We start from the raw sequence: 72,089 nt of genomic DNA, 5'->3' as shown, positions 1-72,089 counted from the left end.
CCCGTCAGCCCCCTTCTGTCAGCCCGCCTCTCTGTAAGCCACCCTCCTCTGTCAGGATCCTCCCCTCTATCAGTCCCCCTCTCTGTAAGCAGCCCCCTTCTGTCAGCCCCCCTCTCTATAAGCCATCCCCATCTGTCAGCCCGCCCTTCTCTGTAAGCCAACCCTTCTGTCAGCAACCCCCCCTATCAGTCCCCCTCTCTCTCAGCAACCCCCCTGTCAACCCCCTTCTGTCAGCCTGCTCCCTTCTATGTCAGCAGCCCCTCCTCTCTGTTAGAAACCCCTCCTCTCTGTTAGAAACCCCCCTCTGTCAGCAACCCCCCTTCTCTGTAAGCCACCCTCCCCTCTGTCAGCTATCCGACCCCCCCCCCCCCCCGTCAGCTACCCACAAACAGCATGCAAAACCCCCCTTTCTTCCCTCGCTCCAGTGGGGCTAATGTCCTGCAGCTGGGTCACACTGAACTCTCTATCTGTGCAGTTTCTCTCTCCCACCCAGCCGCCGGCGCCGATGCCACCAGACACTTTTGCATGAGAAAGCATGGTATTACAGACTCCGCCCCCTAACAGGTTCACACATATCTTTGCAGCGGCTCCTGGAAGGTAAGGTTTTTTTTGCCTCGCTGTAATGGAGGTATCTATTGAGGGGGCACTGGATAAAAAGGTGCTTGAAAGGGTTGTAGAATGCACAGTGCCACCTTGTGAAAAGTTTATATGGGGTTGGGTTCAGTAGAGCTGATTCAGGTTTTTGGATGGAGGTCCTCTGCCCTATAAACACCGTCCTCTGCCCTACAAACACCGTCCTCTGCCCTACGGGCACCGTCCACTGCCATATGGGCACCGTTCACTGCCCTACCGACACCGTCCACTGGTCTACTGGAACCGTCCACTGCCCTACCGGAACCGTCCACTTATCATATTACTACTCATATTTTAACTGACATTTCTTTTATTAATCAAATCATATTTTATAGGTACATGAATGTTTTTGTTTTATTTAACCATGTCCCTTTAAGTCCTCCATCCCACTGTTAATGCAATTTGGCCACAGCCACTGTTCACCGTAGCACACCTCATTACTACTCTCTATGGGTAACCCAAAAGGTGTCCCAGGTATTATACAATCCTGTAGCGTGTACTACAAAAAAATTGCCGTGCACCGCAAAAGTGTTCGAGTTTGGCTTGAAGAAAAGGTGGCAACCCTATCTACAATAGAGATACTGCGGCGTCGCCCACCCCCGCTGCCAGTGTCTATGGAAGGTGGGCGGCACCGCAGTTCAAACTGAAAGGTGCGGCAACGGCGGTGTCTGGAGGATCTGTCAGGGGTCAGTCTCAGTCTGGAGGATGTCAGAGGGGGCCAGTCTGGAGGATGTCAGAGGGGGCCAGTCTGGAGGATGTCAGAGGGGGCCAGTCTCAGTCTGGAGGATCTGTCGGGGGGCCAGTCTCAGTCTGGAGGATCTGTCGGGGGGCCAGTCTCAGTCTGGAGGATCTGTCGGGGGGCCAGTCTCAGTCTGGAGGATCTGTCGGGGGCCAGTCTGGAGGATCTGTCGGGGGCCAGTCTGGAGGATCTGTCGGGGGCCAGTCTGGAGGATCTGTCGGGGGCCAGTCTGGAGGATCTGTCGGGGGCCAGTCTGGAGGATCTGTCGGGGGCCAGTCTGGAGGATGTCAGAGGGGGCCAGTCTGGAGGGTGTCAGAGGGGCACCAGATGTTGAGGACTGATGGGGACACCAGATGTAAGGAGGGGCTCCGCTGATGGAGACACAGATGTGAGGAAGGCTGCTCTGATGGGGCACCCGATGGCATCTGGTGGCAGGCAATCTGACGCGCTCATGGCTCCCACTGATTCTGCATTATGGTGAGTGTAATATAAAATGAAATCATTCAAATGTAATAATAGAAATAATGCGCTTCAATCATCCCGACACCATAACAATCATGGTGCCGGGATGATTGAAGCACTAACACTAGGTATTTGGAGTCTCTATCTGCTGATAGTCAAATTCTGGAAAACACATATTGCTATTGTGGTGTAGGATCGAGGGCTGCTGTCTCTTCATCCCCCCCCCCCCCTTTCCCTCTCCATCCATCCCCCCCCCCCTTTCCCTCTCCATCCATCCCCCCCCCCCCTTTCCCTCTCCATCCATCCCCCCCCCCCCTTTCCCTCTCCATCCATCCCCCCCCCCCCTTTCCCTCTCCATCCATCCCCCCCCCTTTCCCTCTCCATCCATCCCCCCCCCTTTCCCTCTCCATCCCTCTCCCCTTTCCCTCTCCATCCCGCATTCATCTCAGACTATAACCACACCCCTTCAAGCCACGCAGTTTTTTTTACGTAAACCACGCCCATATTTTTGCTGTGCACTGCATTTTCACCTTTTCATATGCCACACCCATATCCGCATGCCCGCCCCCTAATTATAATACAACTCCGCCTACTGCCAAAAAAAGTGTCCACGATTTTTTATTTTTTTTTACAATGTTGCCAACTATGCACGGGGCACATAGATAACAACTGTGTGACTGACGTTCTTCCAGTGCAGAAAATGCCAATCATCGTACTATGTGTGAACAGGCACAGAGCTTCTTCACACCGTGTCCGTTTACTGCAGGGATGTCTTTAATATTGATTGGACCCTGGGTAAAAAATTTCTTGGGCCCCCCACCCCCATGCAACTTCACTCTCCACCTGCTCTGAGGCATACAATAAATAACAGCTAGACTTAAAGTCAGTTTACCGTATCAGATCAGGCAGCAATTGCGATTGGTTGCCAGTGGTTACAGCATATCATTACTGCTTAATGACTGGTTGCTAGAGGTTACAGCACACATTACGGGTCACTGATTAGTTGCTAGAGCTTACAGCAAATGATTTCTGCTCGTTAATTGGTTGCTAGAGATTACTGTACAGTAATACTGCTCACTGGATGGTTGCTAGAGGTTACAGCACATCTCCTCACTGCAGGGGGCCATGATATAAATATGACTGATACCTTTATTTACATATCAATGCCGCTAGCCACAGCTATTTACTTAGTAATGCCGCCACATTTACATGTAAACACAGGGTCTGCAGGTGAGTCATCTGTACACAACAATAGGGCAAAGCTGGGCAGCATTAGTACCAGCACTTCACACTGAGATATCTGGACACAGCACAGGACTAAAACTTCAGGGGAAGTTTTAAACTGAGAAAGGGAATTTAAACTGAGATATTTGGCAAGTATGGGGAAGCTGCTTTGGGCCCTACAACAATGACAGGACACGGGGCATCTGCCCCTTTTGCCCTGCCTTAAAGTGGTTCTGCACCTTTTAAAAAAAAAAAAAAATATTAAAAGCCAGCAGCTACAAATATTGCAGCTGCTGACTTTTAATAAATTGACACTTACCTGCCCCAGGGTCCAGCGATGTCGGCGGCAGATGACGAGCAATCGCTCGTCTCTCTGCTGCCCCCGCCGCCATCCTATGTCAGGGAATCGGGAAGTGAAGCATTGTGGCTTCACTGCCCGGTTCCGTACTGCGCATGCGCGTGTCGCGCTGCGCATCTCTGCTGGTCCCCGCTGTGTCCTGGGAACTGTTTCCCAGAACACAACGGGGGGGGGGGGGGCATCTGCGGCGGTCTGTCCCGGAAGTGGGTGCAGATACCTGGATTATCCAGGTAACTGCACCCCCCTCACCCCTGAAAGGTGCCGATTGTGGCACCGGAGGGGGGGAGGGATCAGATGAGCTGAAATTCCACTTCAGGGTGGAGGACCGCTTTAAAGATGGCCCTGGTTTACTGCACAACAACACATGCATGGTGTGAACATCGAATACAATAGTTTCCTATGGGTCCTGCTGTATTATACATGTGTGGAGGTGTGCAGCAAAATGCAGATCAATGGACATGATGTGAATAAGCTCTTCTTTAGTATTACAGAACTGGACGGTGCTCATGGGATACGCCTTCAGTACAATGGAAGAACTTCTCACTGCCACTGCTGGAAGAATGAAGATAAGAAAGTTGCATAAGTGGGGAAACAGAAAAATGTGTGGAAAGAACACGGCTTTGTGATTTATTTATTTTTAATGAAAATTAAACTATTTAAAGTAATACTAAAGTCTCCATTTTTTGTTATACTTACCTGCTCTGTGGAATGGTTTTGCACACAGCAGCCCCATCCTCCTCTTCTCTGGTCCCCCACAGGCTCTCCAGGCCCCTCCTTCCTGCTGAGTGTCCACACAGCAAGCAGCTTTCTATGGGGGCACCCGAGCTGCTGCTCTGTGTGTCCATTCAGACACAGAGCCACTATTCGGCCACATACAATCTCCTCATTGACTTTGACAGCAGTGGGAGCCAATGGCGCCACGCTGCTGTCTCAGCCAATGAGGATGAAGAGTCCCAGGCAGCCGGGACTCTCCTGCAACATCGCTGGATCGAGATGGGCTCAGGTTAGTATTAGGGGGGCTGCTGCACACAGAAGGATTTTTATCTTAATGCATAGAATGCATTCAAATAATCTTCTGACTTTACAACCACTTTAAGCCTGATTTGTTTATATGCAATGGTCAGCAGTGATAGATTCCTCCATCTGCACTGCTAGCAAGGTGAGATTTATAGACCACGTAAAGTGATTGTAAACCTCAGATATGAAATATGAATAAAGCACATCCGTCTATAGTGTGTACTTGTCTAAGTTAATCAACATAATCAATCAACATCATTTTTAATCCTCATGCTGCTAGTCTTAGTAAATAGAAAAGTATACCATATTTACTTGTCTTGGCAAAAAAAGTCGGAGTCTTCAGGAGGGGAGGAGGGTTTTTCTCAACTAAGCACACACTCCTGCATGCAGGCCTGAGCTAAAGGCAGATGGAATCCAGGAAGAAAATGTTACATGAATCATTGCCCTTGCTCAAGATGGTGAGGGGCAGAAATGCTAGGGGGGTGTTTTTCAAAGTGATTTCTCAACAAAATAAAGCATAGATGGAGACATGGATGGATGGATGGGGGAGTTTGCTTTGAATATTCAAAATTAAAGTCTTTTTGTTTTAGTGTAAAGATTGGTACAGCGCTCCCCTAAATGGTAAATAAACTTTATATACCTTATGTGTGCAGGGCCATCTTTAATATTGATTGGACCCTGGGCAAAACTTTTCTTGGGCCCCCCACCCCCCATGCAGTTTTGCTCTCCACCTGCTCTGAGACATATAATAAATAGCAGCTAGACTCAAAATCAGTTTACTGAATCAGATCAGGCAGCTATTGTGATTGGTTGCCAGAGGTTACAGTGTATCATTACCGCTCACTGACTGGTTGCTAGAGGTTACAGCACACATTACAGGCTCACTGATTAGTTGCTACAGGTTACAGCACATGATTTCTGCTTGTTGAGATTACTGTACAGTAATACTGCTCACTGATTCATTGCTAGAGGTTACAGCACATAATCTCCTCACTCCAGGGGTCATGCTATACATATGGATGCCGCCTTTATTTACATATCTATGCAGCTATTTACATATGAATGCTGGTTATTTACATGTAAACACAGGGTTTGAAGGTGAGTCATCTGTACACAACAATAGGGCAGAGCTGGGCAGCATTAGTAGCAATACTTCACACTGAGATATCAGGACACAGCAAGAGACAAGGAAATTTAAACTGGGATAGTTGGCAAGTATGAGGCAGCTGCTTTGGGCCCCACAACAATGACAGGGCCCAGGGCAGCTGCCACTTTTGCCCTGCCTTAAAAACGGCCCTGTATGTGTGAACCTTCTGTGATGGGCAGCAATACAATAAATCAATCAACATAATAAAGAAAGTAATGACAAAAATGAAAAAGAATATTAGAAATGCAAATCATTTAACCACTTTAAGACCAGGCCTCTTTTTATGCCCCGTATGCACGGTCGGAAATTACGATGGGAAAATTCAGATCCGATTATGTTGTTGGAAAATCCGATTGCGTGTGGGCTCTAGCGGGCTTTTTCCGTCGGAACTTCAGACGGAAAAAATTTGAGAGCAGGACCTAAAATTGTCCAACATCCAGTCTGACTTTTTCCGATCAAATGTATAGAATTCCGATGCACAAAGTGCCACGCATGCTCAGAATAAATTTGGGGATGAAAGCTATTGTCTACTGGCCTCTACGTAGTCCCATCATACACATTGTACATCACTTCGTTCAGAACGATCGGATTTTCCTACAACTTTGTGCGACCGTGTGTATGCAAGACTAGTTTCGGCCAAAATCCTTCTGAAAAAATCTGATGGATTTTTTTTGATCGAAATGTCTGACCGTGTGTACAGGGCCTTAGATGTGGTGTTTACAAGTTAAAAGCACTTTTTATTTGCTAGAAAATTACTTAGAACCCCCAAATATTATACATTTTTTTTCTAACATCCTAGAGAATAAAATGGCGGTCGTTGCAATACTTTGTAACACTGTATTTGCGCAACGGTCTTACAAGCGCACTTTTTTGGGGAAAAAAAAATACACTTTTTTGAATTAAAACATAAAAAAGAAAGAAAGATAATGTTACGCCGCATAAATTGATACCCAACATGTCACGCTTCAAAATTGCGTCCGCTCGTGGAATGGCAAACTTTTACTCTTAAAAATCTCCATAGGTGACATTTAAAAAATTCTACCGGTTGTATTTCGCGTTACAGAGGAGTTCTAGGGCTAGCATTATTGCTCTCTACCGATCGTGGCGATACCTCACATGTGTGGTTTGAACACTGTTTTCATATGCGGGCACTACTTACGTATGCGTTCGTTTCGGCGGAACAGGGCGCGTTTAAATTTTTTATTTTTTTTCTTATTTATTTTACCTTTTACTTTTTATTTTTACACTGTTTTAAAAACAAAAAAGTGTCACTTTTATTCCTATTACTAGGAATATAAACATCCCTTTTAATAGAAAAAAAGCATGACAAGGCCTCTTAAATATGAAATCTGGGGTCAAAATACCTCAGATCTCATATTTACACTAAAATGCAATAAAAAATAATAATTTTGTAATTTAAAAAAATAAAATGGCCCTTTAAGAGCTATGGGCGGAAGTGAAGTTATGATCTGTCTCTCCCTCCCTGAAACATTTCCCCTGGCTCTTGGCTCAGATCCGTACACCGCCCCTCCAGCCCTCTGCACTGCATCTACTCCCACACTACTGTACACAGGATGGGTGAGGGAGTCCGTGGAGGGACACGCCGCTGTGCATATCCCGCGTGTTCTGAGGTCTGAACAGTGTATTGTATTTGTACATGGAAAAACGCTGGGGGTGCTATGGGAGGGGGGACTACTAGCACAAGTGGAGGGGGGTCTGCACTGAGGGGGTTTATACTGATGGAGGGGGGTCTATGTTAAGGTGGCCAGATTTTCAAAATGAAATCCGGGGACATATATATATATATATATATATATATATATATATATATTATTTTCTTTTGCAAATAGTAAACTATTTTATAAGCAGATGTTCCTCAAATTATATATGAAGTGTATGTGGAATGTGTTTATAGAATGATTTTACTGCCCATCAGTGCCGCCTATTAGTGCCACCTCATGAGTGTCTATCAGTGCCACCCATCATTGCTGCCGCCTGTGAATGCCCATCAGTGCCGTCTGTCAGTGCCATTGCATAAGTGCACATCCGTGCCACCTGTCAGTGCCACTTATTATTGCCACCGCATGAGTGCCTATCAGTGCCATTACCTGTCAGTGCCACCTATCAGAGCCACTGCCTGTCAGTGTCACCGCCTGTAAGTGCCCATCAGTGCCAACGCATGAGTGCCCATCAGTGCCAACTATCAGCGCCACTGCCTGTCAGTTCCGCCTATCAGTGACACCGCCTGTTAGTTCCCATAAGTGCCGTCTGTCAGTGCCGCCTATCATTGCCACTGCCCGTCAGTGCCCATCATTGGCACCTGTCAGTGCCACCTCATCAGTGCCCACCAGTGAAGGAGAAAAATTACTTATTAAAATGTTATAACATAAAATCACCTCCTTCTTGTGCTTGTGGCCATTACACTCTGTAGCTCCAGGCAATCCCGCCCCTCTGGATTACAACTCCCATAATTCTTTTCAGTACAGGAGGGAGGGGGAAGGAACACTGTGCTCTGTTCTCTCCCCTATGTATTGCCACTGCCGGTGTCCTATCATATACTGTCCCCCATCGAGTTGGAATATAAAAGAGCCAAGCGCAGCGAGGCCGAGCCCGAAGCATGGCGAGCGGCCCTCTAATTTTCCCAAACCTATGTCCGCTTGGATGGTGGGGCTACCACCTCCACTCACGGCGCAGGCGCCGTTCATCTTCAGAGATTTTCCAAAGCTTCTTCTGCTCCGTACTGCGCATGCGCAGTACAGGGCGGACACTATATGATGGCAGGACACTATCTGCCAGAACACGGGGAGAGTAATTGGAGGAGGAAGCAAAGGTAGGAGGAGAGGGGCGGGATGCTGGGAGAGGGGGCGGTCATGTGTCTCTGGGATCACGGCCGGTGTCCTATCACATTGTGTCCCCCATCGGATAGTGTCCACTGTGTACTGCGCATGCACAGTACACAGGACACACAGATTCCGAAAATAGCCGAAGATGAACGGCACCTGCGCTGTGAGTCCAGGTTCTAGCCCCACCATCCGAGTGGACATAGAGTTGGAATAAAAAGAGCCGAGCGCTGCGAGGCCGTGCCCGAAGCGTGGTGAGTGAAGCGAGCCCATGAGGGGCCCTCTAATATTTGCAGCCCTATATCCACTTGGATGGTGGGGCTAGCACCTCCACTCACGGCACAGGCGCCGTTCATCTTTGGAGATTTTCCGAATCTCCTTCTGCTCCGTACTGCGCAAGCGCTGCACCTGCGCATTACAGGACGGACACTATCCGATGGATGGATGCTATATGGCAGAACACCGGTTATTCTAGCTGAAAATGGGGAGGAAGAGTGGCGGCTACAAGTAGCACACAGTCAGGCTGGAGCCAGTCCAGCTCCTCCTCTTCAGCTACTTTGCGAGTACTACCGCGATAGCGATCACAGACCTGGCTCCTCTCAAAGCCAGCGTGGCACCCGTCCACTGGGAAACTGCCTGCCCAGGATCGGTGTGGCAAAAGCGGGGACAAAACAGGGGATGAATGGGGTCCGGGGACCATGCCCTCAGTCCGGGGATGTCTGGTCACTGTAGTCTATGTTGATGGCGGGGTGGCTGCACTGAGGGGGTCTTTACTGATAGAGGGGGTGGCTATACGGAGGGGGGTCTCTACTAAGGGGAAGGTGTCTATACTGAGGGAGAGGCGTCTGCACTGAGGGAGAGGGGTCTGTACTGTGGGAGGAAGGGTCTGCACTGAGGGAGAGGGGTCTGTACTGTGGGAGGAAGGGTCTGCACTGAGGGAGAGGGGTCTGCACTGACAGAGGGGGGCCTGTACTGCGGGAGGGAGGCCTGCACTGTGGGAGAGAGGTCTGCTTTGCGGGACGGGCATCTGTACTGCAGGAGTGTGGGAGAGGAGTCTGTACTGCGGGAGATTGGTATGCACTGCAGGAGGGGGGTCTGTACTGAATTTTCTGGCTGGGATGCCTCACCAGCCCCGTTGCAGCCAGACCCCAGGACCAGCAGCTCAGCCCCAGCAGCCGAACCCCAGGACCAGCAGCCCAGCTCCAGCAGCCAGACCCTTGGCCCCAGCAGCCAGACCCCAGGACCAGCAGCCCAGCTCCAGCAGCCGGACCCCAGGCTCCAGCAGCCAGACCTCAGGACCAACAGCCCAGCTCCAGCAGCCAGATCCCAGGAGCACCAGCCCAGCCCCTGTGTGATCAGGCTGCATTTTTCATGGGCACTGTAGGGTTGCCACTTTTCTTCAAGCCAAACCCGGACACTTTATTGGCGCACATTACATTTTTTGTTTGATTGTAAGAGACCTGGGACACCTTTGGGTGCTCCAAACAGAATAGTAATGCACAGTGCCCCCAAAACATACTGTCAAGCCCTGTTCTAAGCCACACTCCTGTCTTAATAATGTGTCCGAGTTTCAGGTGGACTGAAACCCAGACACATGATTTAAAACCCAGACTGTCCGGGTGAATCCCGAACAGGTGGCACTCCCGCTAGGAGGACTGTAGGAGGGGTGATAAGGGGAGCCCCCATCCAGGGATATAGAGACTCCCCTTCATCCCTCTCCAGTTAAAAAAAACACCAGCTGGGAGGACAGCAGAGGGATGATGGGGGGCCTTGATCACCCCCCTCTAGTAGAAAGAAATCACTGGTCAGGAAGAATACAAACAGCTGCCCCTCCTCCCTCCTACTAAGGTGAATGGTGTGTAATGAGTGAAGACATCCAGAGGTCTGTACACACATAGCAGTCCCGGGAGGGGGGATTGCAGAGAAGGAGGAAGAAATCCCACGCACAGTTCAGATGGCTGTGATGGAGCTCTTGGGGGCTGCCATGGCTGCTTCTACTCCTCGCTTTGTCCTCCACATTGCTGAAACTCTCGCTCTTAGCGGTGACGGCGGGGGTGGGGGTCATTACTCCTCCCCTGTCCTAAAATCTTCAAATAGTCCCGACAGTGTTCCTTCTGCTGTGGCTCTGCCAATTAACCTAAAGTGCCGGCCCCCTCTTCTATACCACCCCGCCGGGGCTTTGAAATTGCCGGGAGCCGCAGCACAAGGATTACTCCTCTTCTGCCCGGAAAAAATCAAATAGTCCCAGCGGAGTAATCCTTGTGCTGCGGCTTCCAGCAATTTCAAAGCCCTAGTGGAGTGGTATAGAAGAGAGGGCCAGGACTATTTGATGATTTTCGGGAAGAAGAGTAATGCTTGTGCTGCGGTTCCCAGGAATTACATGCCCCGGCGGATTGCTGTAGAAGAGGAATCTGTTGGAACTGCTCCAAACCTCTGGTACCCTAGTCCTGTTCCTTCCCCCACCCCCAGAGCTGAGCAGGTGGAGCTTAGAGCCGCATTCCGGTGTGAACAATGTGTCTGGGTGTCAGGCAGACTGAGACCTGGGCACATGGTTTAAAACCTGGACTGCCCAGGTAAATACCGGACAGGTGGCAACCTTACATATGGAGTGTACTATGTGGTATAGAAGAGTGCATGGGACATGCTCTAAGTGCGATATGGGATATAAGCAGTGGCGGACTGACCATTCGGTCAGTTTGAACGTGTTCCAAGGGGCCAGCCAGCGCCACCTGCTGGAACTGTCAGTGCTCCTGTGGGCCCCCGCAACCATTGTTTCAGGCTCACCTGGGCCCCGTCGCTATTGAAGGGGGGGACACCAGGCTCGGATAGACACTGGGCGCCGCGGCTCCCTTTTTCCCTTCTGCTATCCCTCAGCTGAGACACTGACAAACAGGGTCAGGGTGCCCAGGTCCAATCGTCCCACGCACCTCCACAATCGCACTTCTTTTCAGCTGCAGCCTCCTCCTTGGCTCTGACATTCACGCACACAATCCGGGAGCAAGAGCAGGGGAGGAAGGACACCTGCCATAAGAGGTCTGTAATAACAAGTCTTGAAAGGGGGGACGAGAAGGGCCTGGGCAGGTAACAAGTGTGCTGCCAGGAGTGATTCTAGGGAGGGGAAGGGGGGTGGTGGATGGAATATGTGCTAGGGGGTGCTTTGGGTTAGAGAGGACTTGTATTAGAAGGGGGGAAGATTTGAAGTTTGACCCCCCAGCACAATTCTTCTCCCCTCCCAAAACACCCCTTAACACATATCCTATCCCCCACCCCCTTCCCCTCCCTAGAATCACTCCTGGCAGAGAAATTTTTACCTGCCCAGGCCCTTCTCGCCCCCCTTTGAAAAGTACCCCGTGGCACATATCCTTCTTTTAACCCCCCTCCCGAATCACTCATTGCCATATCCTCTGTTAGCCACATAAACCTTGTAATCGTCGCTGCCTTAATTTCTTCTCCATGAAGTTACTCATGAGCAATTACAATAATGATCGCCCATGGCCTTACTTCCTCAGCCCTTTTCTGCCTGGCCAACACCTCTTATGAACGCACCAACAGCCCAACTATAATCTTATTACGAGGGGCCCTAACAATTATTCCCCTCGCAGGGGCATGATGATTAATTATTATATTACTAAATATAGCCTCCCCCCCTACTATTAACTTCGTAGGAGAGATACTTATTATAGCCTCACTTTTTAGTTGATCTCTCATTGCATTTTTAATTGTTGCCCTTAACCTTATTTTCACAACCGCATACACCTTGTATGTCTTATGATCAACTCAACGAGGCCCGTTACCAAACCACATTAAAACCCTTTTCCCACACCAATCTCGCCAACACCTTTTACTTTTTCTACATATTATACCAGGTCTCCTTCTTATCCTTAACCCAGAAATTATCCTTTGTGAATATAATTTAACCAAAATTCTAGATTGTGATTCTATAAATAAAGGTTCAAATCCTTTTATTCACCGAGCTTATCTGGTGTAGTGAGAACTGCTAATTCCTCACAACCATGGTTCAATTCCACGGTTCGCTCATATCCCTCAAAATACTGTTAAAATCCCCCCTTACTCCTATACTGACAGCTCAATGAAATATACTTATACACCCTATTATATCACTTATTCAACTGACGATACTGCCGTATAAATGTATTAAACAACGTCATGTAACAAATGAATTAACACAAACTACCATAATTCCCCATTACTGCTTCCAATTAAAGTTATACATCTACTCTTACAGCTCGCAATGCTCCTCCCCCTTATGCCCTCGTACCACCTCCAAGACCAGAAATAAGGTTAATAATAAAGCCCACCCCCCCAAAAATAATATTCACCCACCCTCGCATAATAAACTACCCTCCCCCCACCACTCATTACATCCTCCATCCCATCCGACTCCTGAAAACAAAACTTTATTATTATCCCCCATTTGTGTTAATCATAAAACTAATAACAGTACATTATATACCGCAATATACCCTATAACCACTTGACTCCCCCACACCTCAGGATACGGCTCTGCCACCAAAGCAGCACTATAAGCAAAAACAACCATCAACCCCCCCAAATATAAAAGAACAGAACGAGGGATAAAAAACTAACCCCCCCCTTTTATTAAAATTAAACACCCAGCCCCCGAACCCCCCACTAATCCCAATGCCGCAAAATAGGGGGAAGGATTAGAGGCTACCGCCAAAAGTCCCACTAATAAACACAACTCTAAAATCATATATTTCCACTAGGACTTTAACCTAAACCTTTAACTCGAAAAGCTATCGTTATTCAACTACAGAAACTTATGGCCCCCACAATACCAAAGTCCCACCCCCTCCTTAAAATTATCAACGGCTCATTTATTGATCTTCCCTCCCCCACCAATATTTCTTCATGATGACATTTTGGCTCACTTCTAGGAATTTGCCTAATTGCCCAAATCGCTACAGGCTTATTTCTCACAATACACTACATGGCAGACACCTCCCTCACATTCTCATCTGTCTCTGCTGATCTGCTATACTCACTTGCTGAACATCTTCCTGGCTGCCTCCTCTATCTCCATCACACATACCATGTGCTTGCTGCCCAGATGCCGCACAAAATCTTCTGTTTTGTGGGCACATACTGGCAGAAGACGTCACACAACTGCGCAATTGTAACTTATAGTAACGCAGAGCCGTATCGCAAAAAATGGCCTGGTCATGGGGGGTAAATCTTCTGGGGAGGTTAATCTTGGTTTCATGTTCTGTTCTATGACTGAGGATCATTTTTAACCACTTCAATACAGGGCACTTTCACCCCCTTCCTTCCCAGCCCAATTTTCAGCTTTCAGCGCTCTAGCGCTTTCAGTGACAATTGCGCGGTCATGCTACACTGTACCCAAATGAAATTGTTATCATTTTGTTCGCACAAATAGAGCTTTATTTTGGTGTTATTTATTCACGACTCCGTTTTTTTTTTTTGCGATATAAGCGCAAAAAAAGCGGAAATTTGGGAAAAAAACAATATTTTCTTTTTTCTATTTGAAAAGAAATCCAATAAAATCAAATTTTGTCATAAATTTAAGCCAAAATGTATTCTGCTACATGTTTTTGGTAAAAAAAATTCCGTTAAGTGTATAATAATTGGTTTGTGTGATCACGGACATATGTACGCAAATGATCATGTACATATGTGTGCAGATAATCATTGGGACATGTGATTTTAGTGGGACATATGTGGGGGACATGTTTTTATTATTAGGGACATGTGTTTTTATTATTTGGGGACATGTATGTTTTGGGACATGTGTGTTTTGGGGACATATGTGGGGACTGTGTTTTCACTGTGTGGTGTGTTTACACTACACTGATGATCAGTGAGTAAAAAGCTGTGAAAAGCAGCCCATACTCACTGATCATCAGCCGGCTGCAGCGATCTGCTCTCCTCTCCTCAGCGGTGACTTCCGTGTGAGGAGAGGAGAGCCGATTGCCTAGAAACCGGCTGTTTATTTACATCACATGACGGCCGTGATTGGACACGGCCGTCATGTGATCAGGAGGGCCAATCACAGAGCCCTCCTGCCGATCTGAGATGTGCCGTGTCCGGGTGACACGAGCACATCGGGATCGCGCCGCTGCGCGGGCGCGCGCGATCCCGCTACTCCTGAAGGACGTTCCTGAACGTCCTATCAGGAGCAGGCGGCTCCCACCCGGCCGTATATATACATTGGCCGGGTGGGAAGTGGTTAATGACATTCTTGTAATGATAAGGTATAGATCTACATGGATGGGAGAAGCTTTATTCTGGAGAAAGACAGACAGTGCAGAGCATAGAATTCGTCTCTTATCACACAGAACAATCTAGTAGTGTGACCTCCATGTGTTATAGTGAGCCCTGAGCTCTGAGAGGGGGGGGGGGGGCTGTGTGAGGAGCAGAGAGGGAAGGTCTGAGGTAAGTTGTCCCCTCTCCCTCCTTCTACGTACCCCCTGAGAAATATCTTTCTTCTTCCCTCCAGTCATGTGACAAGGGCATAGAATGAGTGAGAACGGCACAGCCTTCCCTCACTGCACAGCGGAGATCTCTATTGCCACCTGCAGACTGGAGGGAGAAGAAAGCCGAATTCACTCTCCAGCTATCTGTCTTCTGTCCGTACATCAGGGCTGAGCGGTGTCACAGCCTGCGCATGCCCTGTGCGTCGGGGGGCGGGTTTACTCTGATTGGCGGAGGGGGCGGGGAGGTGCGACACTCTGATTGGCGGATAGGGCGGGGACGCGCTTACGCTGATTGGCGGAGGGGACAGGCGGATAACGCTCATAACAGGCAAGCGCCAGCCGACCGGCGCCATTTTCTTCTGTGTCTTGAAGGCGGCTTATCGGCTCTCATCACAGCAGAGGAACAGCGCCATACAGCGGATTTTTTGGAGATTACAGGCAGAGCTTTTTAGTCGGAGATATAGTAAGTGTCATTATCAGTGATGTCACCTTAGTAGTGAGATCGGGTCCAGGGTCGGGATGTGTGGGGGGGCGGGGACAATAGAGAAGGGGAGCGGCTTGTACTGTAATGATCTGTCAGTGTTTTCTCTCCTCCTTTCTGATCCGGAGGATTCACACTCAGCATCAGAGCTGCCATTAGAGATCACAGGGGCCCCCGAACACCCCACTGACAGGGGCCCCCGAACACCCCACTGACAGGGGCCCCGAACACCCTGCTGATGGGGGCCCCCAACACCTCACCCGACAAGCGCCCCCGAACACCCCACTGACAGGGGCCCCCGAACACCCCACCCAACAGGGGCCCTGAACACCCCACCCGACAGGGGCCCCAAACACAGGTCCCCAAGCACCCCACCCGACATGGGCCCCAAGCACCCCACCCGACAGGGGCCCCAAACACCTGACCCCAGTGACGGGGGGGCCCCGAACACCCTACCCGACAGGGGCCCCAAACAACTGACACCACTGATGGGGGGGCACGGAACACCTGAACCCACCTGACAGGCGCCCCCAACACCCCACCTGACAGGGGCCCCCTCCTCCTCCCAGTTCTAATCTTTTCACCAAATTCCTATAGAAAAGTGACGCCACCCCCCATGCAGTGTTTGTGTATCCCCCCCCCCCCCCCCCCCCATGCCTGCTGTCTGCAGACATCTGCCTGGACTGCATCCAAGCAATGTGTACAGTGCTGCCTGTGAGACAGAATATCACATCACATTACATAACAGTATATCACATTACATCACAATACATGACAGTGTCACGCTCTGAGTGGTTGGGGAAGGAGGTGACAGGAGGAGCTGGTAGTGTCTGGTGGTGGCAGAAGGTGATGGTGGCAGGAGGAGTTTGTGGCAGGAGGAGCTTGTGGCAGGAGCTGGTGGGGACAGGAAGTGCCAGGAGCTGGTGGTGGCAGGAGGAGCTGGTGATGGTGGCATGAGCTGATGGGGGCAGTAGGAGCATGTGGCAGGAGCTGGTGGTGGCAGGAGGAGCTTGGGCCAGAGCTGGTGATGTTGGTAGGAGCTGGAGGGGGCTGGTGGTGGCAGGAGGAGTTTGTGGCAGGAGGAGCTTGTGGCAGGAGGTGACGGTGCTGGCAGGAGCTGGTTGGGGAAGGAGGTGACAGGAGGAGCTGGTGGTGGCAGAAGGAGGTGGTGATGGTGGCAGGAGGTGAGGGGGCAGGAGGAGATGGTGAACAAAATATGATGGACTATTTTTATATTGAACCTTAAATTGCATTGCTATTCAGATAGTGTACTTGTTTGTAGCCCAAATACTGAAATTTGCAATTAAAACTGTAATTTTTTAACCTTAATAAAATGGCAGTAAAAATTTGGCTTTGCCAGTAAATTCTGGGTGTCATGCCAGTAAATTTCAATCTGGTAGGTTGGCAACACTGGCACACACTACCCAATGGGGCACAGGGATCCCCACCTGGGGGCACACACACTACCAAGTGGGGGCACAGAAATCCCTGATGGGGGCACACACTACCCAGTAGGGGCACAGAGATCCCCCACCAGGGGGCACACACTACCCAATGGGGGCACAGAGATCCCTGCCAGGAGGGCACATACTACCCATTGGAAGCACCGTTCCCCCTTTACATGTGAATCCACAGAGTTCTCTTACACTGTAAGGGGGGACTCTGCAGACTCTGATATAAGGGAGAACTCTGGGGACTCTAACATAAGGGATGATCTGGGAACCCTGATTTAAGGGGGAACACTGTACTCTGGTGCACGGTGAGGACGGTGTAAAGGGGAACTGTGATATAGAGGGTGCTCTGAGAACCCTGATTTACCTCGGTGTACTCACTCAGCCACTTGATCGTTCTTATGGGTGGCGAGAGGGGACATCCCCTCCCCACCACCCTCCGGTGCTTCTACCAACTTACTGCTGTGGAGAACAGATCCGCCAGGCCTGGATGTTTACCATAGAAATTTCCGGCGGACCAGATGGTCGCCAGAGTCTGTTTAGAGGCTGGGCGCGATGTTATGACGTCACGCCCGGCCTCTGCATTCAAACAGCGCCGCCTCGGCTGGGAAGCTGAGATCGTTTTTATATTTCAGCTGTCCCAGCCTAGAGGTGAGATGTGGGGTCTTATTGACCCCACATCTCATTGTAAAGAGGACCGATCATGCCATATTCCTATTACAAGGGATGTTTACATTCCTTGTAATATGAATAAAGTGATCAAAATTTTTTTTTTTTTAAAGTGTCAAACTAAAAACATGTAAAGTAAAATTCACAAAATAGAAAAAAAGTTAAAGTGCCCCTGTCCCCATGTGCTCGCACGCAGAAGTGAATGCATACGCAAGTCCCGCCCACATATGAAAACGGTGTTAAAACCACCCATGTGAGGTGTCGCCGCGAACGCTAGAGCGAGAGCAATAATTCTAGCGATTAGACCTCCTTTGTAACTCAAAACATATAACCAGTAAAAAAAATTTAAAGCGTCGCCTATGGGAATTTTAAAGTACCGAGGTTTGGCACCATTCCACGAGCGTGTGCAATTTTGAAGCATGACATGTTCGGTATCTATTTACTCGGCGTAACTTCATCTTTCACATTATGCAAAACAAAATGGGCTAACTTTTTAATGTTTTGCTTTTTTAAAGCATGAAACTATTTTTTTTTTTTTTCCAAAAAATACACATTTGATAAATACTGCGTGAGATAAAAAGTTGCAATGACCGCCATTGTATTCTCTATGATCTCTGCTAAGAAAAAAATCTATGTTTGGGGATTCTATGTAATTTTCTAGAAAAAAAATGATGACTTATATGAAGGAGAGAAATGTCAGAATTGGCCTGGGCGGCAAGGGGTTAAAGGAGAAGTACAGCCAAAGCTTGTTTTGCACTCCTGTGACACGTCACAGAAGTCGATCCAGGAACCCGCATCATCACAACAATGGAAGTTGGGATCCACCAGGTCCCTGGACCAGCACCCAGATCAGCCTCTCAGTGAGCTGCTGAAAGCCTGAGCCGACCACTCCACCCCCTCCACAGCCCAGCACCCCAGAGAGTGAGGAGGGGGCAGAGCAGAGAGCGGTGACTGACAGTCTGCAGCTCTCTGCGAACCGAGGGATCAACAGTTTTTGATCGCTCATCTCTCCATGTAGAGTGGCCAGGGGACAGATGCAGCATCCACCTAGGTAATTATGATACTGGGAAAAACTCCCAGCATACGGGACAAGAGAAGTGGTACTGTGCAGGGTCCACACAAACAGAATAAGAACAGATACTGAGAATTATGCCCAGCATACCCAGCCATTAAAATGACCATAGTACAGTTTAATTATATGTAAAATCTATGAAATGATATAAAATGAATTTGGCTACAGTGTTACATGGCCGAGGTATTCCCAGTCAGTTTTCATACTAGAAAAGTGGCAGTTGGTATGAGGTGTGTGATGTCACAGTGGGCTTCAAACCGGTTCAAACTGGACTGCAGTTGTTTCAAAACATTCCTGCACTGGGAGCTGACTGAGTCACATCGTCAGATTGTGTCTCCTGGGATTATTAGCTTTTTTATTCAAATATATTGCTATTGTACTATTATTGTATATATTAGTATTATTAGTATTTAACAATTTTAGTTTTTTCCAGACACACCGGCATCAATCACCACCACCATGCCACGGGCTTCACGCCATCCGTCCCGTGGAAGGCGATCCCGTCAGGAGGGAGAAGAGTCTCCAGTTGCTCACCGGACAAGAGGACAACTTCGGAGGAGACGGGAGGAGGCAGAAAACAACCGGAGCCGTTCCCCCAGAGACAGAGCTGCAGAACACCGCCCAGCACCACCGAGACCACCGGCAGTGGAGCAGCCTAACTGTTCCATTTGCCTCTGTGAGTGTAATGCAGGGACCACCAGAACATTACCATGTGCTCACACTTTCCATTCTGTTTGTATTTACAGATGGCTTATGCAAACATCAACTTGTCCTCTGTGCCGAGCATTGACTTCACCATACCAAGCCCCTGCCTTGCAGATTCATCATCGGATAAGGCTTCGTAGAAATCTGGGCATCCGCTGGTTTATCCACTAATGTACCACTTTTCTCTTATTACAGGCCTCAAAAACAGCATGTAACGTACAGTATAACAATATGTTTTTTTTTTTTTGTTTTGTTTTATATTTCCTGCATATAAATGTGGTGAAATAATGGACCAGCAGGTAATATCAACAATATAGTAGATTGTGTAATACAATGAAAACTATAAAATGCAGCCCTGTGAAAAGAAAATTTTAGTGAAACCGTTGGGAGACTGGCACCAAAAGTGCCGACAGGTAGATGTCCCTACATGGGAAGGCGATCACCAGCTGGAATGGTCTGCGGTGCTCCCAATAGCATCCAGTCAGGGTTTAAAATCATGAAAAAAAACAATAAAAGAAAAAGGGCCTCCACATAGTGCATGAATCCAAGTGAAAAAGATTTGTTTTATTTAAAATAAATAAATGTACAATCACCAATCATGATGGGTACATAAAGTGATCACATAAAAATGGCGTGGTAACGAGAACACATTAGGCTAGCAACCTGAAAAATAAATAAATAAATAAAAAGGGCATATGCCCCAGTAGATGGACTATTGTCCAAAATAGGTCGGGTTGCTGGCCCATTGTGCTCTCGTTACCACACCATTTTTTATGTGATCACTTTATATACCCATCATGATTGGTGATTGTACATTTTTATTTATTTTTAGAAAAAATCTTTTTTCACTTGGATTCAGGCACTATCTGGAGGCCCTTTTTCTTTTATTGTTTTTTCATGATTCCCATGTAGGGATGTCTATCTGTCGGGTTTTTTTGGTGCCAGTCTCCCACCGGTTGCTGCTGGAGATGTGATCGAGGTTCACCATCACACCATCATTTCCCAGTTAAGATCCACGGGAGTGGATGGCTTAAAGGCTCGTTTAACCCACCGCTATACGGCGTGTGTGCCCACCACCTGTGGTAAGTAAGGATGAGCTCAGGCGTGTTCGCATGCTCCACGTGAAGAGCCCGCCAGGAAGTCAGCGCAATGCTGCGCTAATCACAGGCAGTGAGACATTGTCCTGATGTGCGGCTGCAGAGATTGGGCAATGTCTCACTGCCTGTGATTAGCGCTGCGCCGACTTCCTGGCCTGCTCTGCACGTGGAGCATGCGAACACGCCTGCTGCTAGTCACTAGTTTAACACCCATCCCAAGAGGTGACTCCTTTCCACCAATTTCTTTTACTATCATCCCTGGGGGTGACTCCTGAGATCTTCACTAAAAGCTTTATTTTCACAGCGCTGCATTTTATATAGTAGATGATGGCTGGAAAAAGAAAATGCAAAAGGCAATTACCACTGAAAAAGAGACCCTTCACCTTGACGTGGCCTTGAGCTCGCGGGTGGAGGCTCCAGGCTACTACTACCAAAAAGGGGTCCCTTCACCCCGACGCGGCCTCTAGTTCACGGTGGAGGCTCCAAGATGACTAACAGAAAAGGAGTCCCTTTTAGAGGATTTAGAGAGACAATGCCTCCACCGGCCACCATTTTAAAGAAGACCAGAAGCTGGTCTACAATTAGGGTTGCCACCTGTCTTGTTTCGACCCGGACATTCTGGGTGTTGACACATGTGCCCGAGTTTCAACCTGCCTAAATCCTGGACACATATAGCAACAGTTGAACTGTCCTGTAGTCCCGGCTGCAACATCTACAGCGGCGCATCGATTCCCGAGCCCACCATCAATGTACACTGTCACATACTGCCTGTGCAAGAGCTGGCTCCCTGTGACTGCCTGAATGAGTTGTGTGTGGGCGCTCGAGTCTGTGATTGGCCTGGTGGAGCAGGTAAGTGGTCACATGTGGACTGGGGGTGATCGCAGCCGGCCGGAGTCCCGCCTCCCTGCCTGGCGCGCTGTGTTTCTCCTAACTGAGGTGAGGTCTCTCTGCAATCCGCTCTTCCGCCCGTCTGTCAGCCCGCCCCTCTCTGCAAACCGCCCCCCCCCACCTCTCAGTCCCCTCTCTGTCAGCAACCCTCCCCTGCTGTCAGCCCCCCCTCTCTCTCAGCCCCCCCTCTCTCTCAACAACGCCCCTGTCAGCCCCCTTCTGTCTGCCCACCCCTCTATAAGCCACCCCCCTCTGTCAGCAACACCCCTCTATCAGTCCCCTCTCTGTCAGCAACCCTCCCCTGCTGTCAGTCCCCCTCTCTCTCAGCCCCCCTCTTTCAGCAACCCCCCTTTCAGCCCCTTCTGTCAGCCCGCCCCTCTATAAGCCATCCCCATCTGTCAGCCTGCCCTTCTCTGTAAGCCGCCCCCCTCTCTCTCTCTCAACAACCACCCCTGTTAGCCGCCACCCCCTCTGTCGGCCACCCCCATCTGTCAGCCCACTCCCCTCTCTGTCAGCCCCTCTCTGTCAGCAGCCCCCCCCCTCTGTCAGCCCCTCTCTGTCAACAACCCCCCGTCAGCCCCCTTCTGTCAGCCCGCCTCTCTAAGCCACCCTCCTCTGTCAGGATCCTCCCCTCTATCAGTCCCCCTCTGTAAGCAGCCCCCTTCTGTCAGCCCCCCTCTCTATAAGCCATCCCCATCTGTCAGCCCGCCCTTCTCTGTAAGCCAACCCTTCTGTCAGCAACCCCCCCTATCAGTCCCCCTCTCTCTCAGCAACCCCCTTCTGTCAGCCTGCTCCCTTCTATGTCAGCAGCCCCTCCTCTCTGTTAGAAACCCCTCCTCTCTGTTAGAAACCCCCCTCTGTCAGCAACCCCCCTTCTCTGTAAGCCACCCTCCCCTCTGTCAGCTATCTGACCCCCCCCCCCCCCCGTCAGCTACCCACAAACAGCATGCAAAACCCCCCTTTCTTCCCTCGCTCCAGTGGGGCTAATGTCCTGCAGCTGGGTCACACTGCACTCTCTATCTGTGCAGTTTCTCTCTCCCACCCAGCCGCCGGCGCCGATGCCACCAGACACTTTTGCATGAGAAAGCATGGTATTACAGACTCTGCCCACAGGTTCACACATATCTTTGCAGCGGCTCCTGGAAGGTAAGGTTTTTTTTGCCTCGCTGTAATGGAGGTATCTATTGAGGGGGCACTGGATAAAAAGGTGCTTGAAAGGGTTGTAGAATGCACAGTGCCACCTTGTGAAAAGTTTATATGGGGTTGGGTTCAGTAGAGCTGATTCAGGTTTTTGGATGGAGGTCCTCTGCCCTACGGGCACCGTCCACTGCCCTACGGGCACCGTCCACTGCCCTACCGACACCGTCCACTGCCCTACCGACACCGTCCACTGGTCTACTGGAACCGTCCACTGCCCTACCGGAACCGTCCACTTATCATATTACTACTCATATTTTAACTGACATTTCTTTTATTAATCAAATCATATTTTATAGGTACATGAATGTTTTTGTTTTATTTAACCATGTCCCTTTAAGTCCTCCATCCCACTGTTAATGCAATTTGGCCACAGCCACTGTTCACCGTAGCACACCTCATTACTACTCTCTATGGGTAAGCCAAAAGGTGTCCCAGGTATTATACAATCCTGTAGCGTGTACTACAAAAAAATTGCCGTGCACCGCAAAAGTGTTCGGGTTTGGCTTGAAGAAAAGGTGGCAACCCTATCTACAATAGAGATACTGCGGCGTCGCCCACCCCCGCTGCCAGTGTCTATGGAAGGTGGGCGGCACCGCAGTTCAAACTGAAAGGTGCGGCAACGGCGGTGTCTGGAGGATCTGTCAGGGGTCAGTCTCAGTCTGGAGGATGTCAGAGGGGGCCAGTCTCAGTCTGGAGGATGTCAGAGGGGGCCAGTCTCAGTCTGGAGGATCTGTCGGGGGGGCCAGTCTCAGTCTGGAGGATCTGTCGGGGGGGCCAGTCTCAGTCTGGAGGATCTGTCGGGGGGGCCAGTCTCAGTCTGGAGGATCTGTCGGGGGGGGGCCAGTCTCAGTCTGGAGGATGTCAGAGGGGGCCAGTCTGGAGGATGTCAGAGGGGGCCAGTCTGGAGGATGTCAGAGGGGGCCAGTCTGGAGGGTGTCAGAGGGGCACCAGATGTTGAGGACTGATGGGGACACCAGATGTAAGGAGGGGCTCCGCTGATGGAGACACAGATGTGAGGAAGGCTGCTCTGATGGGGCACCCGATGGCATCTGGTGGCAGGCAATCTGACGCGCTCATGGCTCCCACTGATTCTGCATTATGGTGAGTGTAATATAAAATGAAATCATTCAAATGTAATAATAGAAATAATGCGCTTCAATCATCCCGACACCATAACAATCATGGTGCCGGGATGATTGAAGCACTAACACTAGGTATTTGGAGTCTCTATCTGCTGATAGTCAAATTCTGGAAAACACATATTGCTATTGTGGTGTAGGATCGAGGGCTGCTGTCTCTTCATCCCCCCCCCCCTTTCCCTCTCCATCCCTCTCCCCTTTCCCTCTCCATCCCTCTCCCCTTTCCCTCTCCATCCCGCATTCATCTCAGACTATAACCACACCCCTTCAAGCCACGCCCACTATTTTTACGTAAACCACGCCCATATTTTTGCTGTGCACTGCATTTTCACCTTTTCATATGCCACACCCATATCCGCATGCCCGCCCCCTAATTATAATACAACTCCGCCTACTGCCAAAAAAAGTGTCCACGATTTTTTTTTTTTTTTTTTTTTTTTACAATGTTGCCAACTATGCACGGGGCACATAGATAACAACTGTGTGACTGGCGTTCTTCCAGTGCAGAAAATGCCAATCATCGTACTATGTGTGAACAGGCACAGAGCTTCTTCACACCGTGTCCGTTTACTGCAGGGATGTCTTTAATATTGATTGGACCCTGGGTAAAAAATTTCTTGGGGCCCCCCACCCCCATGCAACTTCACTCTCCACCTGCTCTGAGGCATACAATAAATAACAGCTAGACTTAAAGTCAGTTTACCGTATCAGATCAGGCAGCAATTGTGATTGGTTGCCAGTGGTTACAGCATATCATTACTGCTTAATGACTGGTTGCTAGAGGTTACAGCACACATTACGGGTCACTGATTAGTTGCTAGAGCTTACAGCAAATGATTTCTGCTCGTTAATTGGTTGCTAGAGATTACTGTACAGTAATACTGCTCACTGGATGGTTGCTAGAGGTTACAGCACATCATCTCCTCACTGCAGGGGGCCATGATATAAATATGACTGATACCTTTATTTACATATCAATGCCGCTAGCCACAGCTATTTACTTAGTAATGCCGCCACATTTACATGTAAACACAGGGTCTGCAGGTGAGTCATCTGTACACAACAATAGGGCAAAGCTGGGCAGCATTAGTACCAGCACTTCACACTGAGATATCGGGACACAGCACAGGACTAAAACTTCAGGGGAAGTTTTAAACTGAGAAAGGGAATTTAAACTGAGATATTTGGCAAGTATGGGGAAGCTGCTTTGGGCCCTACAACAATGACAGGACACGGGGCATCTGCCCCTTTTGCCCTGCCTTAAAGTGGTTCTGCACCTTTTAAAAAAAAAAAAAAAATATTAAAAGCCAGCAGCTACAAATATTGCAGCTGCTGACTTTTAATAAATTGACACTTACCTGTCCCAGGGTCCAGCGATGTCGGCGGCAGATGACGAGCAATCGCTCGTCTCTCTGCTGCCCCCGCCGCCATCCTATGTCAGGGAATCGGGAAGTGAAGCATTGTTGCTTCACTGCCCGGTTCCGTACTGCGCATGCGCGTGTCGCGCTGCGCATCTCTGCTGGTCCCCGCTGTGTCCTGGGAACTGTTTCCCAGAACACAACGGGGGGGGGGGGGGGGCATCTGCGGCGGTCTGTCCCGGAAGTGGGTGCAGATACCTGGATTATCCAGGTAACTGCACCCCCCTCACCCCTGAAAGGTGCCGATTGTGGCACCGGAGGGGGGGAGGGATCAGATGAGCTGAAATTCCACTTCAGGGTGGAGGACCGCTTTAAAGATGGCCCTGGTTTACTGCACAACAACACATGCATGGTGTGAACATCGAATACAATAGTTTCCTATGGGTCCTGCTGTATTATACATGTGTGGAGGTGTGCAGCAAAATGCAGATCAATGGACATGATGTGAATAAGCTCTTCTTTAGTATTACAGAACTGGACGGTGCTCATGGGATACGCCTTCAGTACAATGGAAGAACTTCTCACTGCCACTGCTGGAAGAATGAAGATAAGAAAGTTGCATAAGTGGGGAAACAGAAAAATGTGTGGAAAGAACACGGCTTTGTGATTTATTTATTTTTAATGAAAATTAAACTATTTAAAGTAATACTAAAGTCTCCATTTTTTGTTATACTTACCTGCTCTGTGGAATGGTTTTGCACACAGCAGCCCCATCCTCCTCTTCTCTGGTCCCCCACAGGCTCTCCAGGCCCCTCCTTCCTGCTGAGTGTCCGCACAGCTCGACTCTGTGTGTCCATTCAGACACAGAGCCACTATTCGGCCACATACAATCTCCTCATTGACTTTGACAGCAGTGGGAGCCAATGGCGCCACGCTGCTGTCTCAGCCAATGAGGATGAAGAGTCCCAGGCAGCCGGGACTCTCCTGCAACATCGCTGGATCGAGATGGGCTCAGGTTAGTATTAGGGGGGCTGCTGCACACAGAAGGATTTTTATCTTAATGCATAGAATGCATTCAAATAAAAATCTTCTGACTTTACAACCACTTTAAGCCTGATTTGTTTATATGCAATGGTCAGCAGTGATAGATTCCTCCATCTGCACTGCTAGCAAGGTGAGATTTATAGACCACGTAAAGTGATTGTAAACCTCAGATATGAAATATGAATAAAGCACATCCGTCTATAGTGTGTACTTGTCTAAGTTAATCAACATAATCAATCAACATCATTTTTAATCCTCATGCTGCTAGTCTTAGTAAATAGAAAAGTATACCATATTTACTTGTCTTGGCAAAAAAAGTCGGAGTCTTCAGGAGGGGAGGAGGGTTTTTCTCAACTAAGCACACACTCCTGCATGCAGGCCTGAGCTAAAGGCAGATGGAATCCAGGAAGAAAATGTTACATGAATCATTGCCCTTGCTCAAGATGGTGAGGGGCAGAAATGCTAGGGGGGTGTTTTTCAAAGTGATTTCTCAACAAAATAAAGCATAGATGGAGACATGGATGGATGGATGGATGGGGGAGTTTGCTTTGAATATTCAAAATTAAATAGTCTTTTTGTTTTAGTGTAAAGATTGGTACAGCGCTCCCCTAAATGGTAAATAAACTTTATATACCTTGTGTGCAGGGCCATCTTTAATATTGATTGGACCCTGGGCAAAACTTTTCTTGGGCCCCCCACCCCCCATGCAGTTTTGCTCTCCACCTGCTCTGAGACATATAATAAATAGCAGCTAGACTCAAAATCTGTTTACTGAATCAGATCAGGCAGCTATTGTGATTGGTTGCCAGAGGTTACAGTGTATCATTACCGCTCACTGACTGGTTGCTAGAGGTTACAGCACACATTACAGGCTCACTGATTAGTTGCTACAGGTTACAGCACATGATTTCTGCTTGTTGAGATTACTGTACAGTAATACTGCTCACTGATTCATTGCTAGAGGTTACAGCACATAATCTCCTCACTCCAGGGGTCATGCTATACATATGGATGCCGCCTTTATTTACATATCTATGCAGCTATTTACATATGAATGCTGGTTATTTACATGTAAACACAGGGTTTGAAGGTGAGTCATCTGTACACAACAATAGGGCAGAGCTGGGCAGCATTAGTAGCAATACTTCACACTGAGATATCAGGACACAGCAAGAGACAAGGAAATTTAAACTGGGATAGTTGGCAAGTATGAGGCAGCTGCTTTGGGCCCCACAACAATGACAGGGCCCAGGGCAGCTGCCACTTTTGCCCTGCCTTAAAAACGGCCCTGTATGTGTGAACCTTCTGTGATGGGCAACAATACAATAAATCAATCAACATAATAAAGAAAGTAATGACAAAAATGAAAAAGAATATTAGAAATGCAAATCATTTAACCACTTTAAGACCAGGCCTCTTTTTATGCCCCGTACACACGGTCGGAAAATTCAGATCGGATTATGTTGTTGGAAAATCCGATTGCGTGTGGGCTCTAGCGGGCTTTTTCCGTCGGAACTTCAGACGGAAAAAATTTGAGAGCAGGACCTAAAATTGTCCAACATCCAGTCTGACTTTTTCCGATCAAATGTATAGAATTCCGATGCACAAAGTGCCACGCATGCTCAGAATAAATTTGGGGATGAAAGCTATTGTCTACTGGCCTCTACGTAGTCCCATCATACACATTGTACATCACTTCGTTCAGAACGATCGGATTTTCCTACAACTTTGTGCGACCGTGTGTATGCAAGACTAGTTTCGGCCAAAATCCTTCTGAAAAAATCGGATGGATTTTTTTTGATCGAAATGTCTGACCGTGTGTACAGGGCCTTAGATGTGGTGTTTACAAGTTAAAAGCACTTTTTATTTGCTAGAAAATTACTTAGAACCCCCAAATATTATACATTTTTTTTCTAACATCCTAGAGAATAAAATGGCGGTCGTTGCAATACTTTGTAACACTGTATTTGCGCAACGGTCTTACAAGCGCACTTTTTTGGGGAAAAAAAAATACACTTTTTTGAATTAAAACATAAAAAAGAAAGAAAGATAATGTTACGCCGCATAAATTGATACCCAACATGTCACGCTTCAAAATTGCGTCCGCTCGTGGAATGGCAAACTTTTACTCTTAAAAATCTCCATAGGTGACATTTAAAAAATTCTACCGGTTGTATTTCGCGTTACAGAGGAGTTCTAGGGCTAGCATTATTGCTCTCTACCGATCGTGGCGATACCTCATATGTGTGGTTTGAACACTGTTTTCATATGCGGGCACTACTTACGTATGCGTTCGTTTCGGCGGAACAGGGCGCGTTTAAATTTTTTATTTTTTTTCTTATTTATTTTACCTTTTACTTTTTATTTTTACACTGTTTTAAAAACAAAAAAGTGTCACTTTTATTCCTATTACTAGGAATATAAACATCCCTTTTAATAGAAAAAAAAGCATGACAAGGCCTCTTAAATATGAAATCTGGGGTCAAAATACCTCAGATCTCATATTTACACTAAAATGCAATAAAAAAATAATAATTTTGTAATTTAAAAAAATAAAATGGCCCTTTAAGAGCTATGGGCGGAAGTGAAGTTATGATCTGTCTCTCCCTCCCTGAAACATTTCCCCTGGCTCTCGGCTCAGATCGGTACACCGCCCCTCCAGCCCTCTGCACTGCATCTACTCCCACACTACTGTACACAGGATGGGTGAGGGAGTCCGTGGAGGGACACGCCGCTGTGCATATCCCGCGTGTTCTGAGGTCTGAACAGTGTATTGTATTTGTACATGGAAAAACGCTGGGGGTGCTATGGGAGGGGGGACTACTAGCACAAGTGGAGGGGGGTCTGCACTGAGGGGGTTTATACTGATGGAGGGGGGTCTATGTTAAGGTGGCCAGATTTTCAAAATGAAATCCGGGGACATATATATATATATATATATATATATTATTTTTTTTTGCAAATAGTAAACTATTTTATAAGCAGATGTTCCTCAAATTATATATGAAGTGTATGTGGAATGTGTTTATAGAATGATTTTACTGCCCATCAGTGCCGCCTATTAGTGCCACCTCATGAGTGTCTATCAGTGCCACCCATCATTGCTGCCGCCTGTGAATGCCCATCAGTGCCGTCTGTCAGTGCCATTGCATAAGTGCACATCCGTGCCACCTGTCAGTGCCACTTATTATTGCCACCGCATGAGTGCCTATCAGTGCCATTACCTGTCAGTGCCACCTATCAGAGCCACTGCCTGTCAGTGTCACCGCCTGTAAGTGCCCATCAGTGCCAACTATCAGCGCCACTGCCTGTCAGTTCCGCCTATCAGTGACACCGCCTGTTAGTTCCCATAAGTGCCGTCTGTCAGTGCCGCCTATCATTGCCACTGCCCGTCAGTGCCCATCATTGGCACCTGTCAGTGCCACCTCATCAGTGCCCACCAGTGAAGGAGAAAAATTACTTATTAAAATGTTATAACATAAAATCACCTCCTTCTTGTGCTTGTGGCCATTACACTCTGTAGCTCCAGGCAATCCCGCCCCTCTGGACTACAACTCCCATAATTCTTTTCAGTACAGGAGGGAGGGGGAAGGAACACTGTGCTCTGTTCTCTCCCCTATGTATTGCCACTGCCGGTGTCCTATCATATACTGTCCCCCATCGAGTTGGAATATAAAAGAGCCAAGCGCAGCGAGGCCGAGCCCAAAGCATGGCGAGCGGCCCTCTAATTTTCCCAAACCTATGTCCGCTTGGATGGTGGGGCTACCACCTCCACTCACGGCGCAGGCGCCGTTCATCTTCAGAGATTTTCCAAAGCTTCTTCTGCTCCGTACTGCGCATGCGCAGTACAGGGCGGACACTATATGATGGCAGGACACTATCTGCCAGAACACGGGGAGAGTAATTGGAGGAGGAAGCAAAGGTAGGAGGAGAGGGGCGGGATGCTGGGAGAGGGGGCGGTCATGTGTCTCTGGGATCACGGCCGGTGTCCTATCACATTGTGTCCCCCATCGGATAGTGTCCACTGTGTACTGCGCATGCACAGTACACATGACACACAGATTCCGAAAATAGCCGAAGATGAACGGCACCTGCGCTGTGAGTCCAGGTTCTAGCCCCACCATCCGAGTGGACATAGAGTTGGAATAAAAAGAGCCGAGCGCTGCGAGGCCGTGCCCGAAGCGTGGTGAGTGAAGCGAGCCCATGAGGGGCCCTCTAATATTTGCAGCCCTATATCCACTTGGATGGTGGGGCTAGCACCTCCACTCACGGCACAGGCGCCGTTCATCTTTGGAGATTTTCCGAATCTCCTTCTGCTCCGTACTGCGCAAGCGCTGCACCTGCGCATTACAGGACGGACACTATCCGATGGATGGATGCTATATGGCAGAACACCGGTTATTCTAGCTGAAAATGGGGAGGAAGAGTGGCGGCTACAAGTAGCACACAGTCAGGCTGGAGCCAGTCCAGCTCCTCCTCTTCAGCTACTTTGCGAGTACTACCGCGATAGCGATCACAGACCTGGCTCCTCTCAAAGCCAGCGTGGCACCCGTCCACTGGGAAACTGCCTGCCCAGGATCGGTGTGGCAAAAGCGGGGACAAAACAGGGGATGAATGGGGTCCGGGGACCATGCCCTCAGTCCGGGGATGTCTGGTCACTGTAGTCTATGTTGATGGCGGGGTGGCTGCACTGAGGGGGTCTTTACTGATAGAGGGGGTGGCTATACGGAGGGGGGTCTCTACTAAGGGGAAGGTGTCTATACTGAGGGAGAGGCGTCTGCACTGAGGGAGAGGGGTCTGTACTGTGGGAGGAAGGGTCTGCACTGAGGGAGAGGGGTCTGTACTGTGGGAGGAAGGGTCTGCACTGAGGGAGAGGGGTCTGTACTGTGGGAGGAAGGGTCTGCACTGAGGGAGAGGGGTCTGTACTGTGGGAGGAAGGGTCTGCACTGAGGGAGAGGGGTCTGCACTGACAGAGTGGGGCCTGTACTGCGGGAGGGAGGCCTGCACTGTGGGAGAGAGGTCTGCTTTGCGGGACGGGCATCTGTACTGCAGGAGTGTGGGAGAGGAGTCTGTACTGCGGGAGATTGGTATGCACTGCAGGAGGGGGGTCTGTACTGAATTTTCTGGCTGGGATGCCTCACCAGCCCCGTTGCAGCCAGACCCCAGGACCAGCAGCTCAGCCCCAGCAGCCGAACCCCAGGACCAGCAGCCCAGCTCCAGCAGCCAGACCCTTGGCCCCAGCAGCCAGACCCCAGGACCAGCAGCCCAGCTCCAGCAGCCGGACCCCAGGCTCCAGCAGCCAGACCTCAGGACCAGCAGCCCAGCTCCAGCAGCCAGATCCCAGGAGCACCAGCCCAGCCCCTGTGTGATCAGGCTGCATTTTTCATGGGCACTGTAGGGTTGCCACTTTTCTTCAAGCCAAACCCGGACACTTTATTGGCGCAAATTAAATTTTTTGTTTGATTGTAAGAGACCTGGGACACCTTTGGGTGCTCCAAACAGAATAGTAATGCACAGTGCCCCCAAAACATACTGTCAAGCCCTGTTCTAAGCCACACTCCTGTCTTAATAATGTGTCCGAGTTTCAGGTGGACTGAAACCCAGACACATGATTTAAAACCCAGACTGTCCGGGTGAATCCCGAACAGGTGGCACTCCCGCTAGGAGGACTGTAGGAGGGGTGATAAGGGGAGCCCCCATCCAGGGATATAGAGACTCCCCTTCATCCCTCTCCAGTTAAAAAAAACACCAGCTGGGAGGACAGCAGAGGGATGATGGGGGGCCTTGATCACCCCCCTCTAGTAGAAAGAAATCACTGGTCAGGAAGAATACAAACAGCTGCCCCTCCTCCCTCCTACTAAGGTGAATGGTGTGTAATGAGTGAAGACATCCAGAGGTCTGTACACACATAGCAGTCCCGGGAGGGGGGATTGCAGAGAAGGAGGAAGAAATCCCCCGCACAGTTCAGATGGCTGTGATGGAGCTCTTGGGGGCTGTCATGGCTGCTTCTACTCCTCGCTTTGTCCTCCACATTGCTGAAACTCTCGCTCTTAGCGGTGACGGCGGGGGTGGGGGTCATTACTCCTCCCCTGTCCTAAAATCTTCAAATAGTCCCGACAGTGTTCCTTCTGCTGTGGCTCTGCCAATTAACCTAAAGTGCCAGCCCCCTCTTCTATACCACCCCGCCGGGGCTTTGAAATTGCCGGGAGCCGCAGCACAAGGATTACTCCTCTTCTGCCCGGAAAAAATCAAATAGTCCCAGCGGAGTAATCCTTGTGCTGCGGCTTCCAGCAATTTCAAAGCCCTAGTGGAGTGGTATAGAAGAGAGGGCCAGGACTATTTGATGATTTTCGGGAAGAAGAGTAATGCTTGTGCTGCGGTTCCCAGGAATTACATGCCCCGGCGGATTGCTGTAGAAGAGGAATCTGTTGGAACTGCTCCAAACCTCTGGTACCCTAGTCCTGTTCCTTCCCCCACCCCCAGAGCTGAGCAGGTGGAGCTTAGAGCCGCATTCCGGTGTGAACAATGTGTCTGGGTGTCAGGCAGACTGAGACCTGGGCACATGGTTTAAAACCTGGACTGCCCAGGTAAATACCGGACAGGTGGCAACCTTACATATGGAGTGTACTATGTGGTATAGAAGAGTGCATGGGACATGCTCTAAGTGCGATATGGGATATAAGCAGTGGCGGACTGACCATTCGGTCAGTTTGAACGTGTTCCAAGGGGCCAGCCAGCGCCACCTGCTGGAACTGTCAGTGCTCCTGTGGGCCCCCGCAACCATTGTTTCAGGCTCACCTGGGCCCCGTCGCTATTGAAGGGGGGGACACCAGGCTCGGATAGACACTGGGCGCCGCGGCTCCCTTTTTCCCTTCTGCTATCCCTCAGCTGAGACACTGACAAACAGGGTCAGGGTGCCCAGGTCCAATCGTCCCACGCACCTCCACAATCGCACTTCTTTTCAGCTGCAGCCTCCTCCTTGGCTCTGACATTCACGCACACAATCCGGGAGCAAGAGCAGGGGAGGAAGGACACCTGCCATAAGAGGTCTGTAATAACAAGTCTTGAAAGGGGGGACGAGAAGGGCCTGGGCAGGTAACAAGTGTGCTGCCAGGAGTGATTCTAGGGAGGGGAAGGGGGGTGGTGGATGGAATATGTGCTAGGGGGTGCTTTGGGTTAGAGAGGACTTGTATTAGAAGGGGGGCAGATTTGAAGTTTGACCCCCCAGCACAATTCTTCTCCCCTCCCAAAACACCCCTTAACACATATCCTATCCCCCACCCCCTTCCCCTCCCTAGAATCACTCCTGGCAGAGAAATTTTTACCTGCCCAGGCCCTTCTCGCCCCCCTTTGAAAAGTACCCCATGGCACATATCCTTCTTTTAACCCCCCTCCCGAATCACTCATTGCCATATCCTCTGTTAGCCACATAAACCTTGTAATCGTCGCTGCCTTAATTTCTTCTCCATGAAGTTACTCATGAGCAATTACAATAATGATCGCCCATGGCCTTACTTCCTCAGCCCTTTTCTGCCTGGCCAACACCTCTTATGAACGCACCAACAGCCCAACTATAATCTTATTACGAGGAGCCCTAACAATTATTCCCCTCGCAGGGGCATGATGATTAATTATTATATTACTAAATATAGCCTCCCCCCCTACTATTAACTTCGTAGGAGAGATACTTATTATAGCCTCACTTTTTAGTTGATCTCTCATTGCATTTTTAATTGTTGCCCTTAACCTTATTTTCACAACCGCATACACCTTGTATGTCTTATGATCAACTCAACGAGGCCCGTTACCAAACCACATTAAAACCCTTTTCCCACACCAATCTCGCCAACACCTTTTACTTTTTCTACATATTATACCAGGTCTCCTTCTTATCCTTAACCCAGAAATTATCCTTTGTGAATATAATTTAACCAAAATACTAGATTGTGATTCTATAAATAAAGGTTCAAATCCTTTTATTCACCGAACTTATCTGGTGTAGTGAGAACTGCTAATTCCTCACAACCATGGTTCAATTCCACGGTTCGCTCATATCCCTCAAAATACTGTTAAAATCCCCCCTTACTCCTATACTGACAGCTCAATGAAATATACTTATACACCCTATTATATCACTTATTCAACTGACGATACTGCCGTATAAATGTATTAAACAACGTCATGTAACAAATGAATTAACACAAACTACCATAATTCCCCATTACTGCTTCCAATTAAAGTTATACATCTACTCATAAAGCCCACCCCCCCAAAAATAATATTCACCCACCCTCGCATAATAAACTACCCTCCCCCCACCACTCATTACATCCTCCATCCCATCCGACTCCTGAAAACAAAACTTTATTATTATCCCCCATTTGTGTTAATCATAAAACTAATAACAGTACATTATATACCGCAATATACCCTATAACCACTTGACTCCCCCACACCTCAGGATACGGCTATGCCACCAAAGCAGCACTATAAGCAAAAACAACCATCAACCCCCCCAAATATAAAAGAACAGAACGAGGGATAAAAAACTAACCCCCCCTTTTATTAAAATTAAACACCCAGCCCCCGAACCCCCCACTAATCCCAATGCCGCAAAATAGGGGGAAGGATTAGAGGCTACCGCCAAAAGTCCCACTAATAAACACAACTCTAAAATCATATATTTCCACTAGGACTTTAACCTAAACCTTTAACTCGAAAAGCTATCGTTATTCAACTACAGAAACTTATGGCCCCCACAATACCAAAGCCCCACCCCCTCCTTAAAATTATCAACGGCTCATTTATTGATCTTCCCTCCCCCACCAATATTTCTTCATGATGACATTTTGGCTCACTTCTAGGAATTTGCCTAATTGCCCAAATCGCTACAGGCTTATTTCTCACAATACACTACATGGCAGACACCTCCCTCGCATTCTCATCTGTCTCTGCTGATCTGCTATACTCACTTGCTGAACATCTTCCTGGCTGCCTCCTCTATCTCCATCACACATACCATGTGCTTGCTGCCCAGATGCCGCACAAAATCTTCTGTTTTGTGGGCACATACTGGCAGAAGACGTCACACAACTGCGCAATTGTAACTTATAGTAACGCAGAGCCGTATCGCAAAAAATGGCCTGGTCATGGGGGGTAAATCTTCTGGGGAGGTTAATCTTGGTTTCATGTTCTGTTCTATGACTGAGGATCATTTTTAATGACATTCTTGTAATGATAAGGTATAGATCTACATGGATGGGAGAAGCTTTATTCTGGAGAAAGACAGACAGTGCAGAGCATAGAATTCGTCTCTTATCACACAGAACAATCTAGTAGTGTGACCTCCATGTGTTATAGTGAGCCCTGAGCTCTGAGAGGGGGGGGCTGTGTGAGGAGCAGAGAGGGAAGGTCTGAGGTAAGTTGTCCCCTCTCCCTCCTTCTACGTACCCCCTGAGAAATATCTTTCTTCTTCCCTCCAGTCATGTGACAAGGGCATAGAATGAGTGAGAACGGCACAGCCTTCCCTCACTGCACAGCGGAGATCTCTATTGCCACCTGCAGACTGGAGGGAGAAGAAAGCCGAATTCACTCTCCAGCTATCTGTCTTCTGTCCGTACATCAGGGCTGAGCGGTGTCACAGCCTGCGCATGCCCTGTGCGTCGGGGGGCGGGTTTACTCTGATTGGCGGAGGGGGCGGGGAGGTGCGATACTCTGATTGGCGGATAGGGCGGGGACGCGCTTACGCTGATTGGCGGAGGGGACAGTCGGTGTAGTGTCACAGTTTGCTGCCTATCACAGGATGGTGCGGAAGTGACGTTGTTGCGTACTGCGCATGCGCGATGCGTTCCAAACGCTCGCGCCGTGCGTTCCAACATAGTTTCGGCAATACAGTTCAGCGAAACCATCACATAATGTTACGGAAGTGATGTTACACACAACACAAACACGGGCCACGTTGTTGCGTACTGCGCATGCGCGATGCGTTCCAAACACTTGCGCCGTGCCTTCCAACATAGTTTCGGCAATACAGTTCAGCGAAACCATCACATAATGTTACGGAAGTGAAGTTACACACAACACAAACACTGGGCCGTTCGTTACAACACTAATACTTCCCTTGTTACCTAGTAGGTTTTGCATTGCTGGGACTTGTAGTGCCTATCCTGAGCTACATGCTTCAATGTTCAGTGTCCTCATCCCTATCCCCATGCTTCAATGTTCAGTGTCCTCATCCCTATCCCCGAGCTTCAATGTTCAGTGTCCTCATCCCTATCCCCGAGCTTCAATGTTCAGTGTCCTCATCCTTATCCCCGAGCTTCAATGTTCAGTGTCCTCATCCCTATCCCCCTGCTTCAATGTTCAGTGTCCTCATCCTTATCCCCGAGCTTCAATGTTCAGTGTCCTCATCCCTACCCCCCTGCTTCAATGTTCAGTGTCCTCATCCCTATCCCCGAGCTTCAATGTTCAGTGTCCATCCTTATCCCTGTGCTTCAATGTTCAGTGTCCTCATCCCTATCCGCAAGCTTCAATGTCCTCATCCTTATCCCCATGCTTCGATGTTCAGTGTCCTCATCGAAGCAGGGGGATAAGGATGAGGACACTGAACATTGAAGCTCGCGGATAGGGATGAGGACACTGAACATTGAAGCTTGCGGATAGGGATGAGGACACTGAACATTGAAGCATGGGGATAGGGATGAGGACACTGAACATTGAAGCACAGGGATAAGGATGAGGACAGTGAACATTGAAGCTCGCGGATAGGGATGAGGACACTGAACATTGAAGCATGGGGATAGGGATGAGGACACTGAACATTGAAGCACAGGGATAAGGATGAGGACACTGAACATTGAAGCTCGCGGATAGGGATGAGGACACTGAACATTGAAGCACGGGGATAAGGATGAGGACACTGAACATTGAAGCTTGCGGATAGGGATGAGGACACTGAACATTGAAGCATGGGGATAGGGATGAGGACACTGAACATTGAAGCACAGGGATAAGGATGAGGACAGTGAACATTGAAGCTCGCGGATAGGGATGAGGACACTGAACATTGAAGCATGGGGATAGGGATGAGGACACTGAACATTGAAGCACAGGGATAAGGATGAGGACACTGAACATTGAAGCTCGCGGATAGGGATGAGGACACTGAACATTGAAGCACGGGGATAAGGATGGACACTGAACATTGAAGCTCGGGGATAAGGATGAGGACACTGAACATTGAAGCACGGGGATAAGGATGGACACTGAACATTGAAGCTGGGGGATAAGGATAAGGACACTGAACATTGAAGCACGGGGATAAGGATGGACACTGAACATTGAAGCTCGCGGATAGGGATGAGGACACTGAACATTGAAGCACGGGGATAAGGATGGACACTGAACATTGAAGCTCGGGGATAAGGATGAGGACACTGAACATTGAAGCACGGGGATAAGGATGGACACTGAACATTGAAGCTGGGGGATAAGGATGAGGACACTGAACATTGAAGCATGGGGATAGGGATGAGGACACTGAACATTGAAGCATGTAGCTCAGGATAGCACGGGGATAAGGATGGACACTGAACATTGAAGCTCGGGGATAAGGATGGACACTGAACATTGAAGCTGGGGGATAAGGATAAGGACACTGAACATTGAAGCACGGGGATAAGGATGGACACTGAACATTGAAGCTCGCGGATAGGGATGAGGACACTGAACATTGAAGCACGGGGATAAGGATGGACACTGAACATTGAAGCTCGGGGATAAGGATGAGGACACTGAACATTGAAGCACGGGGATAAGGATGGACACTGAACATTGAAGCATGGGGATAAGGATGAGGACACTGAACATTGAAGCATGTAGCTCAGGATAGGCACTACAAGTCCCAGCAATGCAAAACCTACTAGGTAACAAGGGAAGTATTAGTGTTGTAACGAACGGCCCAGTGTTTGTGTTGTGTGTAACTTCACTTCCGTAACATTATGTGATGGTTTCGCTGAACTGTATTGCCGAAACTATGTTGGAAGGCACGGCGCAAGTGTTTGGAACGCATCGCGCATGCGCAGTACGCAACAACGTGGCCCGTGTTTGTGTTGTGTGTAACATCACTTCCGTAACATTATGTGATGGTTTCGCTGAACTGTATTGCCGAAACTATGTTGGAACGCACGGCGCGAGCGTTTGGAACGCATCGCGCATGCGCAGTACGCAACAACGTCACTTCCGCACCATCCTGTGATAGGCAGCAAACTGTGACACTACATCGGCTTTCTTCTCCCTCCAGTCTGCAGGTGGCAATAGAGATCTCCGCTGTGCAGTGAGGGAAGGCTGTGCCGTTCTCACTCATTCTATGCCCTTGTCACATGACTGGAGGGAGGAAGAAGAAAGATATTTCTCAGGGGGTACGTAGAAGGAGGGAGAGGGGACAACTTACCTCAGACCTTCCCTCTCTGCTCCTCACACAGCCCCCCCCCCTCTCAGAGCTCAGGGCTCACTATAACACATGGAGGTCACACTACTAGATTGTTCTGTGTGATAAGAGACGAATTCTATGCTCTGCACTGTCTGTCTTTCTCCAGAATAAAGCTTCTCCCATCCATGTAGATCTATACCTTATCATTACAAGAATGTCATTAAAAATGATCCTCAGTCATAGAACAGAACATGAAACCAAGATTAACCTCCCCAGAAGATTTACCCCCCATGACCAGGCCATTTTTTGCGATACGGCTCTGCGTTACTATAAGTTACAATTGCGCAGTTGTGTGACGTCTTCTGCCAGTATGTGCCCACAAAACAGAAGATTTTGTGCGGCATCTGGACAGCAAGCACATGGTATGTGCGATGGAGATAGAGGAGGCAGCCAGGAAGATATTCAGCAAGTGAGTATAGCAGATCAGCAACTTATCACATAACCTCTCAAGCTGCAAATGTTTTTATTATGGCCAAGTTGTCTACATCTTCATTGTAATTCAAACACTGATGGAAATGTCCTGCAAAACTCACTTCTCTTCTGTACAGCAACAGTCCCGTCCCTTTTCCACATGTCCGTTCAATAAACGTGTTTTTTGTGTCGATTTTCCTGATTTGTGCAGGTTGTTGCAATCAGTGGCTTTATTGTCTGCATAATATTTTCAGCTGTCTACTTTGCCAACAATGACTTCACTGCTGAGCCACAACTGATGCCAAAGACACCGTCTCAGAAGAGACACAGAAAGAAAAGAATCTCTATTGTGCCAGATGAAAATAGGGACCCGAGTGGGCGCAGGGAACTGCTGCACAGGGCAGCCATCAGACATTTTTGGGCCCCTTACACAGCTTTAGGCCTGGCCCCCCCCGGGCCTGACCACCAACATTCTCCAGAGTCTCCCCCTTCGCTGTACCACCAAATTCGCCCACTGGCCATTCCATGTCCTCCTTTGTCTGCAATCCCATCTCCTCCATCCCATATCCTCATCCTCCTCCAGTCCCATCTCCTCCATCCCATATCCTCATCCTCCTCCAGTCCCATCTCCTCCATCCCATATCCTCATCCTCCTCCAGTCCCATCTTCTCCATCCCATATCCTCATCCTCCTCCATTCCCATCTCCTCCATCCCATGTCCTCTTCCTCCTCCATCCCATTCCACCTCCAGTCCCATCTCCTCCATCCCATATCCTCATCCTCCTCCAGTCCCATCTCCTCCATCCCATATCCTCATCCTCCTCCAGTCCCATCGCCTCCATCCCATATCCTCATCCTCCTCCAGTCCCATCGCCTCCATCCCATATCCTCATCCTCCTCCAGTCCCATCTCCTCCATCCCATATCCTCATCCTCCTCCATTCCCATCTCCTCCATCCCATGTCCTCTTCCTCCTCCATCCCATTCCACCTCCAGTCCCATCTCCTCCATCCCATATCCTCATCCTCCTCCAGTCCCATCTCCTCCATCCCATATCCTCCTCCTCCATTCCCATCTCCTCCATCCCATGTCCTCTTCCTCCTCCATCCCATTCCACCTCCAGTCCCAATTTATCCATCCCATGTCCTCTTCCTTCTCCAGTCCCATCTTCTCCTACCACAGGAGGGGGAAGTGGGACAGGAAGGTAACAGTGGGACAGGTGGGGGCCAGTGTGTTAGGAGGGGGGCAGAGAGACAGGAGGGGGAAATGTCACAGAAAAGGGGGCAGCCGGATAAAAAGGGTGCAGCAGGACAGGTAGGGGACAGCGGAACTGGAGGAGGAGGTGTCATGGGAGGAGGTCAGCGGGACAGGAGGGGCAGTGTCACAGATAGGGGACAGCAGGACAGGTGGGGGGGCAGTGTCACACACACTTTGGGACGCACCAGTCCTCCCATCTCTCACCTGTCCAGCAGTACCAGGAGGGATAGCTGACCCTGTGTCCCATCTCCACCAGGCTCTACGGGCCACAGCTGCAGGAGCCCAGGCGCTGCAGGCTCCTCCTCCCTGACCTTTTCCTCCATGGGGCCCTCCTACTGCCCCCGCACACTGACGGCGGGCCTGGTCTGCTCGTGAAAGGCGGTGGTGGGCTCAGACTAGTAAGCGCCGTTCTCCTTCCATTGCGTGCGAATGGGGGGGGGGGGGGCGGGGGTTGCTGGTGAAAGGCGTTGGAGGCTTCTCTCTCCTTCTCAATATCGGACGGCCTACAGGGGCCCGGCCAGTGCATGACAGATTAATGTCATGTCTTGATGAACGGGCAGCGGGCCTGGCTAGTGGGGCCCCTTAGGACGCTCGGGCCCCTTATAGTAGAACTGCCTGTAACCCCTGATATCGGCCCTGCTGCTGCAGCAGTGATGATACTATTGGATCATTTATGCACAACACTTTCTGTTTATCTTTGACTCACTGTGCTACTTCTAACCAGGTCTAAAGTTCCACAACAGCTGTGCGTTACAATGATATAGTGAACACTTTAGGTCTTCAAACTAATAATACTGACACATGTGCGGGCACCTTGTGGAGATGGCACTTAGATTTCACTTCAACTAGTTTTCTTAGAGCCTTGGAAGTGCCTAAATCCCAGGCTATACCTACAGCCTGGTGCTAATAATAAGCCCGGTCTTGCCAGCCTACATGTGGAAGCCTTTATAGTCAAGGTGCTTATATTGGATCTTTGAACAGCAGAGAGATTATATCTGAGGTGGACGGAGCTCATCAATCACTACAGACAAAAGTCAAGAACTTATGTAAGGTGTGGGCCTGGAATCAGAGGGTTGCCCAGGAGCAGAAAAAAAGTACCTTATGACTAAGCAGTGTGTGCCACTTGCTCACTTAAATCTTCAGTCATGTGAGCATTATTGACACATTCATGTGATGTAGTTTTGTTGTAGCAAGAAGAGGCAAGGTCTGGGGTGCCTTGGCATACTTTGCTTAGTGAAGGTGATGTTCAGTCTCCCTTGCAGCAACAAGAATTTAGTTCTTTAGCATAGGTAAGGGTTTACAAGCTTGTACAGTTAGCCCTTTATTTAGTTTCTTTATTTTGACACTAGAAATGTGGTCACCTGATAAATTCACTTTTAAAGCTCTATACCCAGCTCAGAAAACAGTGTCTTAGTGAGGCTCCATTTTATAGAGATGCTTAAAGTGGTTGTATACTCATTTTTTTAACTTTTACCTACAGGAAAGCCTATAATAAGGCTTACCTGTAGGTAAAAAAAAACATCTCCTAAACCTGTACGGTTTAGGAGATATTCCCCTCGGTATGCGCCGCTGACTGCAGCGGCGCATGCGCACAAGGGGATTCTCGGCCTGAAAATCTGGCAGTGGCCGACCGGCCGGAATGAAATCTCCAGCGCGCATGCATGGGAGTGACGATATCGCGGCTCCGGCCACTCACAGCGCTGGAGCCGCGATACCCGGAAGAAACGCCGAGGGAGCATGTCAGCTCCCTCGGCGTGGATCGGGCCAGATGTCGGGGCCTCGTTCTAAGGTAAGTATTTCATAATGAGCTAGTATGCGGTGCATACTAGCTCATTATGCCTTTTGCTTTGCAGGTGTTAAAAAAAAAAAAAATAATTAGCGGGTTTACTACCACTTTAAAGCGGAGTTCCACCTGGGAAAAAAAAATACGTTGGCGGCTTCACTCTTGCAGGACATGGCGTAGCTTGCAGCAGAAAGTGCAGCGATCTATGCCCGGAAGTGGGAGCAAATTCCTGAATTTGACAGGTATCTGCTCCCTGCTTTTATTTATTTATTTTTTTTTTTTTTTATCGCAACTCTTTTAGAATCACTTTAATGCAGGGCTTTGGCTTTTAGTTCAGGAAGAAAAAGCCTCCACTGCTGGTTTCCCAAAGTCTTTCTGTGCAAACGATGGATGGCGTAATGTCTTAATTTATTTTGACATAATGGTAAAAGTGCTTGCTGACCTGGGATGAGCATTGGTAGGACAAAGCACTGAGGAACCATCTCCCGTAGTTTAAGACGTGCTTATTGCATTATTTAGGACTTAATTTTTTGATTAACGTTACATTTTAATTCTTCTTTAATGTGTTACCTTTTTTTGCAGACCAGAGCTCCGTTGAAATAGTGAATGAAGAGGTCACTGTTCAAATTAGGTGAGAATGATTGTGAGATTAGTTTGAATAGTTGACAGTTTTCTTAGTTGTGTAAAGTTTTCTTATTTTATATATTTCAAAGATTGAAATAAGTAAGATTCCTCCATCCACACATGAGGTGTGGCTTGCTGCTTTCCTAGTTATCAAAGATCACTGAGCTGAATGGAGGTGAACGGGGCCACCATGCCTCTGTCGGTGTCCATGTGAGCTCCCTTCTTATCTCTGTGCTACAAGCCAGAACTCCAAAGGGCATATATGTTTCGGGGCTTTGCCCCTTTTTCAAAGCCCCCAACATATTCTCACCCACTACTCACTGTGGTTCTGGCTTGCAGCGCAGAGACGGAGGGAGCTCACAAAGATGCCAATAGTGGCATGGTGAGTGGCGAGCCCGGCTCACCTCCATTCAGTTCAGTGATCTTCGATACCCTGTGTCCTAGTTAGTGATCACCCTGTCTAAAGCCCCATACACACTATCAGATTTTCTGCTGAGTTTTTCCTTCAGATTTACCAAAACCATATAATATGAGGTCAAACATTAGGAGTTTCAATGTGTATGCAATCAGGTAGGCCCTTCTACTACATGGTTTTGGTAAATCTGATGACAAAAATCAGCAGACAATCTGATAGTGTGTATGGGGCTTTAGGAGCTGCGTCCTCAGTACCTTAGTGTAAGTTTGGATATGGGTTGTTTAAAAAAAAAAAAAAAAAGTTACAATTTTATTAGACCAGTGCCTTAGCTATTGTTTCTCTTAATTACTCTTTTTATGATATACTTATCACCAGTTGCATTTGAATCCGTTGCTCCTCTGGGTGACTTCATTGGTTGTGTGACCATGTTAAGAATTGTACTTGCAACTAGTATGCATATATACATGTATATAATGGTTGTGTTTAAAAATTAATGGAAATCCTAAGTGGTATAATGACTGGTGCTAGATTTTTCAGACTTAAATTTGTTTGTTAAATCTGCAGGGCCGAAGCTGCAGAACCTGCTGAGGAGATAAGAAACAAATTGCTTGTTTGTCCTTTTAACTAGAATTGATTATTTGTAGTAATATGTGGTGTTTTTTTCTACTCATTCTGTGCCCCTTTAGAACTTAATCAGGCTGCTGTTAATCCTGCAGACTGTACTGCAGGGATGGCCAACCTTTTGAAGAGCAAGGACCACTTAAGTGACTTGGTAACCAGTCACGGCCACAATGAGCGGAGTGGGAGGATGACAGGTCCATGTACACTCCGCATATGCAGAGCCGACACAGTCCACTCTACTCTATGGGCCCTCCGATCCACCCAGATGGAAGGGGACAGATCACCTTCTGTTTTTTTTTCTTTTAGCGGATCGGATTGAAGGTATGCAGATGTAAACGGACACAAGTCTGTTTACAATTTCCACTCCATAGAGGTGAATGGAGGGTCTGATTGGGTTGGACCAATCATGTGAAAGGGGCCTAAGGCTGCTTTCACACTGATGTGCTGTGGTCTACCCAGAGCAGTGCACCTCTGGCTTTTCTTGGGGTTAGCTGCACTTTGCCATAGAATTCTATTATATCCTGCAGGTGTTGTGTACTTTCTGAAAGCGCACCAAACCCATAGGAAATAACAGAGGTCTATGGCTCAGTGCAGTTTGAAAGCAGTCCAGTAACCACTGCAGATTATAGTATTAAACATACCTTTAATAATAGTCTTCAATTCGGGTATCACCAGCTGTTGCTGTTCCAGAAAGAGTGCATTTGGTATCACTCTGTCTGTGACAGGATGTGGCGCTATACAGGAAGCATCGTCTTATATGGCTCTGCTACACAACCGCTTGCTTCCACTACCACCGGCTTCATTCACAACACTGATGCTCTGGGATGCCGGGTCGAGAACCTGCAATCTGGGCTTGCCAACCAGCCATCCCAGAGCAGGAGGTCGCGGGCCACATCAGAGGGCTCCGCGGGCCACTGGTTGGGCACCCCTGCTGTACTGCATGTGAAGCAGAGGTCAACATGAGTGGCTTGCAGAATGAAATTAAGTGGTTCCAGAATGCTAGGTTGGCAGCCATTGGTGTATACAGTGCCTTGAAAAAGTATTCATCCCCTTGAAATTTTCCACATGTTGTTATGTTACAACCAAAAACGTAAATGTATTTTACTGTGATAAAACAACACAAAATGGCACATAATTGTAAAGTAGAAGTAAAATGATAAATGGTGGCCAACGTGATTTTAATTCAGCCCCCCTGAGTTAATAGTTTGTAGAACCACCTTTCGCTGCAAGTCTTTGAGAATGTCTCTACCAGCTTTGCACATCTAGAGTGACCTTTTTGCCCATTCTTTGCAAAATAGCTCAAGCTCTGTCAGATTGGATGGAGAGCATCTGTGAACAGCAATGTTCAAGTCTTGCCACAGATTATCAATTGGATTTAGGTCTGGACTTTGGGTCATTCTAACACATGTATATGCTTTGATCTAAACCATTCTATTGTAACTCTGGCTGTAGGTTTAGGGTAGTTGTTCTGCTGGAAGGTGAACCACCGCCTCAGTCAAGTCTTTTGTAGACTCTTAACAGGTTTTCTTATAAGATTGCCCTGTATCTGGCTCTGACCAGCTTCCCTGTCCCTGCTGAAGAAAAGCATTCCTACAACATGATGCTGCCACCACCATATTTCACGGTGGGGATGCTGTTTTCAGGGTGATGTGCAGTGTTAGTTTTCCGCCACACATAGCGTTTTGCTTTTAGGCCAAAAAATTTAATTTTGGTCTCCTGACCAGAGCACCATCTTTCACATGTTTTCTGTGTCCCCCACATGACTTCTCGCAAACAAGACTTCTTATGGCTTTTTCTTGGCCTTCATGATGCTGTTTGTTCACTAAGATTCTCTAACCAACCTCTGAGGGCTTCACAGAACAGCTGCATTTATGCTGAGATTAAATTGCACACAGGTGGACTGTTTATTAATTAGGTGACGTCTGAAGGCAAGACTAGATTTTAGTTGGAGGTATCAGTAAAAAAAAAGTTAAAAGTTAAAAACCATTTTTATCGTGTTCCTTCCACTTCACAATTATGTCTAGGGGTGCAACGGATCGTCACCGATCCGTGATCCAAACGGGTCACCCCGCTCGGATCGGCACACGCCGTGATCCGCGGCGCGCTCCCCGGTCACGGTCTCAGGGAAGGCCGCGGCTTCGGCCTAGGTCTGAAGCGGCAGCCATCTTTATTCACCCAGGCCGTTTACAATGTGATTGCTCCGTCAAATGACGGAGCGATCACTTATAAACAAACCAAATCATGACATGACACCGGTTCCTCTCTCCCCTCTCTGTACTGATCTGTACAGTGGAAGGGGAGAGGTCGGATGGATGCAGCACTGTGGGCTGCATCTGTAGTGCCCACAGCGCTGCTCTTTGACAGCCTACTCTGCAATACCCTGCCAATACCCTGCCAATATTCTGCCATACCCTGCTAATATTCTGCCATACCCTGCCAATACTCTGCCATACCCTGCCAATACTCTGCCATACCCAGCCATCCCCTGCCAATACTCTGCCATCCCCTGCCACTACTCTGCCATCTTCTGCCAATACTCTGCCATACCCAGCCATACCCTGCCGATACTCTGACATACCCAGCCTTACTCTGCAATACTCTGCCGTACCCAGCCATGCTCTGCCGTACCCAGCCATGCTCTGCCGTACCCAGCCATGCTCTGCCTTACGCAGCCGTGCTCTGCCGTACCCAGCCATGCTCTGCCGTACCCAGCCGTACCCTGCCACGCTCAGCCAATATTACAGTGGGGGAGATTGTGGATATTACAGTGGGGACTATATGGCGGTGGAATTTTCACAGGTTTCTGCAAATTCAATTACTATTTTCTGATCCTAAAAATGATCCGATCCGTGAGTTTTTTTGATCCGTTGCACCCCTAATTATGTCCCACTTTGTGTTGGTCTATCACATAAAATCCCAATTTAAGTTTTTTTGGTTGAAACATGACAAAGTAAAAATTTCAAGCGGTTTGAATACCTTTCTTATGGCACTGTATATAATTGATGACAAGACTTAGTCTAAAGTAGAATAACTTTCTATTGCGTATCCCTATAAATTGTCTATAACAAATTTGTCTATTCTTTAGGCTCCTTCTGCTGAGAGCCCCAGGCCTTCTCTTTGGGTGCGCACTTGTAAAATGACTCCTATTAGCAACCCAACAGACTCTAAGCCACAAAGGATGCCAACGCGACAGTCATCGACATCAAATGGTGGTAGGATTACTATTAACTTTTTAAATCTTGGTGACATTCTTGACAGGTGATCTCCATAGGAATTGGAATTAAAATAGATAATCTATGACACTATAACCTCTAACCACTTGCCGACCGTGCTATAGCAGAATGACGGCTACAGTGCTGTCGTTTAGTTCTAGGAGGGCTTCTGTTGACGTCCTCAAGATCGTTGCCCGCTGCAGTGCTCACCCAGCGTGCTCTGTGATCGCCAATCACAGTGGCCCTTTACCACATGATCAGCTGTGTCCATACACGGCTGATCAAGACATAAGCACACTTCCCAGTAATCAGCATTCATTTTTAAGGAGAGCCAGTGACCGACAAGTGTGAAAGGGGACAGCTACACTAATCAGGGAACCGATCAGTGATTTTCAAAATGTTTGCTCTTTCATTTGTTTAGCAAAAAATAAAACCTTGTGGTGACTAAATACCATCAAAAGAAAGCTCTAGTGTGGGGGGGAGATAAAAATGTCACATGGGTATAATGCTGCATGCCTGTGCAGTTGTCAAAGTGCGACAGTGCTGAAAGCTTAAAATGTTGGCCTGGTCAGGAAGTGGGTGAAAGTGCCCGTTAAACAAGTGGTTATGCTGAACTCTGGGCTACTGAAGACAGATGCTCACACACAATGAGTAGGGAAAGACTGGCTGTAGTTTGTTGCAGAGGGACCCCCCAGACAAAGCAATGCTTTTCTAGGTTACTCAGTTTAACAGCAAGCTGCAGTGATGAAAAAAGTAATCTCTAGAGCTGAAATGTCACCCTGCTTCCCCCTGCACTGGGCACTTTATTCCCAGTAAGGCAGCACACCTGCTGTAGAAAGCACTTTCTATTTCTATGACTGAAGTTCAGCTTTTAAGATTTCTGTAAAATGAACAGTCTACAAAAGTTGAAATCTGCTTTTCTTTTCATACATCAGGGGACACAGAGCCATAGTAGTTACTATGCGGGTTATAGGGCCACTGATAGGTGATGGACACTGGCACACCCTAAGGCAAGAATTGCACTCCCTATATAACCCCTCCCACTACTGGGAGTCCTCAGTTTTTTCCCCAGTGTCTAAGGTGTTGGTCACGAGTAAAGATCTGCTGTGCTAAGCTCCACTGGAAGCTTCCTTGCTGGGACTAGCCATGCTGACCGGATCCGTTTAGAGTGTCCTTTCATGGGCCAAAGGAATGGTACCTGGGCCTCGTGTTTGAAGAAACAAGGTTTTGCTTGCGAATGTTTGTCTTTTTAGAGAGCTGGACCCTGGGATCCAGTACAAAGTTTTACTGGCAGGGTGCTGTTGCAGGTCCAGGATTGTGGGTAACCTCTAGGTTCCCCTGTTCCTGAAGGTTTTGGAGCCCACCGTGAAGGGTGATTAGGTTTATCTCAGATAACCCCACAGCGAGGAATGGTAAGTGGAGATTTTGCAGACTTCCCCGATGGTCACAATTCAACCTTTGATGCTGAGAACCTATTCATGTGTGGGAGATCTTTCTTTCTGGGACGGAAACTACCTCTGCCACTCTGGAATGGAGTCTGCTTTACATGATAACCTATCCGGACATTCGGGGTAAAGTCTTCTGATAATGGTTTCCTTCTTTATATCTCTTATTATCTAGTAGCTTTGTTCTAGAAGTATCTGTATTGTCAGTTACAACCCACCAATCAGGTGCTTTCACTTTCTGTCACCTGCAATTCAATATATTTTTTTGAATAATACAAACCTAAGCTGCCTTCAGTTTTATTTTATTATATTTTCAGTATGAGTATAAAACTGTAGATGCTCTTTCAGAGAAATATAGAGAAGAAATAGAGGAGACAGAGACAACCTTGACTATGATGACAAAGTAAAGATGCCGTACACACAGGCTGTTCTACAGGAAATCCAGGGCTTTGCCTCAGTTGTGTCAATAGGAGTTGCTCATGCACCCATTAAAGATGTTCAGCTGAATGGATATTTTATACCAAAGGTCAGAAGATACTTCAAGTGTATGTCTGAGAAAAACAAACAGAAACATATAAAATATATCTCTGCAATACAAACACAGTTCTCTAAATGTTATCCCTATAAAAGCATTGCAAGTACATAAAAGAACAAAACCGTTCCACTCATTTTTCAGTTTATTAAAAGTCAGCAGCTACAAGAAGTGTAGCTGCTGACTTTTAACAAAACACTCACCTGTCCCACGTTCCAGCAATGCGGCCGCCGCAAGCCTCACTCCTCTCCCCCTCCTCTCCGCGGTGCTGTCATTGCAACTGTGGGCACCCGGCTGTGACAGCTTGCGGTTTCACAGCCAGGCATACTCTGCGAATGCGCGAGTTGCTCTGAGCTCTCCTAGTGGCCAGGAAATCTTGTGGGACCTGTGACGTGTCTCAGAAGATTGCAGCGAGGGAGGGGCCACCTAGGGGGAGAGGGGGCATCGCCTAGGCACACGGAAGGAGGAAGTGTGACAGGAAGTACCTGTCAAGAAGGTGTGTTTATAGGTACCCAACCCCCCCCAAAAAAAATTGCATGCCATTTGTGGCATGTAAGGGGCGAGGAGTGCATAAAGCGGAACTTCCACTTTTGGGTGGAACTCTGCTTTAAGGTGAACATGCATGTGTTTTAACAAAAAATAGTAAAAATACCGGCGCACTAGGGACAAGAAAATGTAAAATATATCTGTTTGCTGCAACCTAATATAGAGATATCACTATGTGAGTCAATCTAATGAATATGTGCGTATGATCAGGGTTGCGCTAACTTTATTTCCTATAATAATGCCTTACTTCCAAGAAGTCTAGACCATGTGTTTCAAATACATTAATATCACTACCAACTAAACTACCACTTTTACAAATTATAAAACCAGAAAAAAAAGGAAAAATATACATATGTGATGGTACCACTGCAGTTTGTGTCTGTTGACCAGACCCCCAACTCCTGCACTGGCGTCAACAAATAAATAAAGAAATCTTACACAGACCACAAACAACTAAAGTGCTCAAGCCCCCAAAATTATATAGGGATGCTGTGAAAAAAATCATCCACAATAAATAGTTTCAACAGTGTAAAAAATGTGTGAAAAAAACTGTTTGTTGCTTTCTATATACCACAAACAGTATAAACCACAATATGCTCCAATATACCATTAATATTACAAGTGCTTTATTATCTCCTGTAAGAAAAAGTGCTTTGTGCATAAATATAGTGCATAAATGTAAACAGTCTCTTCAGTGTTTAAGATTTTCTTGATAATGCTTCTATCTCCACCCAAAGTGTTTAATAGGAACACCGACCGAGTGCTTCACCACCACAGGTACTCAGGTACTCTGATGGCCTGGGGACAGGTACTCGGGTACTCTGGTGGACTGTGACAGGTGTGGGGGGCAATCAGTGTGTGTTGGTGTACACTGTAGGCAGTAACGAGATGTTACTGCAATCTCCTCACACACGATTGGTGTGTGAGGAGGAGAACCCGGTAACATCTCGTTACCGCGGTTTGTTTACATTTAGTGATTGGCTGTGAAAGGATCACAGCCAATCACATGCCGCCGCCAGCCAATGGCTGTTTACCACCGTCGGTAAAGAGCAGTGATCCTGGGAACATGCCGCCACCGACGTGCATGGGCAGCGTGTTTCCGATCGCGTGCATGAGCTGTGCAAAGTGGGGCGGTACCACTTGTGATCGGCTGTGACTTCATCATGGCTGATCACGTGGTAAACGGCCATGTCAAATGGCTGTACACCCCTCCTCAGTGGCGAGCGGTGTCTCAGTGACACGCCGCCACCGAAGGAACAGGGATGCGTGCGCATGATCGTGCGCATTCCCTGTTTAAATGGGAGGCCATCATATGAAGCACTCCCAGAACAAGAGCCGCACCGCCTGGCTGTCATATGATGGCCGGCGGGTGGCAAGTGAGGGAAGAAAACGGTTGTTCACGTAACCTGCATGGGCAAAGCAGAGTTCACTTTAAAGTGTAATGTTGCAGAGCCTCAGTGCAGTTTAATCAGAACCTTATGTAGTAAAGGTGGTGGGCAAATAAAACCTGTTGCTGGACTGCAATATTAACTTCTCTACTACTTCCTGGGGAAACTGGTTGTTTGGTTTAGGTAGCTGCTGTAATCTCAGTATAAATACAGCTGTTCTGCAAAGCCCTCAGAGGCTTGTTAGAGAACCTTTGTGAACAGACGGCATCATGAAGGCCAAGGAACACACCAGAAAGGTCAGGGATAAAGTTGTGGAGACATTTAAAACGGGGTTGGGTTATAAAAAAAAAAAAAAAATGCCAAGCTTTGAACATCTTGCGGAGCACTGTTTAATTCATCATCCGGAAATGTAAACAGTATGGCATAACTGCAGATCTACCAAGACATGGCCGTCCATCTAAACTGACAGGCCAGGCAAGGAGAGCATTAATCAGAGAAGCAGCCAAGAGGCCCATGGTAACTGGAGGAGCTGGGAGGGGGGGAGTTCAGTGGTCCCCAAATTAGCAACACAAAGGAGCTAATGATTCCGTTCATACTTCCGTCTTATTCACATGGAGGGTATGAAGCCATACCCCATGGGAGGGCCGTGTTTATCAGAATGGGGATGCACAGGTGTTCCCAGCATCCCGTGTAGGCAGTCCCATTGCTGTCAACTGGGGTGCAGCAGCTGTACCCAATGTGGCATCTGTGTGGGTGCTGGTGCAAGGCCCCGAAATGCACCCAGGGTGCGTCCGCACAACTGCACCCGCATGGATGTCCTTTTTGGGGTAAATACAGCCCCACACAGGGTACAGATTCATACACCCCGTGTGAGTGAGGCCTTGAACTTCTCCATAAAGGACCTTATTGGTGAGAAGAGTTCTCATTTCTCCAGCAGAAAAAGCCTAAATAAAGCTGGAAAGACTCCTCCGACCTCTGAAGACAAAAAGATTTCCAACCTCCCCTCATAGCCGGTGTAACACACGGCTCAAAAACATACCGGCCTCCGCAATAAGGGAGGCCAACACATTTGTTGTGATATTCCCTGCAGTGAGCAAGTTAGTAATAATGATGCCAAGGAAGTTGTATGAACATGTTTGTATGTTTTATTTCCTTTTAGTTGCCTAACGTCCACCACTGGCAAAGTCATTTATACAGTAATGTCTGTTAATATATTAAAAACATAAAATGCTAAAAAAAAAAAAAAACATACCGGCCTCCAACCTCCCCTCATAGCCGGTCCAACACACACCTCAAAAACATGCTGATACTACTTATACTTGATAGTTGGTGATCCAGAAGCTGCAGAAAGGGAAATAGAGGGCTGATGGGAAGGCCCTCCAGTTACTGGAGTGGCAGCCGCCATCAGTGTAGGAGCCTGTGTTGGTACATATATACCTGGTCCCTGGCAGGATTCCTCAGACTTTCCATTGAGTCTTGTAACATTCTGTTCCCACACACAAAACTTGGACTATGTAGAAAAGATAATATGCAGTGACGGGACAAGGTCATCCAGAGCCCAGGGCAAACATGCCCAACTACACCCGCCGCCCCCAAGGTGTATGGGCATTATGCGTCATCAAAACCCCCCCACAAAAAAAACTGAGCACTAATCTTTTTCACCCCCCCTAAGCATAAATTCCCCCTCATCCCAGCACAAATCTTACCCCCCCCACCCCCCAAATCCCCCCAATTCAAGTGCCCCCCCCAAAAAAAAATCACTCCTCCTAGCACAAATTATCTACCCCTAAGATTACTCCTCCCAATAACTCCACTGCAAATCATCCTTCCTAGCACAAATCTTCTTCCCCCATTCCTTCTCCCCCTAAATTTTAGCATACCCCCCAAATTTCCCCTCCTAGAACAATACTTCCTGTTGCCCCCCAAATCCCCCTTTCCAACACAAATCCCCTCCCCCTATTTCCTTGTGGTGCTCCCCACCGCCCATGATACCACAGTGCCCAGGGCAGCCGCCCCTCCTGCCCACCCCTTGTCCTGGCCCTGATAATATGGCACTCTTGTTGGGTGAAGATAGCTGAAGGTATTGCTCTTTTGAAGATAGGTGCTGATGAGAATCTTTTTAGAGAATAATGACATCTGGACTCTGGTGATGATGGCTCGACTTGAAGATCTTCTCCCTCATGTTCACTAGAAAATCATTCTCTGATCCCTTTTCCTCATCATCTCCTAGTTTAAAATTTCTTCCAGCATTTTGGCCATCTTCCTTCCCAAAAAAGCTGCACCTCTTCCATTTAAGTGCAATCCATCACTGCAATAAAAATGGTAACCGGCTGAAAAGTCAGCCCAGTTCTCCATGAAGCCAAACCCCTCCTCCCTGCAATAGTTCCTCAGCCAGTTGTTAAGATCCCTAAGCTCCTGCTGCCTCCATGGTTTGGCTCGAGGTACGGGCAGTATTTCTGAAAATATTGCCTTGGAGGTCCTTTTCTTCAATATAGCCCCTAAGTTCCTGAAATCATTTGTTAGGGTGTCCCAATTTCCTCTAACTTTTTCGTTAGTACCAATATGTATCATGACAGCTGGGCTCTCCTCAGCCCCATCCAACAATCTGTCCATCTGATGGATAATGTCTCGAACACGAGCACCTGGTAAACAACATACTGTTCGGTAATAACTGTCTTTGTGGCAGATTTCCCTCTTTGTCTTTCTAATGATTGAGTCCCCTACCACCAATACCTTCCTATTCTTTGCTGGAACTTTGCCCCCATCTTCACTGGAGGAGATGTTCCCAAGGTTCCTCTGGCATTTTTGTGGAGTCTCATCTTGAGCGTCACTTTCTGGTAAAGTCACAACGTGAATGCCACATTCTGGTGGAGAAACAATGTGAACGCCGCTTTCAGGTGTAGTCTCAACGTGAACGTCACATTCTGGGTGAGTCTCAGTGTGAGAGTCACATTCTGGTGGGTTCTCAATGTGAACTTTACATTCTGGTGGAGCGTCAACCAAAATTTCTTCCAACATTTTGGCCATCTTCCTTCCCAAAAAAGCTGCACCTCTTCCATTTAAGTGCAATCCATCACTGCAATAAAGATGGTAACCGGCTGAAAAGTCAGCCCAGTTCTCCATGAAGCCAAACCCCTCCTCCCTGCAATAGTACCTCAGCCAGTTGTTAAGATCCCTAAGCTCCTGCTGCCTCCATGGTTTGGCTCGAGGTACGGGCAGTATTTCTGAAAATATTGCCTTGGAGGTCCTTTTCTTCAATATAGCCCCTAAGTTCCTGAAATCATTTGTTAGGGTGTCCCAATTTCCTCTAACTTTTTCGTTAGTACCAATATGTATCATGACAGCTGGGCTCTCCTCAGCCCCATCCAACAATCTGTCCATCTGATGGATAATGTCTCGAACACGAGCACCTGGTAAACAACATACTGTTCGGTAATAACTGTCTTTGTGGCAGATTTCCCTCTTTGTCTTTCTAATGATTGAGTCCCCTACCACCAATATCTTCCTATTCTTTGCTGGAACTTTGCCCCCATCTTCACTGGAGGAGATGTTCCCAAGGTTCCTCTGGCATTTTTGTGGAGTCTCATCTTGAGCGTCACTTTCTGGTAAAGTCACAACGTGAATGCCACATTCTGGTGGAGAAACAATGTGAATGCCGCTTTCAGGTGTGGTCTCAACGTGAACGTCACATTCTGGGTGAGTCTCAGTGTGAGAGTCACATTCTGGTGGGTTCTCAATGTGAACTTTACATTCTGGTGGAGCGTCAACCAAAATTTCTTCCAACATTTTGGCCATCTTCCTTCCCAAAAAAGCTGCACCTCTTCCATTTAAGTGCAATCCATCACTGCAATAAAGATGGTAACCGGCTGAAAAGTCAGCCCAGTTCTCCATGAAGCCAAACCCCTCCTCCCTGCAATAGTACCTCAGCCAGTTGTTAAGATCCCTAAGCTCCTGCTGCCTCCATGGTTTGGCTCGAGGTACGGGCAGTATTTCTGAAAATATTGCCTTGGAGGTCCTTTTCTTCAATATAGCCCCTAAGTTCCTGAAATCATTTTTTAGGGTGCCCCAATTTCCTCCAACTTTTTCGTTAGTACCAATATGTATCATGACAGCTGGGCTCTCCCCAGCCCCATCCAACAATCTGTCCATCTGATGGATAATGTCTCGAACACGAGCACCTGGTAAACAACATACTGTTCGGTAATAACTGTCTTTGAGACAGATTTCCCTCTTTGTCCTTCTAATGATTGAGTCCCCTACCACCAATATCTTCCTATTCTTTGCTGGAACTTTGCCCCCATCTTCACCGGAGGAGATGTTCCCAAGGTTCCGCTGGCATTTTTGTGGAGTCTCATCTTGAGCGTCACATTCTGGTGAAGTCACAACGTGAATGCCACATTCTGGTGGATTAACAATGTGAATGCCGCTTTCCGGTGTAGTCTTAACGTGAACGTCACATTCTGGTGGGTTCTGAATGTGAACGTCACATTCTAGTGGATTCTCTGGTGGAGTCTCCCTGTGGAATTCACACTCTGGTGGAGTCTCCCTGTGGAATTCACACTCTGGTGGAGTCTCCCTGTGGAAGTCACACTCTGGTGGAGTCTCCCTGTGGAAGTCACACTCTGGTGGAGTCTCCCTGTGGAAGTCACACTCTGGTGGAGTCTCCCTGTGGAAGTCACACTCTGGTGGAGTCTCCCTGTGGAAGTCACACTCTGGTGGAGTATCCTTGTGGAAGTCACACTCTGGTGGAGTGGCCATGTCTAGGTCGCACTCTGGTGGAGTGGCCATGTCAAGGTCGCACTCTGGTGGAGTGGCCATGTCAAGGTCGCACTCTGGTGGAGTGGCCATGTCAAGGTCGCACTCTGGTGGAGTGGCCATGTCAAGGTCGCACTCTGGTGGAGTGGCCATGTCCAGGTCGCACTCTGGTGGAGTGGCCATGTCAAGGTCGCACTCTGGTGGAGTGGCCATGTCCAGGTCGCACTCTGGGAGAGTGGCCATGTCCAGGTCGCACTCTGGGGGAGTGGCCATGTCCAGGTCGCACTCTGGGGGAGTGGCCATGTCCAGGTCGCACTCTGGGGGAGTGGCCATGTCCAAGTCGCACTCTGGTGGAGTGGCCATGTCCAGGTCGCACTCTGGTGGAGTGGCCATGTCCAGGTCGCACTCTGGTGGAGTGGCCATGTCCAGGTCGCACTCTGGTGGAGTGGCCATGTCCAGGTCGCACTCTGGGGGATTGGCCATGTCCAGGTCGCACTCTGGGGGAGTGGCCATGTCCAGGTCGCACTCTGGTGGAGTGGCCATGTCCAGGTCGCACTCTGGTGGAGTGGCCATGTCCAGGTCGCACTCTGGTGGAGTGGCCATGTCCAGGTCGCACTCTGGTGGAGTGGCCATGTCCAGGTCGCACTCTGGTGGAGTGGCCATGTCCAGGCCGCACTCTGGTGGAGTGGCCATGTCCAGGCCGCACTCTGGTGGAGTGGCCATGTCCAGGCCGCACTCTGGTGGAGTGGCCATGTCCAGGCCGCACTCTGGTGGAGTGGCCATGTCCAGGCCGCATTCTGGTGGAGTCTTAATTTCAATGTCACTTGATGGCAGCGTCTCAATGTGTTGGTCAACAGGCCTGCCATGTGAGCCTTGTCTGCAGTAAATAGTGCATACATCTTCAATAAAAAAAAAGAGTAATTAGATTTAGCACCTTAATCTACATTTCATATATTTTTCTTTGTACAACATCAAGTTATAGAGAGAAAAGTTCAAAACTCTTCTACCAGAGACAATGAATAAACGTGATATGACAGGGACACCAGGATGACTATTGTTGGCCTTTGTATAAAAATGCTGGTTGCCTGCCACTCATCCCAGCCCACTGGCTGGCAATAATCACATGAAAAACCAGACAGGCTGGTTGTACCCAGCCCGTAATCAGCCTGCACATACATGGATAGAATCTCGGCTGGTCCCTGCTGAACTGGCCGAGATACGAACTGTCTATGGCCGGCTTTAGGAACACAGACACTTTTAATTACAGCACTTAGGTTAAAGGCATAATGCCAGGGCCGGACTGAGAATAAAAACCAGCCCTGGAAATAATTTCATACCAGCCCCAGAGCATTATTATACCAGCCCAACAGCATAACGTCATTATTTTCTTGTTCAGAAAAGGGAAAACCATACATTTTAAAGCACATTTGAAGAGTGTATTATATATAGATAAGAGAGACATGGAATTTACAAACAGCACCAATTGTTTACTTGCAAAAAATCATGGCATTTAGGCTACTTTCACACTGAGGTGCTGGGCGCACTGGCAGTAAAGCGGCGCTATATTTAGCGGCGCTTTACCATCGTTTTAGCAGTGCTTTTTGGCCACTAGCGGGGCAGTTTTAAACCCCGCTAGCGCCTGAAAAAGGGTTAAAACCGCCCGCAAAGCACTGCTGCAACGGCGCTTTGCAGGTGCGTTTGGAGCGCTGCCCCATTGTTTTCGATGGGAAGGGGCCCTTTAGGAACGGTAAATACACCGCTCCTACAGCGCTCCGAAGATGCGGCTTGCAGGACATTTTTCAGCGTCCTGCAAGCGCACCGCTCCAGTGTGAAAGCACTCGGGTTTTCACACTGGAGAGACAGCAGCGGCTGTTTGAGGAAGCTTTGCAGGCGCTATTTTTAGCACTCTAGTGCCGGCAAAGTGCCTCAGTGTGAAAGGGGCCTTACTGGCACATTTTTTACTGACACTGCAAAAAAAAAGGTGCCAAAAATGGCAGTTTTCAGTACAAATATCAATATTTACCCTATAAACATGTAGCTAATGCTATTAGCAATGTGTTTAAGTTAAACAAAAGTCAAAAACCAAATTTCTCCATTTACATGAAGGTCAGATTAATATAACCCAGCACAGAGTTCCCCCTTACATCAGGAGGATTCCCCCTTTACAGTGCAAGGGAACTCTGACATAAAGGGGAACATTGCAGATCACGATCTAAGCGGGAACTCTGATATAAAAAGGGGGCACTGGTGACCAGAGACCCCACTTATATCAGAGTCCACTGCATTCCCCTTTAGAGTTCTCACTTACATCAGGGTCTGCAGCATTGCCCTTTACATCAGAGTCGCCCCTTGCACTGTAAGGTGGAATCCTGCAGACTATGATGTAAAGGGGAACTCTGGGAATGTGGGGAGGACTCTGATGACCAGAAAGAAAGAAAACACTAAGATAAGAGGGTTTACTGATATAAGGGGGAAACCTTTATATCAGTGCCCCCTTACAATATTGTATTGCCCCCCCCCCCCCAGGCTGGCCTGGCAGTGCTTTCACTGACTTCCTCTCAGGTGCACCGTGCAGGGCTCAGTCAGTCGGTTCAGCTCGTGGCTCTGGTTTTATCCCATCATTTCCTCTCCACAGTCCATACATGTCTGACTTCTCCCATGACCCCCCTGGCGGCATTTCCACTCTTGACTCCTCTCCAGGGGAGGTCAGAGGCTGCAGATGGTACGGGGAGGTCAATGGCTGCGGAGGGGACGACATGGGAGGTCTGAGGCTGCGGAGGGGATGACGGGAGGTCAGAGGCTGCGGAGGGGAAGACAGGGGAGGTCAGAGGCTGCGGAGGGGACGACAGGGAAGGTCAGAGGCTGCGGAGGGGACGACAGGGAAGGTCAGAGGCTGCGGAGGGGACGACAGGGGAGGTCAGAGGCTGCCGAGGGGACGACAGGGGCGGTCAGAGGCTGCGGAGGGGACAACAGGGGAGGTCAGAGGCTGCGGAGGGGACGACAGGGGAGGTCAGAGGCTGCGGAGGGGATGAAAGGGGAGGTCAGAGGCTGCGGAGGGGACGACAGTGGAGGTCAGAGGCTGCGGAGGGGACGACAGGGGAGGTCAGAGGCTGTGAAGGGGACAACAGGGGAGGTCAGAGGCTGTGAAGGGGACGACAGGGGAGGTCAGAGGCTGCGGAGGGGACGACAGGGGAGGTCAGAGGCTGCGGAGGGGGAAACAGGGGAGGTCAGATGCTGCGGAGGGGGGGAACAGGGGAGGTCAGATGCTGCGGAGGGGGGGAACAGGGGAGGTCAGAGGCTGCAGAGGGGGGGACAGGGGAGGTCAGAGGCTGCAGAGGGGGGAACAGGGGAGGTCAGAGGCTGTGGTTGGGGGGGAACAGGGGAGGTCAGAGGCTGTGGTTGGGGGAAACAGGGGAGGTCAGAGGGGGGAGAGGGTAGGTCAGAGGCTGCAGAGGGGGGAACAGGGGAGGTCAGAGGCTGCAGAGGGGGGCACAGGGGAAGTCAGAGGCTGCAGGGGGGGGACGGGGGAGGTCAGAGGCTGCAGAGGGGGGGACAGGGGAGGTCAGAGGCTGCAGGGGGGGACAGGGGAGGTCAGAGGCTGCAGAGGGGGAAGAGGGGAGGTCAGAGGCTGCAGAGGTGGGGACAGGGGAGGTCAGAGGCTGCAGAGAGGGGGACAGGGGAGGTCAGAGGCTGCGGAGGAGGGGGGACATGGGAGGTCAGAGGCTGCAGGGGGGATGGGGGCAGACAGGAGATCAGAGGTTGCAGAGGGGGAGACAGGAGGTCAGAAGCTGCGGGGGGGACAGGAGGTCAGAAGCTGCAGGGGGGAGACAGGAGGTCAGAGGCTGCAGGGGGGAGGACAGGAGGTCAGAGGCTGCAGAAGGGAGGACAGGGCAAGTCAGAGGCTGCGGAGGGGACGACAGGGGAAGTCAGAGGCTGCGGAGGGGACGACAGGGGAAGTCAGAGGCTGCGGAGGGGACGAAAGGGGAAGTCAGAGGCTGCGGAGGGGACGACAGGGGAAGTCAGAGGCTGCGGAGGGGACGACAGGGGAAGTCAGAGGCTGCGGAGGGGAGAACAGGGGAAGTCAGAGGCTGCAGGGGGGGGACGGGGGAGGTCAGAGGCTGCAGAGGGGGGGACAGGGGAGGTCAGAGGCTGCAGGGGGGGACAGGGGAGGTCAGAGGCTGCAGAGGGGGAAGAGGGGAGGTCAGAGGCTGCAGAGGTGGGGACAGGGGAGGTCAGAGGCTGCAGAGAGGGGGACAGGGGAGGTCAGAGGCTGCGGAGGAGGGGGGACATGGGAGGTCAGAGGCTGCAGGGGGGATGGGGGCAGACAGGAGATCAGAGGTTGCAGAGGGGGAGACAGGAGGTCAGAAGCTGCGGGGGGGACAGGAGGTCAGAAGCTGCAGGGGGGAGAAAGGAGGTCAGAGGCTGCAGGGGGGAGGACAGGAGGTCAGAGGCTGCAGAAGGGAGGACAGGGCAAGTCAGAGGCTGCGGAGGGGACGACAGGGGAAGTCAGAGGCTGCGGAGGGGACGACAGGGGAAGTCAGAGGCTGCGGAGGGGACGAAAGGGGAAGTCAGAGGCTGCGGAGGGGACGACAGGGGAAGTCAGAGGCTGCGGAGGGGACGACAGGGGAAGTCAGAGGCTGCGGAGGGGAGAACAGGGGAAGTCAGAGGCTTCGGAGGGGACGACAGGGGAAGTCAGAGGCTGCGGAAGGGACGACAGGGGAAGTCAGAGGCTGCGCAGGGGACGACAGGAGAAGTCAGGGCTGCGGGTGGGGCAGACAGGAGGTCAGATGCTGCAGGGGGGCGAACAGGAGGTCAGAGGCTGCAGGGGGAGGGGGGCGGACAGGAAGTCAGAGGCTAAAGGGGGCTGACAGGAGGTCAGAGGCTGCGGGGGGCGGACAGGAGGTCAGAGGCTGCGGGGAGGGGGCGGACAGGAGGCCAGAGGCTGCGGGGGGGCGGACAGGAGGCCAGAGGCTGCGGGGGGGCGAACAGGAGGCCAGAGGCTGCGGGGGGGGGGGGGGGCGGACAGGAGGCCAGAGGCTGCGGGGGGGTGGACAGGAGTCCAGAGGCTGCGGGGGCTGGACAGGAGGTCAGTGGCTTCATGGGGCCGGACAGGAGGTCAGAGGCTGCAGGAGGGGCGGACAGGAGGTCAGATGCTGCGGAGGGGCAGACAGGAGATCAGAGGCTGCAGGGGGGAGTGGGGGCAGACAGGAGGTCAGATAATGCAGGGGGGTGGACAGGAGGTCAGATGCTGCATGGGGGGCAGACAGGAGGTCAGAGGCTGCTGGGGGGTCGGACAGGAGGTCAGAGGCTGCATGGGGGGCAGACAGGAGGTCAGAGGCTGCAGGGGGAGTGGGGGCAGACAGGAGGTCAGATGCTGCATGGGGGATGGGGGTCGGACAGGAGGTCAGATGCTGCATGAGGGAGGGGGGCGGACAGGAGGTCAGATGCTGCATGGGGGAGGGGGGCGGACAGAAGGTCGGAGGCTGCAGGGGGAGGGGGGGCGTTCAGGAGGTCATAAGCTGCGGGTGGGACGTAAGAAGAGGCACACGCCATCAGACGAGACCTCACTGAGCTCTGCTTTACTTTTAAAAATGGCGCCTCCCATCGTGTAACTGCGCATGAGCCCTCCTTTACGAAAATTGACGAGCGTGTACGGGCTCAGCCCGAGCACGGCCAGCTTCGGAACAGCGCTGGTGCCTGCTCAGTTTCATGTCGGCCCGGCCCCACGGCCATATTTTTTCAGGCGCCGCTGCCCTCACAGCGGCCCCACGAACAACCAGGCAGCCGGCCCACCGGGAAATTTCCCGGTATCCCGGTAGGCCAGTCCGGCCCTGCATAGTGCATATTAAAATGCTCATGGATAATTAATTATCGCTGTTTTATTTGTATTAGTTTTGTCTGTCTGTATGGACTTGTTTACAAGGGTGATGAGGCCCATATAGCATGAACGGGCCGTTTTTGCAACATCTGTAACTTCCAGGTGCTGCATGCAGGCAGTCTATTGAAAATGATTAGAACAAACGCAGCTACTTCTCCTAATATGATATGCACTGTCTGCATTCAGTGCCATTCGCCCCCACACTCAGGGCCGCTGTTAGAAATGGGGCCCCGTACAGCTTGCATGACTGGGCCCCCTCCACCTATAAGGGCCAGGGCCTGGGCCTGCCTGACAGCTCACATTCAGCCAGTAAAGAAAAAGGAGATTGTGTGCTCTGTGAAGAAATTGGGGTGTGACAACATTTTCCTAACAGTATAAGGATTTTAAAACCTGTACAGCACACATACAGGGATCTAAAATGTTTATATAACGTTGTCGTGTTTAAACAAGTGGTGAGGAGGCAATATAACACCTTCTTACCACCTGTCAAATGGACTCTGAAGAGCGACCTGGATGTGGATTGCTGTTCAGAGGGCACAACATGCTTAAATGAGCCCTAAGGCTGTTCAGACAATCCATTATTTTTTGTCAATTCAGCAGGGAACAGAGGGGACTATTTCATGTTTTCTTTGGGGCACCGTTAAGTAATCTTCTGGTTTTCAGAAAATACTAATTCACAGGGAGATGGTGCTAATAAGAGATCTATAACCATCCATCTGCATGTGTATGGACTTCCCAGTAGTGTGTACATGTGGATTGTTGGAAATTAAATCAAAAGATTGACATATATGACTACAGAGTTGCAATCAAAATTGAACCTTCAAAGAGACAGTGGGAAAGGGATCTAAGTCCCATAAGGGATGATCATTGGGAGGTGGCATTGTCCGCACTGCCCATGGTCTCTTTATCCTCCACACAGAAATGAACCCAACTATTCATTTCACACAGGACCTATCACATGGCAGCGTAAAGATACCCCTCTTTGTCCTAGATGTAATATGGGGCTGGCTAATTTAAGACATGTTATGGAGATGTCCTAAACTCCATCAGTATTGGGAAGGGGTTATTTCTACTGCTAACTGTCTTTACATAAAAATGGAACTGTATAATACAGGTATTTGCACCCATTTCTGGGCATAGACTCTCGTTGGAGTCTACGCCTCTTCACCCCCCCCCCCCCGTCTACTGTGAAATGCACGGATCCCAGAGACAGCAGGGACCATCCAGTTTGCGCAGCGCAACTCACGCTTGAGCAGTAGGGAACTGGGATTGTACAAGGCTTCATTTCCTGATTCCTTTACCGATGATGGCGGTGGCAGCACCCGAGAGCCAAGCGACAGATCGGCTTCGGGTGCCGACATCACGGGTGCCGACATCACAGGCGCCCTGGACAGGTAAGTGTCTATATTTTAAAAGGCAGTAGATGCAGTATTTGTAGCTGCTGACTTTAAAAAAAAAATTGCGGGACCTCCACTTTAAGTCAGAATTGATGGAAGAACCTGGGGTATGCCCCTTAAGTATGATAGATGAATCTAGGACCCTGGAAAACACTCATATACCGATAGTAAGGACTCTCTTTATAGCCTAATTAAGGGATGTCTCCACATCCTCCGACATTAGGCGAATGGAAAATGCAAACAAATGATATGGTGCTTAGAGAAAAATAAATATATCTACATAGGACCCTGATGTATGGGGGAGGGGGATCTCTGTGGACCTTGATGTATGGGGGGTGGTGGGCTTTCTGGGGACCCTGATGTATGGGGGCTTTCTTGGGACCCTGATGTATGGGGGGATATTTGGGGACTCTGATGTATGGGGGGCTCTCTGGGGACCCGGATCAATGGGGGGGTCTCTCTGGGAACCCAGATCTATGGGGGTCTCTCTGGGGACCCTGATGTAAGGGGGGCTCTCTGAGGACCCTGATGTAAGGGGGCTCTCTGGGGACCAGGAGGTAAAGAGGGGACTCTGGGGACCCTTATGTAAGGAGGGGGCTCTCTGGGGACCCTGATGTAAAGGGGGGGGTCGGGGGCTCTCTGGGGACCCTGATGTAAAGAGGGGGCTCTCTGGAGACCCTTATGTAAGGAGGGGGCTCTCTGGGGACCCTGACGTAAGGGGGGTCGGGGGCTCTCTGGGGACACTGACATAGGGGGGGTCGGGGGCTCTCTGAGGACCCTGATGTAAGGAGGGGGCTCTCTGGAGACCAGGATGTAAAGAGGGGGCTCTCTAGGGACCCTTATGTAAGGAAGGGGCTCTCTGGGGACCCTGACATAAGGGGGGTCAGGGGTTCTCTGGGGACACTGATGTAAGGGGGGGTCGGGGGCTCTCTGGGGACCCTGACATAAGGAGGGGGCTCTCTGGGGACCAGGATGTAAAGAGGGGGCTCTCTAGGGACCCTTATGTAAGGAAGGGGCTCTCTGGGGACCCTGACATAAGGGGGGTCGGGGGTTCTCTGGGGACACTGATGTAAGGGGGGGTCGGGGGCTCTCTGGGGACCCTGACATAAGGAGGGGGCTCTCTGGGGACCAGGATGTAAAGAGGGGGCTCTCTGGGAACCAGGATATAAAGAGGGGGCTCTCTGGGGACCCTTATGTAAGGGGGGTCGGGGGCTGTCTGGGGACCCTGATGTAAAGAGGGGGCTCTCTGGGGACCCTTATGTAAGGGGGGGTTGGGGGCTCTCTGGGGACCCTGATGTAATGAGGGGGCTCAATGTGGACCCTGATGTAAGGAGGGGGCTCTCTGGGGACCCTGTTGTAAGGAGAGGGCTCTCTGGGGACCCTTATGTAAAGAGGGGGCTCTCTGGGGACCCTGATGTAAGGAGGGGGCTCTCTGGGGACCCTTATGTAAAGAGGGGGCTCTCTGGGGAGCCTGACGTAAGGGGGTCGGGGGCTCTCTGGGGACCCGATGTAAGGAGGGGGCTCTCTGGGGATCCTGGTGTAAGTGGGGGAGGCTCTCTGGGGATTTGTTTACATCGGCAGACCACTATTCTGCCTCTGTTGGAAACGATGGGGCGGGGCCCACCAGACGTGCTGATTAGCTCTCGGTGTGTCCAATCAAACAGCGCGCAGACCCGCAAGTGCAGAATCAAGTACCTGTACGTGATTCTGCTCACAGGAGATGCAGCCCCGCAGTAAATGTACATGGTTAATGTGAGTTTATTTTTCTTAACTCTTTAAACATTTATTTTGAACATACAGTAGATAAATTATGTGACCAATGCATGTAATGTAGCAGTGCAATATATACGTGGTGCTTTGTGAGGGTGTGGCTTGTGTGTGGGTGGGTGGAGACAAAGGGGGCCCCATGATCCCCTATTGCCCAGGGGCCCCATGAGTTGTCAGTCCGCCCCTGCTCACAACCATCAATTATGTAGAGTGGCACAAGGGGTTTGAGGACAGATATAGTCGTGATGATGTATTGACCATTTATTACACCAGATATATATGAACCTCTAAATATAGCGGTGTAAAAACTTGAATGATGGGGTTGGGAGATTAAGATATTAGTAGTATACAATGTTATGAGGTCTTTTTTTTTTTTCTTTTCTTTTTCTTAAATATTGCTTATAAATGTGTGTTTATTATGATTGTACAATACGTACATGGGTTGTGTGTATGTCTTGTGTTGATTGTAACTAAAAACCTTAATAAAAAAAGGACTTACCATTCAGGTCTTCTGTTTTCTGCTGTTGGCCATTGACTTTAACGCCGGCATGAAAGCATCCAATAACGGCTCTGAAGCAGCCGCGCATAAGAGCCCGTAGTATCCTTCTCTGCATTCTTTTGGGCTTCTTGCTTGAGATATCTGCAGGATGGAAACTGATATCTCCTTCCATAGGTGGTCTTCCAATGGTGGGTTTCTCTTTGGTGTTATTTTGAGAAACAACCTTTTTAAGGTTAAATCTGTTCATTATGAAGAATAATGAAACACGCTTTAAATGGGTGAGAATTAAATTGTAATGAAATCGGATAAAATCTGATCAGATTACAAGAAAAAACTCGCTAGAGAAAGAAGCTCGTGTTAACCGTTCAGAGTCAACAAAGCAACTGGCAGGAACCCTGCTGAGCTGTTTCTTATATGAGAGCAGCCAGTGACATCATAGTGCAGCAGTGTTGTCATGGAAACCTTTTTTTTTTTTTTTTTTCAAATCTCCTGGTGCTCCTCTAACTGACAGGCTTTTGTTGCCATGGTTACCAAAGCTTCTGCACAGTGATGAGCAGTGGGGGAGGCGGCTGGGACATCTTAGCTCTGATTATAGAACCCGGGGGACAGCACAGCCACACCATCTACTAAGGATTTATAATAGAGGAATATGATGGGGCAATATTGATGGGACACCGTGGTCAACGTGATCTCATTTTAATGATTGTGGTGGAGGTAATATTTTTCATTGTCGCCAGTGCTTACGGTATGTGGAATTGTTTAATAAAATATTTTGTTTCTCTTTGAAGAATCTCTTTGGAATTTGTCCTACTTTTTTATATGCTGTTTACTGATTCAGAGGAACACCCCTCACACTTTATTGATTACTATTGGGGTGACAGTTTTGGTGGCCTGGTTGAGGAATTGCTACCTATAATTCTTTTCCTCCCTAGTAACCATTTACCCAGGTGTACCTTCAGTGACTATTTACCTATACAATACATTGTCTGGAGGTACTGCATGTTTTACTATATAGATTCAACATTGTGAAATTTAAAGGATAAGTTCACTATTAAAAAAATAAGTGCACTTTTTTTGTAGGTAACAAAAGTGCATTTACCATTTTATTTTTTTATTCTTTATAGAAGCCTGGAAAGCATTGCACCATGCATGACTCCTACAGACGGTCAGTGTAAGCTGTCTGCCCTATACATCGTACAGGCAGGCTTTTTCACATGACAGGAAGAATCAATGGACTACCAGAGCGCTTAACAACGCCATGGTAGTTCATTGAGGACTACAAGATGACAGCTTCAAAGGCACTTGATACTTGAAGTTTTCACATTCACAGAACTCTGTGAATGAATAAACCTGTTTTTTTTTTCCTTAAAGAGGGATTTCACTGTAAAAAAAAATATTAAAAGCCAGCAGCTACAAATACTGCAGCTGCTGACTTTTAATAAATAGACACTCACCTGTCCCTGGATCCAGCGATGTCGGCAGCCGAGGCCGAACGATCGCTCGGCTCTCGGCTGCTGCCGCCGCCACTCTAAGTGAGGGAATCAGGAAGTGAAGCATTGCGGCTTCACTTCCCGGTTCCCTACTGCGCATGCGTGAGTTGCGCAGCATACTAGGAAAGGTCCGCGCTGTCTCTGGGACCCGTGTGTGTCCCAGCAGACAGCGCGGAGGGACAGGAAGAGGCATAGACTCCCGTGGGAGTCTATGCCCAGAAGTGGGTGCAAATACCTGTCTTAGAGGGGTGGAGGGTTCCGATCAGCGGAAGTTCCAATTTAGGGTGGAACCCTGCTTTAACTGCGTCCGGACCCCCACCGCACATTTACCATGGCAGGGTGGCCCCAGCTGCACGAAACAAAGTACCTGTATGTTGCTTCCGCTTCGGGGATTGGGGCGCGCTGCCAGCGACCCACTCCCGCTGTGATTAGACACAATCAACTGGTCCAGCAGCCACAATGGCTGCCAAATCCTGCCGATCATTCACTGGAGAGGCAGAACAGCAGTCTGCCTATGTAAACAAGAGAGAGATTTTGTGTTTGTGTTCCTCCAATCAGTCCATCCCCCACACAGTTAGAATTCACTCCCTAGGAGCACTTTGACCGCCCCTGGTATCAACCTGTTCCTTGCCAGTGTAATGTATACAGTGACAGTGCATTTTTTTAGCACTGATCAATATATTAGTGTCACTGGCCCCCAAAAGTGTCACTTAGTGTCAAATTTTTCCGTCGCAATGTCGCTGTCCCGAAAAAAATTGCTGATCGCCACCATTACTAGTAAAAAATATAAATGCCATAAATCTATCCCATAGTTTGTAGATGCGATAACTTTTGCGCAAACCAATCAATATATGCTTATTGTGATTTTTTTACCAAACATATGTAGCAGACTACATATTGGCCTCAACCAATGAAGAAATTAGATTTTTTTTTTATTTTTATTGGATGTATCTTATAACAGAAAGTAAAAAAAAGTATTTTTTTTTCCAAAATTGTCGGTATTTTTTTGTTTATAGCCCAAAAAAGAAAATCAGCAGAGGTGATCAGATACCACCAAAAGAAATCTCTGTTTGTGGTAAAATAAGGACATCAATTTTGTTTGGATACAGCGTCACATGACTGCGCAATTGTCAGTTAAATTGATGTAGTGCTCTATGGCCTAGTCATTATAGGGGTGAAACCTTCCGGGGCTGAAGTGATTAAGGTTGCCATTAATTCTTAATAGTACCCTACACATTGGCAAACGCGGGGTGTTCTTGGTGCAGTGCAATTAAAAAAAATGGATCAGGGGCTTCTTTCCCTGCAGATAGGGCAACCTATTGAAATGCATGGGACGTGCTACGTGCTACACACAGCCAAACAGACGTAAATGCAGTAAAGCTGTTTTTACCACCCCCAACAGCTCCCCCTTTAGCTGCAAAGGCAGCAGCTGTATAAATGATGTGGGCAAGGCTGGAAGTATACCTCCAGGTGAATGGGGCTACACTGCAACCACCTCGCAACTGTGTGCATTGCATGTGGTTGCGTTGTGGTGATGCTGCATTTAAGGGGTTAAAACCGGTGGTAAGAAGGCAACATATTACCTCTTTACCGCCTCTCAAATGCCTCTGAAAGGCAATCTGAACATGGATTGCTGTTCAGAGGAGTGACAGTCCTGGCTGCTATTATGAAAAAGCCGTAAAAAAGCAGTACAGGAAGGGGGATCAGGATTAAAAGTAACACAAACACACACATGTAAACACACACACATACAAACACGTGCATATATGCATAAAAACACATGTACACAAATAGGGATGAGCTTCGTGTTCGATTCGAACATACGTTCGACTCGAACATCGGCTGTTCGTCCGTTCGGCGAAGTCCGAACATTTTGGTCCGTTCGCGCCAAATTCGTGTGGCGCTCACGCCCCACAATGCACTGCGATGGCGCAGTGCATTGCTGGCTCATGATTGGCCAAGCATGCACTGTGACCCCGCATGCTTGGCCAATCGCAGCGCCAGCAGCGAGGAGAGCCATGATTGGCCACAGGCAGGATGCCTGTGGCCAATCATAGCTCAGGCTGTGTAGTGCACGCCCCACACTATATAAGGCCGCCAGCGTGGCGGCCTTGTGTAGTATGTTGGCGTCTGAAGCAGTGGGTGTTCTGTGTACCTTCAACACAGTACACACCGATCGTTTTCGGCCGATTTTCGATCTTGCTGTTGTGTAGTGGTTATTGTCTGCGTGCCCTGACCGCAGTATACACCGCTATATTCACCTCACCTATATTGCTAGCGATATATCTATCTTTTATAATAGAGCTTGCAGTCAGTAGTGTTAGGAGATAGTGCGTGTTGTCTGCGTGCGCTGTACCCAGTACATACCGCTATATCCACCTACATAGCTCTTCTCTATTTGAGCCCACTTGCCATCTGCAGGAGTTATTGGAAGTTGTGTGTGCCTCCAGCACAGCACAGTATACATCTGTATATACCCCTTTATCTCTGGTGTTCTATAATAAAGGCATCTGCAGGAGTTAGTGGGTGTTCTGTGTACCTTCAACACAGTACACACCAATCGTTTTCGGACGATTTTCGATCTTGCTGTTGTGTAGAGGTTATTGTCTGTGTGCCCTGACCGCAGTACACACCGCTATATTCACCTAACCTATATAGCTAGTGATCTATCTTTTATAATAGAGCTTGCAGTCAGTAGTGTTAGGAGATAGTGCGTGCTGTCTGCGTGCTCTGTACCCAGTACATACCGCTATATCCACCTACATAGCTCTTCTCTATTTGAGCCCACTTGCCATCTGCAGGAGTTATTGGAAGTTGTGTGTGCCTCCAGCACAGCACAGTATACATCTGTATATACCCCTTTATCTCTGGTGTTCTATAATAAAGGCATCTGCAGGAGTTAGTGGGTGTTGTGTGCCTCTAGCACAATATACACTACCCAACTGCTTTTTTACCCAACTCCCTTCAGGCCATTACCATGTCTGGAAGGCCAGCAAGGAGAGGCAGACAGGCGCGAGCCGATAAAAGAGGGCAAGCAGGCTCTGTGTCTAGAGACAACAGTGCTGGTCGTGGACGCGATGCATTGTCATCAGCACGTGGCCATGGGACACGCTTGTCCTTCTTTTCGGCAGCTGGACATGTTGAGCCGCAACATGCCAACGACTTGGTAGAGTGGATGACCAAGCCCTCTTCATCCTCCTCATCCTCTCTCACCCAGGCTCAGGGTACTAGCAAAGCAGCTGCCAACGCATCGTCTTCCCTCCTCTCAATGTCATCATCAGTGACTCCTTCCCTAGACCCACCACGTCCTCCTGAGGAGTCTCCTGAACTCTTTGAGCACAGTGTTGGGTACATGCTCCAGGAGGATGCCCAGTGTTTTGTGGGCTCTGATGATGACACTCAGCTAGAGGAAGGCAGTAGCGTGAGCGCAGAGAGAGGGGATGCTCAAGAAGGACAGCAATCTGGCAGTCATGTTCCACAAGCTGCAGCATACTGCCAGGTTTGCTACAGCGATGAAGAGGGAGGGGATGATTAGGGCACTGACTCCACGTGGGTGCCTGGAAGGAGAGAAGAGGAGGAGGAGGAGGCACATGTCCAACGAGGCAGGATGCCCTCCGGGGGCCAGCTTAGGGGCAGCACACCGACTGAATCACACCGCAGAGCTCCGCCTGTGCAGAGCGCTGCCTCTGCGCGTTATTCTAAAAGTTCTTTGGTGTGGGCCTTTTTTGAGACGAGTGCATCAGATCGCACCGCTGCTATTTGCAACATATGTCTCAAGCGTATCTCACGTGGCCAAAACATCAGCCGCTTGGGTACCACATGCTTGACCAGACATATGTTGACCTGCCATGCAGCTCGTTGGCAAGCGTACCTCAAAGACCCACACCAAAGAACAAAGCGTACCTCTCCTTGCTCCTTATCAGCTGGCATCTCCAACCCCACTAGACCTTCAGTCCTCTCTGAAACCTGCTCTGAGAGGAATGAAGGTGTAGAATTAGGTGTGTCACAGCCAAGTGCTTCCGGGAACTCTGCTAGCGGTACACCCACGTCCGATTATAGCAGGCAAATGTCCCTGCCCCAGCTGCTGGACCGGCGAAAGAAGTTCACTCCCAGCCATCCACATGCCCAGCGGTTGAATGCTAGCTTGGCTAAATTGCTAGCACTTCAACTGCTGCCTTTTCAGTTGGTAGACTCGGCCCCCTTCCGTGAGTTTGTACAATGTGCGGTTCCTCAGTGGCAGGTCCCCAAACGCCACTTTTTCTCACGGAAGGCGATTCCGGCTCTCTACCGGCATGTGGAAGGCAATGTCCTTGCCTCGCTGGACAGGGCGGTCAGCGGTAAGGTGCATATTACCGCTGACTCATGGTCCAGCAGGCATGGACAGGGACGTTACCTGTCTTTCACGGCCCATTGGGTCACTCTTCTGGCAGCTGGGAAGGATGCAGGACAAGGTGCAGTAGTGTTGGAGGTTGTTCCGCCACCACGCCTCCAAAATGCTACTATTGGTTGTGACACACCTCTCTCCTCCACCCGCTCCTCTTCTTCTTCCTCCATGGCCTCTTCCAGTTCTCTGTCCTCAGAACCAGCGGTGCTCCGTAGGCGTTCCAGGGGCTACGCAAGTACGCAGGCAAAACGATGCCATGCCGTGCTTGCGCTGGTTTGTTTGGGGGACAGGAGCCACACTGGGGCGGATGTTTTGTCAGCTCTGCAGGGGCAGGCCGAGAGGTGGTTGACGCCACGCCAGCTTAAGCCAGGAATGGTGGTTTGCGACAATGGCACCAAACTCCTCTCCGCCCTCCGACAGGGACAACTGACCCATGTGCCCTGTGTAGCTCACGTCCTTAACCTGGTGGTGCAGCGGTTCTTGGGCAGGTACCCCGGCTTACAGGATGTCCTGAAGCAGGCCAGGAAAGTCTATGTGCATTTCCGCCGATCATTTAATGCCTGTGCTCGGCTGGCTGAGCTCCAAAAGGAGTTGAACCTGCCCAAGAACCGCCTTATATGTGACATGCCCACCAGATGGAACTCAACGTTGGCCATGCTGCAGCGGCTGCACACGCAGCAGAGGGCCATCAATGAGTACCTGTGCGACTACGGCACCAGGACAGGGTCAGGGGAGCTCGGTTTTTTCTCACCACGCCAGTGGGGCATGATCAGGGATGCATGCACTGTCCTGTCACCGTTTGAGGAGGCCACAAGGATGGTGAGCAGTGACAGTGCATGCATCAGTGACACTGTACCTCTTGTCCACCTCTTGGAGCATACGCTGCGTGGAATAATGGACAGGGCACTTGAGGCAGAACAGAGGCAGGAAGAGGAGGACTTCCTTGCCTCTTAAGGCCCCCTTTATCCAGACAGTGTTCCTGCTGTGCCACCCATCACACAGGAAGAGGATGAGGAGGAGGAAGAGGAGGAGGAGGATGATTGTGTCAGCATGGAGGTGGAGGCTGGCACTCAGCATCAGCAGCAGCAGTCTTGTAGGGATGATTTACAGTCCCAAGAAACACGTGGACTTGTACGTGGCTGGGAGGAGGTAGCTGCGGATCATGTTGTCCTTAGTGACCCAGAGGACTCCGGACC

The 72,089-nt window shown here is 49.2% G+C and overlaps 1 protein-coding gene and 3 long non-coding RNA genes across 4 annotated transcripts; 3 read left to right on the top strand and 1 right to left on the bottom strand.

Annotated features, from left to right (window-relative positions):
• Window positions 1-2,211: 2,211 nt before the first annotated feature.
• On the top strand, window positions 2,212-4,088 carry LOC143959434 (uncharacterized). The gene is made up of 2 exons (XR_013270230.1): window positions 2,212-2,806; window positions 2,847-4,088. It is a non-coding gene; the product is annotated as an uncharacterized LOC143959434 (long non-coding RNA).
• Window positions 4,089-38,351: 34,263 nt separating this feature from the next.
• Window positions 38,352-48,554, top strand: LOC143959431 (uncharacterized). Its single transcript, XR_013270228.1, has 3 exons — window positions 38,352-38,419; window positions 42,523-42,571; window positions 46,686-48,554. It is a non-coding gene; the product is annotated as an uncharacterized LOC143959431 (long non-coding RNA).
• LOC143959445 (uncharacterized) lies at window positions 38,787-40,370 on the top strand (the record flags this gene model as incomplete). Its single annotated transcript, XM_077468102.1, has 2 exons — window positions 38,787-38,896; window positions 39,172-40,370. Coding segments are annotated over 2 exons (1,047 nt in total), but the record flags the coding sequence as incomplete, so codon positions are not given.
• On the bottom strand, window positions 48,544-65,491 carry LOC143959433 (uncharacterized). The gene is made up of 2 exons (XR_013270229.1): window positions 65,020-65,491; window positions 48,544-48,808 (listed from the first exon to the last, which is right to left on the bottom strand). It is a non-coding gene; the product is annotated as an uncharacterized LOC143959433 (long non-coding RNA).
• Window positions 65,492-72,089: the final 6,598 nt, after the last annotated feature.

Source organism: Lithobates pipiens, unplaced genomic scaffold, assembly GCF_037356315.1.
Source record: "Lithobates pipiens isolate NorthernLeopardFrog02 unplaced genomic scaffold, aLitPip1_a1.2 Scaffold_75, whole genome shotgun sequence".
Lineage (NCBI taxonomy): Eukaryota > Metazoa > Chordata > Amphibia > Anura > Ranidae > Lithobates > Lithobates pipiens.
This window is presented reverse-complemented; position numbering and strand designations above follow the sequence as displayed.